Source organism: Triticum aestivum, chromosome 5A (genome assembly GCF_018294505.1).
Source record: "Triticum aestivum cultivar Chinese Spring chromosome 5A, IWGSC CS RefSeq v2.1, whole genome shotgun sequence".
NCBI classification, from domain to species: domain Eukaryota; kingdom Viridiplantae; phylum Streptophyta; class Magnoliopsida; order Poales; family Poaceae; genus Triticum; species Triticum aestivum.
The window spans coordinates 635,102,904-635,174,992 of record NC_057806.1 but is presented as its reverse complement, the minus strand read 5'-3'; positions in this window follow the sequence as shown (position 1 = coordinate 635,174,992).

Sequence of the window (72,089 nt, the reverse complement as noted above, 5' to 3'; positions counted from 1 at the left end):
AGAAACTTGTATTTCCAAAGAAGTGAGTGGGAGCACTATAGAATTTCTGATGAGTATATGTTCTTGACATATTGTTGATCAGAAATGATGTAGAATTTCTAGAAAGCATATAGGGTTATTTGAAAGGTGTTTTCAATAGAAAACCTGGATCAAGCTACTTGAACATTGAGCATCAAGATCTATAAGATAGATCAAAATGCTTAATAATACTTTTAAATGAGCACGTACCTTGACATAATCTTGAAGGTGTTCAAGATGGATCAGTCAAAGAAGGAGTTCTTGCCTGAGTTGTAAGGTATGAAGTTAAGACTTAAAGCTCGACCACGGCAGAAGAAAGAGGAAGGACGAAGGTCGTCCCCTATGCTTTTATCATAGGCTCTCTACAGTATGCTATGCTGTGTACCGCACCTGAAGTGTGCCTTGCCATGAGTCAGTCAAGGGGTACAAGAGTGATCCAAGAATGGATCACAGGACAGCGGTCAAAGTTATCCTTAGTAACTAGTGGACTAAGGAATTTTCTCGATTATGGAGGTGGTAAAAGAGTTCGTCGTAAAGGGTTACGTCGATGCAAGCTTAACACCTATCCGGATAGCTCTGAGTAGAGATACCGGATACGTATGATGGAGCAACAATTTAGAATAGCTCCAAGTGGAACAGTTATTTGGAATAGCTCCAAATAGAGCGTGGTAGCTGCATCTAGGAGATGACATAGAGATTTGTAAAGCACACACGGATCTAAAAGGTTCAGACCCGTTGACTATAACCTCTCTCACAAGCATAACATGATCAAACCCAGAACTCATCGAGTGTTAATCACATGGTAAATGTGAACTAGATTATTGACTCTAGTAAACTCTTTGGGTGTTAGTCACATGGGGATGTGACCTTGAGTGTTAATCACATATCGATGTGAGCTAGATTATTGACTCTAGTGCAAGTGGGAGACTGTTGGAAATATGCCCTAGAGGCAATAATAAATTAGTTATTATTATATTTCCTTGTTCATGATAATTGTCTTTTATTCATGCTATAACTGTATTATCCGGAAATCGTAATACACGTGTGAATACATAGACCACAATATGTCCCTAGTGAGCCTCTAGTTGACTAGCTCGTTGTGATCAACAGATAGTCATGGTTTCCTGGCTATGGACATTGGATGTCGTTGATAACGGGATCACATCATTAGGAGAATGATGTGATGGACAAGACCCAATCCTAAGACTAGCACAAAGATCGTGTAGTTCATTTGCTAGAGCTTTGCCAATGTCAAGTATCTCTTCCTTCGACCATGAGAGCGTGTAACTCCTGGATACCGTAGGAGTGCTTTGGGTGTATCAAACGTCACAACGTAACTGGGTGACTATAAAGGTGCACTACAGGTATCTCCGAAAGTATCTATTGTTTTATGCGGATCGAGACTGGGATTTGTCACTCCGTGTAAACGGAGAGGTATCTCTGGGCCCACTCGGTAGGACATCATCATATGCGCAATGTGACCAAGGAGTTGATCACGGGATGATGTGTTACGGAACGAGTAAAGTGACTTGCCGGTAACGAGATTGAACAAGGTATAGGATACCGACGATCGAATCTCGGGCAAGTAACATACCGCTAGACAAAGGGAATTGAATACGGGATTGATTAAGTCCTTGACATCGTGGTTCATCCGATGAGATCATCGTGGAACATGTGGGAGCCATCATGGGTATCCAGATCCCGCTGTTGGTTATTGACCGGAGAACGTCTCGGTCATGTCTACATGTCTCCCGAACCCGTAGGGTCTACACACTTAAGGTTCGATGACGCTAGGGTTATAAAGGAAGTTTGTATGTGGTTACCGAATGTTGTTCGGAGTCCCGGATGAGATCCCGGACGTCACGAGGAGTTCCGGAATGGTCCGGAGGTAAAGATTTATATATGGGAAGTCCTATTTTGGCCACCGGAAAATGTTCGGGATTTTTCGGTATTGTACCGGGAAGGTTCTAGAAGGTTCCGGAGTGGGGCCCACCTGCATGGGGGGACCCACATGAACGTGGGTAGTGGGGGAAAGGCCCCACACCCCTGGTCAAGGCGCACCAAGATCCCCCCTTAGAAGGAATAAGATCATATCCCGAAGGGATAAGATCAAGATCCCTAAAAAGGGGGGATAACAATCGGTGGGGAAGGAAATAATGGGATTTCTTTCCTCCCACCTTGGCCAACGCCCCAATGGACTTGGAGGGCAAGAAACCAGCCCCTCCACCCCTATATATAGTGGGGAGGCGCATGGGAGCTATACACGAAGTTCTGGCACAGCCCTACCTCTCTTCCTACTCCTCCTCTCCCATGGTGCTTGGCGAAGCCCTGCTGGATTGCCACGCTCCTCCACCACCACCACGCCGTTGTGCTGCTGTTGGATGGAGTCTTCCTCAACCTCTCCCTCTCTCCTTGCTGGATCAAGGTGTGGGAGACGTCACCGGGCTGTACGTGTGTTGAACGCGGAGGTGCCGTCCGTTCGGCACTAGGATCATCGGTGATTTGAATCACGACGAGTACGACTCCATCAACCCCGTTCACTTGAACGCTTCCGCTTAGCGATCTACAAGGGTATGTAGATGCACTCTCCTTCTACTCGTTGCTGGTCTCTCCATAGATAGATCTTGGTGACACGTAGGAAAATTTTGAATTTCTGCTACGTTCCCCAACAGTGGCATCATGAGCTAGGTCTATTGCGTAGATTCTTTGCACGAGTAGAACACAAAGTAGTTGTGGGCGTTGATGTTGTTCAATATGCTTACCGTTACTAGTCCAATCTTGTTTCGACGGTATTGTGGGATGAAGCGGCCCGGACCGACCTTACACGTACTCTTACGTGAGACAGGTTCCACCGATTGACATGCACTTGGTGCATAAGGTGGCTAGCGGGTGCCAGTCTCTCCCACTTTAGTCGGAACGGATTCGATGAAAAGGGTCCTTATGAAGGGTAAATAGCAATTGGCATATCACGTTGTGGTTTTGCGTAGGTAAGAAACGTTCTTGCTAGAAACCCATAGCAGCCACGTAAAACATGCAACAACAATTAGAGGACGTCTAACTTGTTTTTGCAGGGTATGCTATGTGATGTGATATGGCCAACAAGAATGTGATGAATGATATGTGATGTACGAGATTGATCATGTTCTTGTAATAGGATTCACGACTTGCATGTCGATGAGTATGACAACCGGCAGGAGCCTTAGGAGTTGTCTTTATTTATTGTATGACCTGCGTGTCATTGAACAACGCCATGTAATTACTTTACTTTATTGCTAACCGGTAGCCATAGTAGTAGAAGTAATAAGTTGGCGAGACGACTTCATGGAGACACGATGATGGAGATCATGGTGTCATGCCGGTAACGATGATGATCATGGAGCCCCGAAGATGGAGATCAATGGAGCTATATGATATTGGCCATATCATGTCACTACTATATAATTGCATGTGATGTTTATTATGTTTATGCATCTTGTTTACTTAGGACGACGGTAGTAAATAAGATGATCCCTTACACAAATTTCAAGAAGTGTTCTCCCCTAACTGTGCACCGTTGCTACAGTTCGTCGCTTCTAAGCACCACGTGATGATCGGGTGTGATGGATTCTTACGTTCACATACAACGGGTGTAAGACAGATTTACACACGCGAAAACACTTAGGGTTAACTTGACGAGCCTAGCATGTACAGACATGGCCTCGGAACACGGAGACCGAAAGGTCGAGCATGAGTCGTATAGTAGATACGATCAACATGAAGATGTTCACCGATGATGACTAGTCCGTCTCACGTGATGATCGGACACGGCCTAGTTGACTCGGATCATGTGATCACTTAGATGACCAGAGGGATGTCTATCTAAGTGGGAGTTCATAAGATGAACTTAATTATCCTGAACATAGTCAAAAGACCTTTTGCAAATTATGTCGTAAGCTCGCGCTTTAGTTCCACTGTTTAGATATGTTCCTAGAGAAAATATAGTTGAAAGTTGATAGTAGCGATTATGCGATCAGTAGAAAGCTTATGTCCTTAATGCACCGCTCAGTGTGCTGAACCCCAACGTCGTTTGTGGATGTTGCGAACATCGGACATACACGTTTTGATAACTACGTGATAGTTCAGTTAAATGGTTTAAGTAGAGGCACCAAAGACGTTTTCGAAACGTCGCGGAACATATGAGATGTTTCGAGGGCTGAAATTGGGATTTCAGGCTCGTGCCCACGTCAAGAGGTATAAGACCTCCGACGATTTTCTTAGCCTGCAAACTAAGGGAGAAAAGCTCAATCGTTGAGCTTGTGCTCAGATTGTCTGAGTACAACAATCACTTGAATCGAGTGGGAGTTGATCTTCCAGATGAGATAGTGATGTTTCCCCAAAGTCATTGCCACCAAGCTGCTAGAGCTTCGTGATGAACTATAACATATCAGGGATAGATATGATGATCCTTGAGATATTCATGATGTTTGACACCGCGAAAGTAGAAATCAAGAAGGAGCATCAATTGTTGATGGTTGGTGAAACCACTAGTTTCAAGAAGGGCAAGGGAACAAAGGGATACTTCATGAAACGTCAATTCAGCTGCTGCTCTAGTGAAGAAACCCAAGGTAAAACCCAAACCCGAGACTAAGTGCTTCTGAAATAAGGGGAACAACCACTGGAGCAAAATTACCCTAGATACTTGGTAGATGAGAAGGCTGGCAAGGTCGATAGAAGTATATTGGATATACATTATGTTAATGTGTACTTTACTAGTACTCCTAGTAGCACCAGGGTATTAAGATACCGGTTCGGTTGCTAAGTGTTAGTAACTCGAAATAAAAGGCTACGGAATAAACGGAGACTAGCTAAAGGTGAGCTGACGATATATGTTGGAAGTGTTTCCAAGTTTGATGTGATCAAACATCGCACGCTCCCTCTACCATCAAGATTAGTATTGAACCTGAATGGTTTATTGAATCTCGATCGTAGTGATACACATTTTCATTCCAAAAGATATAAGATAGTAATGATAGTACCACTTACTTGTGGCACTGCCATGTAAGTCATATTGGTGTAAAACGCATGAAGAAGCTCCATGTTGATGGATCTTTGGACTCACACGTTTTTGAAAAGTTTGAGACATGCGAACCATGTCTATTGGTGTATATGCATGAAGAAACTCCATGCGAATGGACCGTTTGAACTCACTTGATCTTGAATCACTTGAGACATGCAAATCATACCACATGGGCAAGATGACTGAAATCCTCGATTTCAGTAAAATGGAACTAGAAAGCAACTTGTGGGAAGAAATACATTTTGATGTATGCAATCCAATAAGTGCTGAGGCATGTAGTGGATATCGTTATGTTCTTACTTCACAGATGATTCGAGTAGTTGTTGAGAATATTTACTTGATGAAACACAAGTCTGAATTATTGAATGGTTCAAGTAATTTCAGAGTGAAGTAGAAGATCATTGTGACAGGAGGATAAAATGTCTATGATATGATCATAGAGATGAATATCTGAGTTACGAGTTTTGGCACACAATTAAGACATTGTGGAAATTGTTTCGCAATAAATACCGCCTGGAACACCATAGTGTGATGGTGTGTCCGAACATCATAGTTGCACCCTATTGGATATGGTGGGTACCATGATGTCTCTTATCGAATTACCACTGTCATTCATGGGTTAGGCATTAGAGACAACCACATTCACTTTAAATAGGGCACCACGTAATTCCGTTGAGATGACACCGTATGAACTATGGTTTAGAGAAACCTAAGTTGTCGTTTCTTAAAGGTTTGGGGCTGCGATGCTTATGTGAAAAAGTTTCAGGATTGATAAGCTCGAACCCAAAGCGGATAAAATGCATCTTCATAGGACACCCAAAACAGTTGGGTATACCTCCTAATTCAGATCCGAAAGCAATATGGATTGTTTCTTGAATCGGGTCCTTTCTCGAGGAAAGATTTCTCTCGAAAGAGTTGAGTGGGAGGATGGTGGAGACTTGATGAGGTTATTGAACCATCACTTCAACAAGTGTGTAGCAGGGCACAGGAAGTTGTTCCTGTGGCACCTACACCAATTGAAGTAGAAGCTTATGATAGTGATCATGAAGTTTCGGATCAAGTCACTACCGTACCTTGTAGGGTGACATGGATACGTACTACTTCAGAGTGGTACAGTAATCCTGTCTTGAAGGTCATGTTGCTAGACAACAATGAACCTACGAGCTATGGAGAAGCGATGGTGGGCCCAAATTCCGACAAATGGTTAGAAGCCATAAAGTCCGAGATAGGATCCATGTATCAGAACAAAGCATGGACTTTGGTGGACTTGCCCGATGATCGGCAAGCCATTGAGATAAATGGATCTTTAAGAAGAAGACGGACGTGGACGGTAATGTCACCGTCCATGAAGCTCGACTTGTGGCGAAGAATTTTTCACAAGTTCAAGGAGTTGACTACGATGAGATTTTCTCATCCGTAGCGATGCTTAAAGTCCGTCGGAATCATGTTAGCATTGGCTGCATTTATGAAATCTGGCAGATGGATGTCAAGACAAGTTTCCTTACCAGTTTTTGTAAGGAAAGGTTGTATGTGATACAATCAGAAAAGTTTTGTCAATCCTAAGGATGCTAAAAGGTATGCTAGCTCCAGCGATCCTTCTAAGGACTGGAGTAAGCATCTCGGAGTTGGAATGTACACTTTGATGAGATGATCAAAGATTTTGGGTTTGTACAAAGTTTATGAGAAACTTGTATTTCCAAAGAAGTGAGTGGGAGCACTATAGAATTTCTGATGAGTATATGTTCTTGACATATTGTTGATCAGAAATGATGTAGAATTTCTAGAAAGCATATAGGGTTATTTGAAAGGTGTTTTCAATAGAAAACCTGGATCAAGCTACTTGAACATTGAGCATCAAGATCTATAAGATAGATCAAAATGCTTAATAATACTTTTAAATGAGCACGTACCTTGACATAATCTTGAAGGTGTTCAAGATGGATCAGTCAAAGAAGGAGTTCTTGCCTGAGTTGTAAGGTATGAAGTTAAGACTTAAAGCTCGACCACGGCAGAAGAAAGAGGAAGGACGAAGGTCGTCCCCTATGCTTTTATCATAGGCTCTCTACAGTATGCTATGCTGTGTACCGCACCTGAAGTGTGCCTTCCATGAGTCAGTCAAGGGGTACAAGAGTGATCCAAGAATGGATCACAGGACAGCGGTCAAAGTTATCCTTAGTAACTAGTGGACTAAGGAATTTTCTCGATTATGGAGGTGGTAATAGAGTTCGTCGTAAAGGGTTACGTCGATGCAAGCTTAACACCTATCCGGATAGCTCTGAGTAGAGATACCGGATACGTATGATGGAGCAACAATTTAGAATAGCTCCAAGTGGAACAGTTATTTGGAATAGCTCCAAATAGAGCGTGGTAGCTGCATCTAGGAGATGACATAGAGATTTGTAAAGCACACACGGATCTAAAAGGTTCAGACCCGTTGACTATAACCTCTCTCACAAGCATAACATGATCAAACCCAGAACTCATCGAGTGTTAATCACATGGTAAATGTGAACTAGATTATTGACTCTAGTAAACTCTTTGGGTGTTAGTCACATGGGGATGTGACCTTGAGTGTTAATCACATATCGATGTGAGCTAGATTATTGACTCTAGTGCAAGTGGGAGACTGTTAGAAATATGCCCTAGAGGCAATAATAAATTAGTTATTATTATATTTCCTTGTTCATGATAATTGTCTTTTATTCATGCTATAACTGTATTATCCGGAAATCGTAATACACGTGTGAATACATAGACCACAATATGTCCCTAGTGAGCCTCTAGTTGACTAGCTCGTTGTGATCAACAGATAGTCATGGTTTCCTGGCTATGGACATTGGATGTCGTTGATAACGGGATCACATCATTAGGAGAATGATGTGATGGACAAGACCCAATCCTAAGACTAGCACAAAAGATCGTGTAGTTCATTTGCTAGAGCTTTGCCAATGTCAAGTATCTCTTCCTTCGACCATGAGAGCGTGTAACTCCTGGATACCGTAGGAGTGCTTTGGGTGTATCAAACGTCACAACGTAACTGGGTGACTATAAAGGTGCACTACAGGTATCTCCGAAAGTATCTATTGTTTTATGCGGATCGAGACTGGGATTTGTCACTCCGTGTAAACGGAGAGGTATCTCTGGGCCCACTCGGTAGGACATCATCATATGCGCAATGTGACCAAGGAGTTGATCACGGGATGATGTGTTACGGAACGAGTAAAGAGACTTGCCGGTAACGAGATTGAACAAGGTATAAGGATACCGACGATCGAATCTCGGGCAAGTACAATACCGCTAGACAAAGGGAATTGTATACGGGATTGATTAAGTCCTTGACATCGTGGTTCATCCGATGAGATCATCGTGGAACATGTGGGAGCCATCATGGGTATCCAGATCCCGCTGTTGGTTATTGACCGGAGAACGTCTCGGTCATGTCTACATGTCTCCCGAACCCGTAGGGTCTACACACTTAAGGTTCGATGACGCTAGGGTTATAAAGGAAGTTTGTATGTGGTTACCGAATGTTGTTCGGAGTCCCGGATGAGATCCCGGACGTCACGAGGAGTTCCGGAATGGTCCGGAGGTAAAGATTTATATATGGGAAGTCCTATTTTGGCCACCGGAAAATGTTCGGGATTTTTCGGTATTGTACCGGGAAGGTTCTAGAAGGTTCCGGAGTGGGGCCCACCTGCATGGGGGGACCCACATGAACGTGGGTAGTGGGGGAAAGGCCCCACACCCCTGGTCAAGGCGCACCAAGATCCCCCCTTAGAAGGAATAAGATCATATCCCGAAGGGATAAGATCAAGATCCCTAAAAAGGGGGGATAACAATCGGTGGGGAAGGAAATAATGAGATTTCTTTCCTCCCACCTTGGCCAACGCCCCAATGGACTTGGAGGGCAAGAAACCAGCCCCTCCACCCCTATATATAGTGGGGAGGCGCATGGGAGCTATACACGAAGTTCTGGCACAGCCCTACCTCTCTTCCTACTCCTCCTCTCCCATGGTGCTTGGCGAAGCCCTGCTGGATTGCCACGCTCCTCCACCACCACCACGCCGTTGTGCTGCTGTTGGATGGAGTCTTCCTCAACCTCTCCCTCTCTCCTTGCTGGATCAAGGCGTGGGAGACGTCACCGGGCTGTACGTGTGTTGAACGCGGAGGTGCCGTCCGTTCGGCACTAGGATCATCGGTGATTTGAATCACGACGAGTACGACTCCATCAACCCCGTTCACTTGAACGCTTCCGCTTAGCGATCTACAAGGGTATGTAGATGCACTCTCCTTCCCTCGTTGCTAGTCTCTCCATAGATAGATCTTGGTGACACGTAGGAAAATTTTGAATTTCTGCTACGTTCCCCAACAGTGGCATCATGAGCTAGGTCTATTGCGTAGATTCTTTGCACGAGTAGAACACAAAGTAGTTGTGGGTGTTGATGTTGTTCAATATGCTTACCGTTACTAGTCTAATCTTGTTTCGACGGTATTGTGGGATGAAGCGGCCCGGACCGACCTTACACGTACTCTTACGTGAGACAGGTTCCACCGATTGACATGCACTTGGTGCATAAGGTGGCTAGCGGGTGCCAGTCTCTCCCACTTTAGTCGGAACGGATTCGATGAAAAGGGTCCTTATGAAGGGTAAATAGCAATTGGCATATCACGTTGTGGTTTTGCGTAGGTAAGAAACGTTCTTGCTAGAAACCCATAGCAGCCACGTAAAACACGCAAACAACAATTAGAGGACGTCTAACTTGTTTTTGCAGGGTATGCTATGTGATGTGATATGGCCAACAAGAATGTGATGAATGATATGTGATGTACGAGATTGATCATGTTCTTGTAATAGGATTCACGACTTGCATGTCGATGAGTATGACAACCGGCAGGAGCCTTAGGAGTTGTCTTTGTTTATTGTATGACCTGCGTGTCATTGAACAACGCCATGTAATTACTTTACTTTATTGCTAACCGGTAGCCATAGTAGTAGAATTAATAAGTTGGCGAGACGACTTCATGGAGACACGATGATGGAGATCATGGTGTCATGCCGGTAACGATGATGATCATGGAGCCCCGAGGATGGAGATCAATGGAGCTATATGATATTGGCCATATCATGTCACTACTATATAATTGCATGTGATGTTTATTATGTTTATGCATCTTGTTTACTTAGGACGACGGTAGTAAATAAGATGATCCCTTACACAAATTTCAAGAAGTGTTCTCCCCTAACTGTGCACCGTTGCTACAGTTCGTCGCTTCTAAGCACCACGTGATGATCGGGTGTGATGGATTCTTACGTTCACATACAACGGGTGTAAGACAGATTTACACACGCGAAAACACTTAGGGTTAACTTGACGAGCCTAGCATGTACAGACATGGCCTCGGAACACGGAGACCGAAAGGTCGAGCATGAGTCGTATAGTAGATACGATCAACATGAAGATGTTCACCGATGATGACTAGTCCGTCTCACGTGATGATCGGACACGGCCTAGTTGACTCGGATCATGTGATCACTTAGATGACTCGAATCACGACAAGTACGACTCCATCAACCCCGTTCACTTGAACGCTTCCGCTTAGCGATCTACAAGGGTATGTAGATGCACTCTCCTTCCCCTCGTTGCTAGTCTCTCCATAGATAGATCTTGGTGACACGTAGGAAAATTTTGAATTTCTGCTACGTTCCCCAACAGTACTTACAAGAACAATGCAGAGCTAAAAAAACATTGGCATTGGATATATTCTACACTAATGTAACCATTCATAAAGATCAGATAATTTGGAGCGAACAATTGATAAGCAAGCTATCATGCATACTGCTGTCACATAATGAACCAGGTATGTATGCAAGTACAGTGATATAGGACAACATGTAATAACAAGAGCAAAGCAGCGGGCAGCATATTTGCGATATCCTGTCGTTCTTGTCAAACCGGAATTCTTCTTCGAGTAGATTTCCTGCAAAAAAGATCCGTAAGGCACATGCGGAAAAGTAGAAGTTCAAATTGTCATGTGATTTCATAGACAGTACCTCATCCTGGGAACGAGACCAGTGCATAACAAGGTTTTTCCATTCAATGTCTTCTAAATTTAGCACAGGAGACTTCACCGGAAATTCGTTTATAGACTTGCCATCAAAGTGTGATTTCCTCAGGTAACACCGATACTGCTGGAATGCTTCCTTGAAAAGCACAAGCAAGCTTTGCTCGTCATGACTGTCCAGATTGACCCTCGCCTAGGTACAACAATGTAATATAAATCATTGATGTGTTCAATCAGCAGAAAACAGGAAAATAATAGCCATGAATAATAGCACTTACACGTAAGTTGGACAGGAAGATGTGAAAATGGTATTTGTCTTCACAATAATCTTCCCATGATGGGAATATATGCACGTAGTCCCTAACAACATTGAAAGCATTGTCTTTTAAACTAGGAATAAATGGAATGGGGTTCCAATCTGCAGGAATTGGTCGTATCTGCAGTTGGGATAGGTCTTCGGCCGATGGACTTGTTGTACTTTTTGTTGGAGTGGGATTTTTCTGTGGTACAGCTGGTGCTATGGCAAATGAAATCGGTATACCTTTTGCTGGAGTGCAGGTCCTGTGTGGTGGGGCTAGTGGTGTGGCCAGTGAAGTATGGGTACAGTCTGCTGGAGTCGGTCCTACGTTTTGTGTCACTGGTTGTACAACCAATATAAGTGGGGTGTTGTCTGATTTCTCCGGCACCACCATGTTTTTCAAGGACTTTGCTGGTTCTCCTTCAGGTTCGGCAATCACCCTCTTCCTTTTTTATGTCTGATGCACAAGAACATCATTTGAGTGGAAACCATGGTATGATGACAGATGGAATATGTATTGATAATGGATGGGCATGGCATCTCGACATATATGATGAGTAAACTAAGAAGATGGCGGTGCAACAAAGTAGAAGAAATGCAAGACAACATATGCAAGATACCCGCAATCAATAAAACATTGCCAAATTAGAACAGGCACCTTGATGGGTGAACAGGACAGGCCATCTGCCTTTGACTCCTCGAGGTTAGAATAGTCATTAGGATCATATTCTGAACAAGAATCAACAGGTGGGGGGCGTATGAGTTTCATTGCATCCAGAATGGCACTCAATGCCTTGGTGCCAATTTTGTAAGTCATTGCAGTGTTTAGCTTCAAGAGTGGACTGCTGCTAGTGCGACACAAAGCAGCTACACAGATTATAGTGTAGATATAACGGGAAAACCTTAAGCATCAGAGTAAAATCAGCAAAGTGGAACTTGTTGGAATATATGTGCTAGGATTGCCGGTACGGCTAGAAAGGCTTCGGATACCAACTCTCTTCAAGTGAAGGTGCGGTACTGTTAATATCAATGTAACTCTCAAAGGCGACATAGCTCCCCGCTTTTCCTTGCTATTCTTATAGGATTCGAGTGGGCAGGCCACTACAAATCCTATTCCTATGTTTACAAGATCCTATGAATCAAAGAGGCTCAAAGTGTCCATCACAACCGACCGTATAGACCTCTACACTGCAAATGTCCCTGCTCATCTTCAGTACAAGGAACATACTATACTACTATCATACTCCCTCCGTTCCAAAATATAAGTCTTGGTACAGATTTCCACTATGTATCACATACAGATGTATCCAGGTACATTTTAGAGTGTAGATTCACTCATTTTGCTCCATATGTAGTCCATGGTGGAATCTATACAGAGACTTGTATTTAGGAACGGAGAGAGTACATATTAAATAAGAACGGAAGAGGAACATGGTAAAGAAGAGCAAGTAGATTTTGGATAATAAAATGTTGGTTGCGCAGTGCCCACACATGATGAACCAGAGCGCATTAAGAATGCAACTCCTAGCTCTCTCTCGACCATTTCAGGCGGTTGGATGAAGATCCTACGTCTCATAACCCTTCTTCTTCCTCGTCTCTGATTCTTCCCATACATAACACCGCACGGGCCGCCGGCCGGACCACCGGCCCCCATCACATGTGTTCCTCCGCCACCCCCACCCCCAACCCCCACCTGCGTCGAGTTTTCTTCGTTCGGCGAGGCCCCACAACCACCCGAGTCCCTTCGATCGCACCGGCGAACTCCGGTGAGCTCTGAAAAATTGACTGACCCAATTTTGAAATTTAGTCTACTGTGATTTAACTAGTGTGGAATATAAAAGGGGAAAACCAGAAGCATTGCGAGTATGGTGTTGAGCATGCCATGAAGGATCTGAAGGTGCAAACCGGACAAAGGCAACTTCGCAACCAAGACAAGAAATCAGAGTAAAGCAGTGGCGATCTATTTTCTTGCTGCGATAAATAAGTTGAGCAGATACAAAAGAGTACCGCCTCTGGTGCGGAGCCGTGTACGCATCTACAGAGAATTTGACGGTGCTGCGGTAGCGATGGCTGTCGGCGGCGTGGAAGCAGATCTAGGAGGGTAGACGGTGGCGGCGGGGCGCGGTGGACGAGACGGTCGTAGGAGCGGCACCGACAAGGTGGACGACGGCAGGGATGAAGCGAGAGGACGGGATGCAAGGATCCCGGTCCGAAGCCGTGGATGAGAGAGGTCGATCTCTTGTAATGGACGGCGGCGTCGGGGTATCAGCTCCGGCATGGTGGAGGAGGACGGCGGTGGATGGGGTGGCGGACGGCGGCGGACGGAGGAGGGTGGGGTGGAGAGGGTGATTTGGCGCCCACGGAGTACGAATGGGGAAAAGGGATGTAGAGAGGAAGGGGGAACCATGTATTCAGGGCGCACTTGTCTCAAATGCGAGGACATTACAAACTTAGCCCCCGTTTCAAATTTCTACTACATCACAGCAACACTAGTCAGTTGGGGATAGGACGGTAATCTCGCATACACCGAATATTTGCCGACGAGAGTTTGTTTTTGGTGCCCACCGTGTATGAATATTAATCGGGGAGGGAGTCGATTTCGGCCAAGGACACACTGTGTTTTGGCGCCCACCGTGTATGAATCCGGGTGAGAGGCGATTACGTCACGTTTGGGTGAAATTACAAACCTACCCCTATCGAAACCTATAGAAATCTAGCATACAGGCTTTGCGTGGCAGGGATAGGCAGTAGTGATTTCCATCTCACAGATTTTGGTTTCGGGCGGTTACTGTGACTTTCCCCGCTTCGTTCAAATTTTGCAGAGTGCACGTTTACCGTGCCAACTCAATTCAAATCCCGTTTGTATTCTATTTTTTTCGGGCGGTATCCATTTTCAATCGGAATTACATTCTATATACATCATTTTTTATATATATATACTTTCAAAAGCACAACAAAGAATTCTGCTCCTTTATATGTACAATATGATTTACAAATACAACGATCTCGAAATCTTAAGGTTGAATTCGAAAAAATTTAACCAAATTATGTTCTACTAAAATGTATGGATCAGTAATATCTACATATTAAATAACATTGATGTGCGTGAATTCATATGAGTATGCATGTTTGATAGATCAATTTTGGTTCAAGTATGGATTACATGTATCATCATCTCAAATTCAAATATTTGAATCCCTTTTTTGTTCACTCCTTTCACGCCCATATCTCTCGCATGCATGCTCCTTCAGGTAGCTATCACTCTCTTTTCTCCAGCTCACCCGCACGCTCACTTCATGTTGCTCCTATCCTCGCAAACATGGTCTCTCGACGTTTCCCTTGAGAAGTGTCACACTCTCCCTATCATTATAAATTACATAGTTTTCGTTATCTCTCACGTCTCTACTGTTCTCTGGTATCACTCGGTACCTAAGCTTTATTTTTCACCGCCAAACACACAGTCTCCACTCGTCTTTCACTTTGTCTTTCTCTCTATGGGATTCTCTCACACACCCTATATGTCTCTACATATGACTCATACCACTAAAATTACTCTCTCTATCTCTCCTGTAGACACAACATTTGTTGTCGTCTCCTTTTCGTCTCCATCCCAGACTGACATTATTCATTTGTTTACCGATCAGACAACCCCGACTACTGTCTCCTATCTCTCTCACACAGACACACACGCACAACTCCTACCACTAAAATGTAAGTGGAAAACGAGATTTTGTTATACCTAAACAAAAAAGGACTGGAGGGAGTGATTGCTCTGACACGGACGCGACCTCGCATAGCGCAGGCATTGAACCGGCGCGCCGGCCAAGAGGGCTGCACTCACTGCAGGCCCGGCTGAGCACGCCTCCTCGCCGCGTGCAACCAGCTTAAGACTGCCCCGCCCGCCTTCATTGAATCCGCGCGTGTGCCGGCAACACGTCCTTCCCCGAGCCGGCAGGCATTTTAGAACACAAAAATGACTAAAATATAATTAATTTATGCATGGTCTTGACTTGTTGTGCTCGCACTGGTAGCAGGAACTAGTAGAGGATTTTCTTTATTTATAACTCTCCTCACATTTTTTTTGGCTTTGAAGTGAATCATGGTTGTGGACATTATGTATGAATGTGCAGATATCTGTGAACATGAGTGTGATGTGGAAGTTGAATTTGGAATGTCGGGCTTGCACGTGAACTATACCATGTCCAATGCTTCGCCTGTTATTGTTTGGAAAGTAATTGCTGTTATTACATGACCTAAAAAAACATTTTGTGCCACATTAGTAGATGCACGGACATCACAACAGACATGCTGACTGGATAAACATTTGAACCTAGCTATTATGAAGGAAATTTTGTATTGACAACAGTTTTAGATAGCAGGAGACGCCTAGCCTGCTCTGCCTCTGCTAGCTTATTTCTGGCTTCTTCCATCTCTTCTTTGGCTTGGGTGAAGAGAGCATATGATTGCTCTTTTCGCTTCTTCAGGAACTCAGCTACATTCTCAAGGGCTGTTGCACGCTTTCTTTCAGCCTTTACTAATGCCACGAGGACACGAACAGCTGACGACTCCACCTGGCTTGTGTGTAATCCAGCATCATCTGGGAATTTGCACCTTGTGTCTAATCCAGCATCATTAGGGAACTAGCACCTTGTGTGTAATCCAGCCTCATTTTGGAAACATGATCTTGAGGTTGACCATACTTCCCTCCTCGCAGGAACTGCATCCTGACATGAAGTTACTTCTTTTTTAGATCAATACTTAGAGCAACCTAGATCCATTTAGTAGAAGCCAGATAAACAGAACTTGGAGAAGTGAATTCAAAAGGAAAAAATAAATAAAAATAGACTACAAGGTGAGAACACCCACTTCCTACATCAAGCTAAAAATGAAAGCATTAGGACGATTAAGACTCTTCTTATTACACATCAAAGAACACCACGCTTAAGAGAAACAGAAACTACAACATATACACATCGAAGAACACGAGGCTACACGAAAGTAATTGAAAGGGTGTTACTTACCAAAGCTCGTTTTACAGGTTCGGTGTAGCTCCTCTTTAACTTGCCATGCTCCTTGAAGATGTCCCGAATATCCCGTGTTTGATCTTCATTGCTCCTCTGCATGTTCGCACTCGTGGTTTTAAAATCTCAATATGGCAAGAAAAATATACTACTAGTAATACTCGCGCATCTTGTGGGCAACATTAAAGCACTTGTCTGCCATGTTAGAGCATCTCCAACAAGATAAACTACTCATACAAATGCAACTTGATGCGTGCAACGCATGGGCATTTTGCTAGTTCTAAAAACCTTTCCATCATTTGCCACACTACTAGTTGCAGATGAAAAACCTACCCAAGCACAGCGCGATACAGGAGCGATGCACAATTACAAGCTGATATTCTGTTGGACAATGGAGGCTATAACCAATTACTTTTATGGGAACAATAGCACCCAGGAAATTTGAAGGGTAGGTATGAACAAAATTGGAACTGCACATGTACTTCTAAGTGATTCAACACACATTACCAATCGAGGAGGAGAACGATGGTCGCGGCGGCCTCTGTGAGTCATGGTCGGCAACGGGTGTCAGTTCATTGTCCACGACGGTGGTACTTCTGCGCTTGGCATCGGTTTCCGGGAAGCAGATACGAGACCGTGGAAGACGATGCCGGGGAAGAGGCTCCGTGTACGACGACGACGGTGGACCGGCTCCAGTGCAGCGTACGAGGTTGTCGATGAGGCAGCTGCGCTGCGGTGGACGAGTGTGCTGATGTAAAGGGGAGGAGCGTGAAGTCTGCGGTGCCATGGAGAAGTCTATTTTGCGGTGGGGATAGAAATTGGGGAGTATTCAGGTGTACTACTCTGGGTGCCGGGGTGGGGTTGGCTGGGTAGGGTGAACCTGAAGTTACGAAAACAGCCCCCTACCAAGCATCATCCATAGGCCTGTTCTGAAGGCTATGATGGTAACTTCCCACTGCTCGAATCAGGGTCGCGGGAGATTTTCCCGCCGACCTCAAAACTTTGTGACACTGGACTCCCCATGTGGCGTGTTGAGTGATTCGGCTAAGCAACTAGTGAGTAGTAGTAGTAAACTCTGCATATTAGGTTTGACCGAAGTTAAACTTCCTAAAGTTTGACCAAGTTTATAGAAAAATATAAACATTTACCATACCAAATATGTATGATGTGAAAGTACATTCAATAATGAATCTAATGGTATTTATTTGTTATTGTATATGTTAATATTTTTTGTTATAAGCTTTCTGAAAGTTTACAAAACTTGACTTTGACCAATGCTAATACGTGGACTTAAATAAAAACGGAGGGAGTACGTATTTGTTTTCTTAGTTTGTAGTGAACTAATCATTTGTTGAAATTGTGAAATAAATATATTAGGCTATTGACTTCGAATGTAATGGTCTATACAATTCAATAGTTACAATCATTGTTGAATCCCAAGATGTATACAAGGTCTATAGTACTTCACAACATGCTCAAACTCACATAATCCCAGTCAAATGAGAATCTAAATGCATTTCAAAGTTATGACTTTATAGGATTCAACAAGAAAAACCATAACTCTACATCAGCCATTATAGAAGCAACATTTTGACATATCCCAATGTGTGAATGAAACGTGCAGAGGGAGCTTTTCAAGATGGAGCATATAGGGCGGGAAAGATTGTATGTACGTGGACGAGAGAGTAGGAGACAAACCTAACGAGACAGAGAGAGAGAGATAGAGAGAGAAAGAGAGAGGAAGAAGTTAGGTCTGTGAGAAAGATGCATACATGTAATATACATGAGATGTGTGTGCATCTAGATTCTGTATACGTGGAAGGAGAAGAGACAACATGTTTGATGAGAGAGCAGGAAAAACATGGACGAGAGGGGAAGGATCTCGTGGGTTGAGGAATTGACAATTTTGTGTGGGGGAGAGAGGGATTGGTAATTTTGTGCAAGAGAGAGAGAGAGAGAGGGTGGGGGGAGGAGTCAGTCAGCCGTCGTCACATCACCCTGCTTCCAAATGACCCCGCATTCTCTAGCGCGGTGTGGTCGCCGTCTTCGATCTGCTCATTGCCCTCTTTGAAGATTGAGGTGTTGTGCATGTTGGGGTGCAAAGAAGCACAAGCGAGAGTGGTCGTCGTATAACCTTGGATGGGGATGAATTGTGTCCTCGGGGGAGTGTGTGTGTTGTGCTGTGTGTGTGTCTCTCTGTGTGTGTGTGTCAGATATTGAGAGAAAACAAACCTAAGGAGAGAAATGGGTATTCACGAAGAGATTGTGCAGGCCTTGAGGTGGGCAGGGGCCGGGTAAGGGTGTCAAAATGTGCGTGTTGATGCATGTGTTGCATGCGACTGTGCGAGGGACGGACGAATCGAGAGAGATGGTTGTTGTGTTACGGATGCTCCTCTCTCTGGCTCTCTCTCTCTCCCTCTCTCTCTCACACACACACACAGACACACACACATACAAGTAAACTAGAAGACCGTTCTCTCATGTATACACAACGTATCGGCATCTGTCTCTGTATCACTTATGCACGATCATTTGCACATTCACACCTCTCTATGTCTGTATCACACGCACACCGTCTCCACATTGCCCTTCCGCCACAACACACATATGGACACATACACATGTTCTCTCTCAGTCACGCACACAAAATCATTATTAAAAAAAACTAGGGCGCACCTAAAACGTCCAAATCCAAATAAACACGAACTGGAGCTAAATTCAAATATATGGAAATATTGCAGCGTCAAGAACTTTCACAGGAAAAAAAAGTTGAGTAACATTCGAGGATTGTTTTCACACACACAAAAAGGTTTGGTGGATGTCCTTCGAGCGCGACACGGTGACGCACTGTTCGATCGACCGCGCGGCCGCGGTTCACGCGCTTGCATAGGATTCCGTATCGTGGCCGTGGTACTAAGGCTGGTAACAATGGGCAAGAACATAAGCTAGTAACTAATAAAAGCGCTGCCTAAGTCTAATGTTTACGTGTACTAGTACGGTTTTCTTTTAAGTTTGACCAACCTTATATATAAAACTAAAGTAAGCTCCCACATGCGCACTCATCAATATGCCGCCGCCGCCGTTGCGCATGCCGGCGCCCGCCTGCTCCGGCCAACAATTTCTCGCCCATCACTGCCGTGTCGCCGCCATCCCTGTGCCATGAAGCCGAAGGCTCGCCCGCTCACGTCGTCTGCAGTGCCTCCTCGCAATGCCGCCGCGCTGCCAAGCACGCGAGCAGCTGGTGGAGCCGCGTCTATGCACGCAGCATACGAAGAGGAGGACGAGCGCATGCTCCAGCACGCCGGCGAGGAGGAACTAGCGTGTCATTGTCGTCTCCGCCCGCGCGGAGGAGGCGCGCATGGTGGCTATCGCAGCGAAAGCTGGTCGCGCGCGCGTCGAGCCTGCAAACCAGGTGCGGACACAGAATCTACCTTCGAGACCTTGAATGCCACGTGGATCCTGCAATCTGAAGGAGCAATTTGGGTCAGTCGAATCATGTGAGCCGTTTGATGCAACATGGATGGCTAGAAGGGCTTCTTCCACCTCTTCTGCCGTCTTCTTCCTTCACTCCGTCGAACTTCTTTCACAAATCGACTGACCCAAATTATACTACTAGTACGAACGTATTAGGTACAGTAGGAACACGAAGATACGAGCAGTAGTACCAACTGCAAGAAGAACAGTAGTAAGACATAGTACTAGTACTACTGTACGTACTAAAGAGTTCAAATAACGAGAAAGAACATAAACGTAGTTCTGCTGGGGCCTCAGCACAACACACCCTTGAAAATAAACTAATAAGCAACTAGTCCGCTTGACACTACAGTAGAACCAGCATGAGCGACGACACTGCCACCTACTTGGAGTCTAAGTCCACGTCCTTGACTTCGTCCTCGTCCCTCTTCCTCTTCCTCTTCGTTGATGCTTCTTTGCTTGAATCGGACACTGGGCTCTGCTTCTTCATCCAACCCTTGTAGATATTTAAACAAAGGTATGCATCCATTGCTGCGTACATGATGTGATCTTCATCTAATGTCTTCGACTCCCATGCATGATGAAACTCGTGATGAGGTTTCTTCAGCTTAGCATACGAAGGATCAATCATGGCTGCTGCCAGGGTCAGCATTGAAGGTTGAGAGGAGGAAACCAGGCTTGCCTTCTGGAGATCGAAGGGCTGGCCTACAACGAGACCTATCCGACGCAGGACGTCACTGTCGTTCTTAAAGCCTACAGTAACGAATTTCACTCTTTTGTCCTTGAGGAAGTTCTTAAAATCCTGGCAGTCAACATCGGCATGGCATATGTGGTAGACCAAGCAAACTTTATGTATGCAAACCTGGATCACGGCGGGATTCTTCCTCTCTTCGTCCTTTAGATCCTTCTCTCGTCCTAGGACTGTGGTGTACTCAACATCTAGCCCAGCGACCCACTCATTCGTTAAACTATTGAACATGCGCAGGAAGCGAGCAAGCCATGATTTCACCGTCTCGGATCCACGTGTGTAGATGACGATGAACTGATCTCCGGTGATGGCTCTAACCTGGTACTCAGCGGCGACCATGGAGATTTGGGAGGCCATGAAATTTGGAGGAGGGTTAGGAGAAGTTGAACTGTTGTACGCCGCAAAAAAACTAGGAGCGAACTAATGTGAAAGGACGGGACGACTGGGAGCGAACTGTTGTAAGGTAGAAGTCGGGGACGAGTAGGGCGTGCGAACGGTGTGGGGTTGCTGGCTTGCCGGTGGATAAACGGCTGCAAGCCCCCAAAGAGTTCTCGAGAACTATGCGGGACCCACTAGATGTCATGTCTACTAGACCCATATCGTAGGCCTGACGGTATAGCTTCTGCCTGTTCGCAGCCATGCCGGCGCGTGGATGTAACTTCACTTAATTCTGTCAAACGTCGCGCCTCCCACGACCTTCGCCTCCCTCGCGCGGTCGCGCCCTTTGAGACTTCGACCGGCTATAAATGAGCAATTTTTTTGCATTTTTTAGACAAGCTATTTTTTTTGCCTACTCCACATGCATGATACTCCCTGTGATCCTTTTTACCCCCGTCAACCGTTTGCAAAGTGTTTGACCAAATTTATACTTTTTTTGAACACCACCTTATATTAATTAACCAGCCACACCAGTATAAAAACGCATTAGGTCCTATATAGATGGAAGGAGGGAGTATAAGAACTACGTTTTATAATGAGTGTAAAAATATTGATTTGACATTGTGAATGATGACACATTGTGGAATAGGTTTTGAAGTCTGCAAAAGTACTCAACTAGTGCTGTCGTTCTCCACAAAAAAATGTGTTTACCAATGCATGCATGAACTCTAGTTACTCTAACCCCCCTCTCTTCTTTAATTCTTTGCCACATCAGCATGTTTGCTATTCCCATGTGCATGATACCAGCTAAGATACCACCATTATGGCCAGCCTTAATCATCACATGCAATAATTTAGTGCACCTTGAAATATGAACATGTCTGGGGCATGTTTGTTTTTAATGACTTGAGACTATACCTAGCCCGGCATGAAAGATGACTTATTATGCACCGTTCCCCATACCTGCAGGAAGCCCATTCGTCTCCAATTTTTTTCCTCTCCATGTGTGGAAACAATATGCCTGCCAAACTCTCCTTCTCCCTCCGGCGGTCCCACCACTCCACCCCGTGTGAAAAAATCTGCATGCATGACTCTCCTCCCCCCACGCTCGTCCAATCCGTTGTGACCAGCAATATTTCCACCCCTTCGCTCCCCCGTAATTTACTCCAACAAATATGCCCACGTAGTTGTTACTTAACTGCAGGTGCATTCGGTCACTGACATATGGGCCCAACAGGGGTCTGGTCCACATGTCAATGACGCAACTGGACCGGCAGTTAAGTCAGTGCAGCTCAGTCCATATCTTACGTAGGTGTGCCATTGCTCGCTATAAATACTGTGCCTCCCACGACATTGCTATCTCCTCCCCCTCACGTTCACGTTCATCGCTATCTCCTCCCCCTCCCTCTCACGTCGACCACCATGGCATCGCCCCTCCCAAGCCCTAGGAGCCCCTCGCTGCACCACGCGGACGGTCACGCGTCGCTGTTCCGTTCCTCGCCGCCACTAGTCGAGGAGGACGCGTCGGTGTTCCGCTCCTCGCCGCTACGCGACGCGTCGCCGTTCCATTCCTTGCCGCCACTAGTCGAGGAGGACGCGTCGGTGTTCCTCTCCTCGCCGCGACGCATCGACGTGGACGCATCGGCATTCCCAATCTCGCCAGCACACGCTCCGGAGGACGCGTCAGCTCCCCACTACGAGGAGAACGTCGCGCCGCCCGCCGAGCCCCCCAGCCGTGAGGAGCTTTGGAAAGAATTGGATGTCGCCTTGTGGGAGGCTTTGCCTCCAGCAGAGCGCGCCAAAATAGAGGCGGAGAAGAAGGCCGAGGAAGAGAAGCGCACCACGAAACAAGCTGCCTGGGAGGCCTATGTCGCGTCCGAGAGAGTCAGGCAATTGGCTATTTGGCAGAAGGCTCGTGCGAGGGCCGTGAGGGTGGCGGAGGACGCCCATGCCGACGCCCTGAGTGCAGTCGGGCCCAAGCGCCTCATCTACGCTTGGCGGTACGTGGACCGGGTGCACGCTTCCAGCGAGGAGTACCTGTTGGCGCCAGATCACCACACCGGTGAGATTGCGCTCGCTCGCTGGCAAGCCGCCAATCAGCACGTCGCAAGTTGCGAGGCTGAGGAAGAGGTGTTGTGTCGGCGCGCTGGGAAACGACCGCGCACCAGGGCACTCATGGCGCGCCGCAAGCGCTCCTCCGAGCGCCTTGGCTTTTAGGAGGAGTATAATTTTTGTTTCATAAGGCGATCTCATTAGTTTTGGGATGCAAATGATAAATCTCGAATGTTCTGGAATTTTTAGCGTCCTTAATTAAGTATGTAAAAGGGAAAGTTTGGAAACCTTGTGTATTCGTACGCATTTTGCAAGTACGTGCATATGGCACAAACTTTACTACACGTCTCTCTCGATATATGCTTGCAGACTGTGCTACTCCCTCCGTCCAGGTCAATAAGTCATCTTCGGTTGTGCGTCGTGACCAAGAAGGAGGGGAGACTTATACACCTAGACGGAGGGAGTACTACTATTACTTGTGTACGTGCAAATGCACGTTTTAACATTACTATGCGGTTTTTGTAAAAGTAGAAAAACAGCACTAGTCAAGCTTGTGAAACGATTCAATGCAAAACAAATGCAAAAATGCTCGTTTGATTGTTTACTTTTAGTCCTTCTCTGTGGTTATTTCTCTGTCGTACTTTGTACGGAGTATCTCACTGGTTGGAAAGGCATGCAAATTCCCAAACCGCTTCCTACACCCTGTATCTCACTGGTTGTCGGCATTGACGTTGTCGCCCATGTCGTCGAGGATGAGGTTGCCGAGGTCGGGGAAGAAGTCGTCGTTCGCAACTAATCATGTGGACTAGCATAGTAGTAGGATACAGAGTAGAAACATGAATTTTACCACGATTTCGAACAGGAAGGACAGAAACACATACGGTGCAACGGGAGCAGCACCGTTGGCGTTGAGGTTGTCGCCCATGTCCAAACACCACGTAGACACGGTCTTTGAGCATGGTTCGTAGTTGTTCCACGCTCTGGCATTGAAGTTTGTAACAATTTTAGATTAGAATATACTACTCCTCCGGTGCTAGTAGTGGAGCAGAGTCCTACTCTACTACTCTACTCAAGCAAGTTAGGGCATAGCATTGTAGGGAGTACCAGTACTGTGATCACTCAAGCAAGTTGTCTGGCATCGAGATGACCCTACGCTGCTGGTATGTGTCTCGTAAGTCAAGTGGCATGCTGTAGTCATCATCACCTGTCCACTTCCCGCAGCACATATTCGCTTCTCCATCTTTGTCCGCACATAATCTCGTCCAATCTTCCATCCCCGCTAAGGCGCCTCCCCCCTCGTCCGAAACCCAAGCACTAACAATGGCAGAACCGAGCAGCATTCGCCGAAAGAGTGGCTGGAATTCGCTCCCCACAGAGGTAATCAAGCTCATTGTTTCGCGTGTGGACAATCTCAGTACCATGCCGCTCGCCGCGTGCTCGTCGGGGCTGTACCGTTTACTCAAAGCCCTCAGGCCGGAGCTTTTTAAGCCAGCTCCTTGCTTGCTGATGCCGCCTGATCTTCAGAAACGGCATGTCACGCAGCATAACGATCGTAGGATGGCGAGCATCAACCCCCTTGACTGCAATCCGATCCTCGTCAGCCTCAACTACATTAACGGTATGTACTGGGCCGGCATGAACACGTCTTGGATGGTGCTCGTCGACGGTCGCGGCAGCTGGATGCTCGTGGAGGTCTACACCCGGCGATTGATCCCCCTTCCTTCGATTAACACTGCACTACTTTGGCACCACGACCCAGAATACTCGGAATCTTACAGTAGCCAACATGATACCAAGTTTGATTTGCTCAAGGTTGTAATCTGCCAAGTGCCCACAAGATCTGCGAATTATAAAGACTTCAGGCTAATTGCATTCTTCAATCGCGGTCTTGCCTATCTAATAGGTCACTGCGGTAAGTAGATAAATCTGCACATCCATCGTAGGATCATACATCCTCCATGGTTCTCTAATGCCATTGAACACAAGGGCTTCATTTACGCTGTCGACTCCTTCTATGGCTGGACGTATTGCTGGCCTACTCCAGTCATCGCTACAAACGGCTGTTACAGCAGTATGTTACTTTCCTATGATATCATGATGGCTTGCTTATATTACTGTCAACATTTGCTGAAAAAATATTCATGCTCATAACATGCTATTCTTAAGATTGACTAAACCAAGAGCCCTTTTTTATTTGACTCCAACTTGATATGATGTTGTAGGCCGCCCGGTGTCCTTACCCTCCCTAATCCCAGAACCTTTCAAAGAAAAGCGACATGGCAGTTGCAGGTGGTTCCTGGCTCGATCAGACGACATCGAAAGATTGATGATCATTCGCACGTACTGGATGTGTTGTTTCACGGAATACAATCACAGTCACTGCAAGGTCTTTAAGCAGGATCCCAGCTTCTCTGGGCCTTCAGGAATTTTTGACTGGAGGCTGGTAAGTAGCCTTGGTACACGCTCTCTATTTGTCGGACTGAATTATCCGATTAACCAGGAGATAACCGACGGCAAGGATCATGATGGCAGCGCGGTTTCATTCATCAGGAAAAACTATGTGTACACAGCGTACCATGCGTCTCTGCATGCACCATACCCTGATGTGTGCCGCCACGCTCTACAGCCCAAAGTAGGAGAGAGGGTCGAAAGTATCAGACTTTGACCTGCTGGCTGGAGTTTCCCGCATCAGGCACCCATCTGGTTCCAGCCGTTAGCCAATCTCCACAGCTTAATAAATAGCAACGTCTAACTGAGCCAGTTAGTTAGATGCGTACACTTGGTGTAGTAGGATCTTTATTTAGTTTGATGCATACACTTGTTCTTGTTTGGTAGCCCTTTTGTAATGATGGCTGATGTTTGGTTTGGAAGAGAGAGCTGCGTCTTCACTCTTCTGGCCTACTTACTACTTCTGTTGCACCCCCAGCCCTGGTTGCTGCTGCTGCTGTTTTCAATGTACAATCAGTAGTATATTTCGTCTGTTGGTTGAATAAATGTGTTGTTAGAACGACAAACACAATGTTTTGTAAGTCGTTGCACGGTTCGATCCTTTAGTGCCCTGTACCGTACGTAGCACATACTATTTATTGTACATAACACATTTTTTTTGGAACTCGGAACACATTTTCCACTTGTTGATAACATGCAGCCCACTGATGAAGGCCCAATAGAGAAGCCCATAATTAACTGGAAGGGGGGCTCTCACATGAATCCGGCCCAGGTACATGCTCTTGGTCCCCTAAACATAAATAAATAAATAAATAAAGCTAAATGCTCATGCACCAGTTCTTTGGGAAAATAGGTAGCACAGTATTTCTTTTTGAAGAATACCCAAGCTAGGCCTATTTGTTTTCTCCGAATTACTGGGCTGCAAATCTTTCAAGACGAGGAGGGATGCATTCCGGCCTGGCTTAAGAGTATGGTCAGTGTCTGTTAAAAGTAATATCAAAAGGGGTTGAAAATCATATTTAAAAAAAGGGGTTGAAAATTCCAAAAAATTTATAGCAAATGGGATATAAGTTTTGTTTTTGTTTTTCTTCTTCACTGATATCTTATACATATTTCATTGGATTTAACATGACATAGTACTAATTTATTTTTAAATTTGTTTTAGTATGGCTATTAATTTTTGGATTAAGAATATTTCATTCCCCAGCAAAAATTTGCGAATTTTCAAAATTTCCCACATATTTAGTTTTTTTTACCCTGGTACTGACCAGAAAATGGCCAACAATTCTAAAAATGGAAAACGGGCTGCAATAAATTCCATATGAATTAGAAAATGAGTAAAAATTATAAAAATAATAGCAAATGGGTTGTACATGCCACAGATTTCGAGGCTGGCTTGTTTACGCAAGGCTTTGTCAGTGAACACATGATTCTAGCAGCAGTTAGTGTTGGATGTCCATACAACGGCCGACGTGCTTCTTCAATCTCTGATCTTCCTGCTCCAGCCGCCTAAACTAGCGCCGTCGGGACTGCCTGCTCCCTCCTCTTGTGGCCCGCTGTGATGCCGCGGAGGCTTCCCCAGCCCACCCTACTCCCTCCGCTGGCCTGGCCGCACGCAATCAACTGCCTCCTTATTACGTGAAAAAAATGATTCCTCCCACTGACATCTGGGGCGCACCGGTTGGGAGGCTGACCTGTGGGCCTACTAAGTTGACGCGTATGCAGGGCTTGTTAACTTAGTCAACAAACGATTCTAGCAGCACTAACCGTTGGATTTGAATCGAACGGTCCTGCTGCTTCTTCAATTGCTGCTCTTCTTGCATCAGCCGCCCAAACCAGCACCGGGGAGACCGCCTACTCCTGCCTCCAGTGGCCGGCTGTGCTGCCGATGAGGCCTCATCGCCCCCTACTACTCCCACCGCTAGCCAGGCCCTGCGGTGACGGCAGCCGAACTAGTGAACCCTCGTACTCCTCTCCGCGTGGGCATCCACCTACCGCGTCTTCCCCGGCTCTATGTGGTCCCCTTCCTAGGCCTCGCCATCGTCCACCACCTTGGTCCTCTCGGCGCGGCGTGGTCAATGTGGTCAACGACATTCCATCGGAAGAGTATTGTATGTGGAGAGGCTGATAGCTGGGTCCACGGCCACAACCCAGTTTTTTTGTGATTTGCCAAGTAGGTCGCTTTCTCAGGCTTGTTGTGCTGCAAATCTTTCAAGACCAGGAGAGCTTTCATTCGGCTGGCCGAGAAAATGGCCCATGAGTAATGCTAACAAAAAGAATATGGGCTCCAAAAAAACCTTAATAATTAGCAAATGGGCTGTAAATTATTAGAAATAATGGCAGATGTGTTGTATGCTGTTTTCCATAGATTTGAGGCTTTCCTAAAAAAAGGTTGATGCACAAGCAGTGACTGTTGGATGGCCATCCAACGGCCGTCGTGCTTCTTCAATCTCTACTCTTCCTGCTCCAGCCGCTCAAACAGGCGCCGGCGGTGTTGGAAATATGCCCTAGAGGCAATAATAAAAAGGATTGTTATTATATTTCCTTGTTCATGATAATTGTCTTTTATTCATGCTATAATTGTGTTATCCGGAAATCGTAATACACATGTGAATACATAGACACCAACATGTCCCTAGTAAGCCTCTAGTTGACTAGCTCGTTGATCAACAGATAGTCATGGTTTCCTGACTATGGACATTGGATGTCATTGATAACGAGATCACATCATTAGGAGAATGATGTGATGGACAAGACCCAATCCTAAACATAGCACAAGATCGCATAGTTCGTTTGCTAGATTTTTTCCAATGTCAAGTATCTTTTCCTTAGACCATGAGATCGTGTAACTCCCGGATACCGTAGGAGTGCTTTGGGTGTACCAAACGTCACAACGTAACTAGGTGACTATAAAGGTATACTACGGGTATCTCCGAAAGTATATGTTGGGTTGACACGGATCAAGACTGGGATTTGTCACTCCATATGACGGAGAGGTATCTCTGGGCCCACTCGGTAATGCATCATCATAATGAGCTCAAAGTGACCAAGTGTCTGGTCACGGGATCATGCATTACGGTACGAGTAAAGTGACTTGCCGGTAACGAGATTGAACGAGGTATTGGGATACCGACGATCGAATCTCGGGCAAGTAACGTATCGATTGACAAAGGGAATTGTATACAGGGTTGCTTGAATCCTCGACATCGTGGTTCATCTGATGAGATCATCGAGGAGCATGTGGGAGCCAACATGGGTATCCAAATCCCGCTGTTGGTTATTGACCGGAGAGTCGTCTCGGTCATGTCTACATGTCTCCCGAACCCGTAGGGTCTACACACTTAAGGTTCGGTGACGCTAGGGTTGTAGAGATATGAGTATGCAGTAACCCGAAAATTGTTCGGAGTCCCGGATGAGATCTCAGACGTCACGAGGAGTTCCAGAATGGTCTGGAGGTGAAGAATTATATATAGGAAGTACAGTTTCGGCCATCGGGAGAGTTTCGGGGGTCAGCGGTATTGTACCGGGACCACCGGAAGGGTCCCGGGGGTCCACCGGGTGGGGCCACCCATTCCGGAGGGCCTCATGGGATGAAGTGGGGAGGGAACCAGCCCATAGTGGGCTGGTGCGCCCCCCCCCCTTGGGCTCCCCATGTGCCTAGGGTTGGGAAAACTAGGGGAGGGGGCGCCTCCACTTGCCTTGGGAGGCACTCCACCCCCTTGGCCGCCACCCCCCTAGGAGATCCCATCTCCTAGGGCTGGTGCAACCCCTAGGGGGCCTATATAAAGACGGGGGGAGGGAGGGCAGCCGCACCTGAAGCCTTGGCGCCTCCCTCTCCCCTGTTACACCTCTCCCTCTCGTAGAAGCTCGGCGAAGCCCTGCTGCGATCACTGCTGCATCCACCACCATGCCGTCGTGCTACTGGATCTCCGTCAACCTCTCCTTCCCCTTGATGGATCAAGAAGGAGGAAACATCATCCGCTCTGTACGTGTGTTGAACGCGGAGGTGTCATCCGTTCGGCACTTGGTCATCGGTGATTTGGATCACGGCGAGTACGACTCCATCATCCCCATTCTCTTGAACGCTTCCGCTCGCGATCTACAAAGGTATGTAGATGCACTCCCTTCTCGTTGCTAGATGACTCCATAGATAGATCTTGGTGAAACGTAGAGATTTTTTTTCTGCAACGTTCCCCAACAGTGGCATCATGAGCTAGGTCTATGCATAGTTACTATGCACGAGTAGAACACAAAGTAGTTGTGGGTGTCGATATTGCCAATTTGCTTGCCATTACTAGTCTTATCTGGATTCGGCGGCATCGTGGGATGAAGCGGCCCGGACCAACCTTACATGTACGCTTACGTGAGACCAGTTCCACCGACTGACATGCACTAGTTGCATAAGGTGGCTGGCGGGTGTCTGTCTCTCCCACTTTAGTCGGATCGGATTCGATGAACAGGGTCCTTATGAAGGGTAAATATAAATTGGCAATTCACGTTGTGGTTTTGGCATAGGTAAGAAAACGTTCTTGCTAGAACCCTATTGCAGCCACGTAAAGACTTGCAACAACAATTAGAGGACGTCTAACTTGTTTTTGCAGCAAGTGTTTCGTGATGTGATATGGCCAAAGTTGTGATGAATGATATATATGTGATGTATAAGATCATGTTCTTGTAATAGGAATCACGACTTGCATGTCGATGAGTATGACAACCGGCAGGAGCCATAGGAGTTGTCTTTATTTTTTGTATGACCTGCGTGTCATTGAGAGACGCCATGTAAATTACTTTACTTTATGGCTAAATGTGTTAGCCATAGTAGTAGAAGTAATAGTTGGCGAGAAACTTCATGGAGACACGATGATGGAGATCATGATGATGGAGATCATGGTGTCATGCCGGTGACAAGATGATCATGGAGCCCCAAGATGGAGATCAAAGGAAGCTATATGATACTGGCCATATCATGTCACTATTATTTGATTGCATGTGATGTTTATCATGTTTTTGCATCTTGTTTACTTAGAACGACGGTAGTAAATAAGATGATCCCTCATAATAATTTCAAGAAAGTGTTTCCCCTAACTGTGCACCGTTGCGACAGTTCGTTGTTTCGAAGCACCACGTGATGATCAGGTGTGATAGATTCCAACATTCACATACAACGGGTGTAAGACAGATTTACACATGCAAACACTTAGGTTGACTTGATGAGCCTAGCATGTACAGACATGGCCTCGGAACACAGAAGACCGAAAGGTCGAGCATGAGTCGTATAGAAGATACGATCAACATGAAGATGTTCACCAATGTTGACTAGTCCGTCTCATGTGATGACGGACACGGCCTAGTTAACTCGGATCATGTTATACTTAGATGACTGGAGGGATATCTATCTGAGTGGGAGTTCATTGAATAATTTGATTAGATGAACTTAATTATCATGAACTTAGTCTAAAATCTTTACAACATGTATTGTAGATCAAATGGCCAACGTTGTCCTCAACTTCAACGCGTTCCTAGAGAAAACCAAGCTGAAAGACGATGGCAGCAACTATACGGACTGGGTCCCGAACCTAAGGATCATCCACATAGCTGCCAAGAAAGATTATGTCCTACAAGCACCGCTAGGTGAAGCACCTGCTCTCCCTGTAGAACAAGACGTTATGAACGCTTGGCAGACACGTGCTGATGATTACTCCCTCGTTCAGTGCGGCATGCTTTACAGCTTAGAGCAGGGGCTCCAAAAGCATTTTGAGAGACACGGAGCATATGAGATGTTCGAAGAGCTGAAAATGGTTTTTCAAGCTCATGCCCGGGTCGAGAGATATGAAGTCTCCGACAAGTTCTTCAGCTGTAAGATGGAGGAAAACAGTTCTGTCAGTGAGAACATACTCACTATGTCTGGGTTACATAACCGCTTGACTCAGCTGGGAGTTAATCTCCCGGATGACGCGGTCATTGACAGAATCCTTCAATCGCTTCCACCAAGCTACAAGAGCTTTGTGATGAACTTCAATATGCAGGGGATGGAAAAGACCATTCCTGAAGTATTTGCAATGCTAAAATCAGCAGAGGTAGAAGTCAAAAAGGAACATCAAATGTTGATGGTGAATAAAACCACTAAGTTCAAGAAAGGCAAGGGTAAGAAGAACTTCAAGAAGGACGGCAAGGGAGTTGCCGCGCCCGGTAAGCAAGCTGCCGGGAAGAAGCCAAAGAATGGACCCAAGCCCGAGACTGAGTGCTTTTATTGCAAGGGAAGTGGTCACTGGAAGCGGAACTGCCCCAAATACTTAGCGGACAAGAAGGTCGGCATCACGAAAGGTATATGTGATATACATGTAATTAATGTGTACCTTACCAGTACTCGTAGTAGCTCCTGGGTATTTGATACCGGTGCAGTTGCTCACATTTGTAACTCAAAGCAGGAGCTACGGAATAAGCGGAGACTGGCAAAGGATGAGGTGACGATGCATGTCGGGAATGGTTCCAAGGTCGATGTGATCGCCGTCGGCACGCTACCTCTACATTTACCTACGAGATTAGTTTTAAACCTCAATAATTGTTATTTAGTGCCAGCTTTGAGCATGAACATTGTATCAGGATCTCGTTTAATTCGAGATGGCTACTCATTTAAATCCAAGAATAATGGTTGTTCTATTTATATGAGAGATATGTTTTATGGTCATGCTCCGATGGTGAATGGTTTATTCTTAATGAATCTCGAGCGTAATGCTACACATATTCATAGTGTGAATACCAAAAGATGTAAGGTTGATAATGATAGTCCCACATACTTGTGGCACTGCCGCCTTGGTCACATAGGTGTCAAACGCATGAAGAAGCTCCATGTAGATGGACTTTTAGAGTCTCTTGATTACGAATCATTTGACACGTGCGAACCATGCCTCATGGGTAAAATGACCAAGACTCCGTTCTCAGGAACAATGGAGCGAGCAACCAACTTATTGGAAATCATACATACTGATGTGTGCGGTCCAATGAGTGTTGAGGCTCGCGGTGGCTATCGTTATGTTCTCACCCTCACTGATGACTTGAGTAGATATGGGTATGTCTATTTAATGAAACACAAGTCTGAGACCTTTGAAAAGTTCAAGGAATTTCAGAGTGAGGTTGAGAATCAATGTGACAGGAAAATCAAGTTCTTGCGATCAGATCGTGGGGGAGAATACTTGAGTCACGAATTTGGCACACACTTAAGAAAATGTGGAATAGTTTCACAACTCACGCTGCCTGGAACACCTCAGCGTAATGGTGTGTCCGAACGTCGTAATCGCACTCTATTAGATATGGTGCGATCTATGATGTCTCTTACCGATTTACCGCTATCATTTTGGGGCTATGCTTTAGAGACTGTCGCATTCACTTTAAATAGGGCTCCGTCGAAATCCGTTGAGACGACACCGTATGTATTATGGTTTGGGAAAAAAACCTAAGCTATCGTTTCTAAAAGTTTGGGGATGCGATGCTTATGTCAAGAAACTTCAACCTGAAAAGCTCGAACCCAAGTCGGAAAAATGCGTCTTCATAGGATACCCTAAAGAAACTATTGGGTATACCTTCTACCTCAGATCTGAAGGCAAGATCTTTGTTGCCAAGAATGGATCCTTTCTAGAGAAAGAGTTTCTCTCGAAAGAAGTAAGTGGGAGGAAAGTAGAACTTGATGAAGTATTACCTCTTGAACCGGAAAGTGGCGCAACTCAAGAAAATGTTCCTGAGGTGCCTGCACCGACTAGAGAGGAAGTTAATGATGATGATCATGAAACTTTAGATCAAGTTGCTACTGAACTTCATAGGTCCACAAGGACACGTTCCACACCAGAGTGGTACGGCAACCCTGTCTTGGAAATCATGTTGTCAGACAACGGTGAACCTTCGAACTATGAAAAAGCGATGGCGGGCCCGGATTCTGACAAATGGCTCGAAGCCATGAAATCCGAGATAGGATCCATGTATGAAAATGAAGTATGGACTTTGACTGACTTGCCCATTGAGCGGCGAGCCATAGAAAATAAATGGATCTTTAAGAAGAAGACAGACGCGGATGGTAATGTGACCATCTATAAAGCTCGTCTTGTCGCTAAGGGTTATCGACAAGTTCAAGGGGTTGACTACGATGAGACTTTCTCACCCGTAGCAAAGCTGAAGTCCGTCCGAATCATGTTAGCAATTGCCGCATTCTATGATTATGAGATATGGCAAATGGACGTCAAAACGGCATTCCTTAATGGTTTCCTTAAGGAAGAATTGTATATGATGCAGCCGGAAGGTTTTGTCGATCCTAAGAATGCTGACAAGGTGTGCAAGCTCCAACGCTCGATTTATGGGCTAGTGCAAGCATCTCGGAGTTGGAACATTCGCTTTGATGAGATGATCAAAGCGTTTGGGTTTATGCAGACTTATGGAGAAGCCTGCATTTACAAGAAAGTGAGTGGGAGTTCTGTAGCATTTCTCATATTATATGTAGATGACATACTTTTGATGGGAAATGATATAGAACTTTTGGACAGCATTAAGGCCTACTTGAATAAGAGTTTTTCAATGAAGGGCCTTGGAGAAGCTGCTTATATATTAGGCATCAAGATCTATAGAGATAGATCAAGACACCTCATAGGTCTTTCATAAAGCACATACCTTGATAAGATATTGAAGAAGTTCAATATGGATCAGTCTAAGAAGGGGTTCTTGCCTGTGTTGTAAGGTGTGAAATTGAGCTCAGCTCAATGTCCGACCACGGTAGAAGATATAGAAGAGATGAGTGTCATCCCCTATGCCTCAGCCATAGGGTCTATTATGTATGCCATGCTGTGTACCAGACCTGATGTAAACCTTGCCGTAAGTTTGGTAGGTAGGTACCAAAGTAATCCCGGCAAGGAACACTGGACAGCGGTCAAGAATATCCTGAAGTACCTGAAAATGACTAAGGACATGTTTCTTGTTTATGGAGGTGACGAAGAGCTCGTCATAAAGGGTTACGTCGACGCTAGCTTCGACACAGATCTGGATGACTCTAAGTCACAAACCGGATACGTGTATATGTTGAATGGTGGAGCAGTAAGCTGGTGCAGCTGCAAGCAGAGCGTCATGGCGGGATCTACATGTGAAGCGGAGTACATGGCAGCTTCGGAGGCAGCGCATGAAGCAATTTGGGTGAAGGAGTTCATCACCGACCTAGGAGTCATACCCAATGCGTCGGGGCCGATCAAACTCTTCTGTGACAACACTGGAGCTATTGCACTTGCCAAGGAGCCCAGGTTTCACAAGAAGACCAGGCACATCAAGCGTCGCTTCAACTCCATTCGTGAAAATGTTCAAGATGGAGACATAGATATTTGTAAAGTACATACGGATCTGAATGTTGCAGATCCGTTGACTAAACCTCTCCCTAGGGCAAAACATGATCAATACTAGAACTCTATGGGTGTTCGATTCATCACAATGTAACTAGATTATTGACTCTAGTGCAAGTGGGAGACTGTTGGAAATATGCCCTAGAGGCAATAATAAAAGGATTACTATTATATTTCCTTGTTCATGATAATTGTCTTTTATTCATGCTATAATTGTGTTATCCGAAAATCGTAATACATGTGTGAATACATAGACACCAACATGTCCCTAGTAAGCCTCTAGTTGACTAGCTCGTTGATCAACAGATAGTCATGGTTTCCTGACTATGGACATTGGATGTCATTGATAACGAGATCACATCATTAGGAGAATGATGTGATGGACAAGACCCAATCCTAAACATAGCACAAGATCGTATAGTTCGTTTGCTAGAGTTTTTCCAATGTCAAGTATCTTTTCCTTAGACCATGAGATCATGTAACTCCCGGATATCGTAGGAGTGCTTTGGGTGTACCAAACATCACAACGTAACTGGGTGACTATAAAGGTATACTATGGGTATCTCCGAAAGTATCTGTTGGGTTGACACGGATCAAGACTGGGATTTGTCACTCCATATGACGGAGAGGTATCTCTGGGCCCACTCGGTAATGCATCATCATAATGAGCTCAAAGTGACCAAGTGTCGGGTCACGGAATCATGCATTACGGTACGAGTAAAGTGACTTGCCGGTAACGAGATTGAATGAGGTATTGGGATACCGATGATCGAATCTCGGGCAAGTAACGTACCGATTGACAAAGGGAATTGTATACGGGGTTGCTTGAATCCTCGACATCGTGGTTCATCCGATGAGATCATCGAGGAGCATGTGGGAGCCAACATGGGTATCCAGATCCCGCTGTTGGTTATTGACCGGAGAGTCGTCTCGGTCATGTCTACATGTCTCCCAAACCCGTAGGGTCTACACACTTAAGGTTCGGTGACGCTAGGGTTGTAGAGATATGAGAATGTAGTAACCCGAAAGTTGTTCGGAGTCCCGGATGAGATCCCGGACGTCACGAGGAGTTCCGGAATGGTCCGGAGGTGAAGAATTATTTATAGGAAGTACAGTTTCGGCCATCGGGAGAGTTTCGGGGGTCAGCTGTATTGTACCGGGACCAACGGAAGGGTCCCGAGGGTCCACTGGGTGGGGCCACCCATTCCAGAGGGCCTCATGGGCTGAAGTGGGGAGGGAACCAGCCCATAGTGGGCTGGTGCGCCCCCCCCCTTGGGCCCCCCATGCGCCTAGGGCTGGGAACCTAGGGGAGGGGGCGCCTCCACTTGCCTTGGGGGGCACTCCACCCCCTTGGCCGCCACCCCCCTAGGAGATCCCATCTCCTAGGGCTGGCGCACCCCCTAGGGGGCCTATATAAATACGGGGGGGAGGGAGGGCAGCCGCACCTGAAGCCTTGGCGCCTCCCTCTCCCCTGTTACACCTCTCCCTCTCGCAGAAGCTCAGCGAAGCCCTGCTGCGATCACTGCTGCATCCACCACCACGCCATCGTGCTGCTGGATCTCCGTCAACCTCTCCTTCCCCCTTGCTGGATCAAGAAGTAGGAGACGTCATCCGCTCAGTACGTGTGTTGAACACGGAGGTGCCGTCCGTTCGGCACTTGGTCATCGGTGATTTGGATCACGGCGAGCACGACTCCATCATCCCCGTTCTCTTGAACGCTTCCGCTCGCGATCTACAAGGGTATGTAGATGCACTCCCTTCTCGTTGCTAGATGACTCCATAGATAGATCTTGCTGAAACATAGAGAAATCTTTTTGTTTTCTGCAAAGTTCCCCAACAGTGGCACCATGAGCTAGGTCTATGCGTAGTTACTATGCACGAGTAGAACACAAAGTAGTTGTGGGCGTCGGTATTGCCAATTTGCTTGCCATTACTAGTCTTATCTTGATTCGGCGGCATCGTGGGATGAAGAGGCCCGGACCAACCTTACACGTACGCTTACGTGAGACCGGTTCCACCGACTGACATGCACTAGTTGCATAAGGTTGTTGGCGGGTGTCTGTCTCTCCCACTTTAGTCGGATCGGATTCGATGAACAGGGTCCTTATGAAGGGTAAATATAAATTGGCAATTCACATTGTGGTTTTGGCGTAGGTAAGAAAACGTTCTTGCTAGAACCCTATTGCAGCCACGTAAAAACTTGCAACAACAATTAGAGGACGTCTAACTTGTTTTTGCAGCAAGTGTTTTGTGATGTGATATGGCCAAAGTTGTGATGAATGATGAATGATATATATGTGATGTATGAGATCATGTTCTTCTAATAGGAATCACGACTTGCATGTCGATGAGTATGACAACCGGCAGGAGCCATAGGAGTTGTCTTTATTTTTTGTATGACCTGCGTGTCATTGAGAAACGCCATGTAAATTACTTTACTTTATTGCTAAACGTGTTAGACATAGTAGTAGAAGTAATAGTTGGCGAGAAACTTCATGGATACATGATGATTGAGATCATGATGATGGAGATCATGGTGTCATGCCGGTGACAAGATGATCATGGAGCCCCAAGATGGAGATCAAAGGAAGCTATATGATACTGGCCATATCATGTCACTATTATTTGATTGCATGTGATGTTTATCATGTTTTTGCATCTTGTTTACTTAGAACGATGGTAGTAAATAAGATGATCCCTCATAATAATTTCAAGAAAGTGTTTCCCCTAACTATGCACCGTTGCGACAGTTCGTTGTTTCGAAGCACCATGTGATGATCGGGTGTGATAGATTCCAACGTTCACATACAACGGGTGTAAGACAGATTTACACATGCAAACACTTAGGTTGACTTGACGAGCCTAGCATGTACAGACATGGCCTCGGAACACAGAAGACCGAAAGGTCGAGCATGAGTCGTATAGAAGATACGATCAACATGAAGATGTTCACCGATGTTGACTAGTCAGTCTCACGTGATGATCGGACACGGCCTAGTTAACTCGGATCATGTTATACTTAGATGACTGGAGGGATGTCTATCTGAGTGGGAGTTCATTGAATAATTTGATTAGATGAACTTAATTATCATGAACTTAGTCTAAAATCTTTACAATATGTATTGTAGATCAAATGGCCAACATTGTTCTCAACTTCAATGCGTTCCTAGAGAAAACCAAGCTGAAAGACGATGGCAGCAACTATACGGACTGGGTCCGGAACCTGAGGATCATCTTCATAGCTGCCAAGAAAGATTATGTCCTACAAGCACCGCTAGGTGAAGCACCTGCTCTCCCTGCAGAACAAGACGTTATGAATGCTTGGCAGACACGTGCTGATGATTACTCCCTCGTTCAGTGCGGCATGCTTTACAGCTTAGAGCCAGGGCTCTAAAAGCGTTTTGAGAGACACGGAGCATATGAGATGTTCGAACAGCTGAAAATGGTTTTTCAAGCTCATGCCCGGGTCGAGAGATATGAAGTCTCCGACAAGTTCTTCAGCTGTAAGATGGAGGAAAGCAGTTCTGTCAGTGAGCACATACTCACTATGTCTGGGTTACATAACTGCTTGACTCAGCTGGGAGTTAATCTCCGAGATGACGCGGTCATTGACAGAATCCTTCATTCGCTTCCACCAAGCTACAAGAGCTTTGTGATGAACTTCAATATGCAGGGGATGGAAAAGACCATTCCTGAAGTATTTGCAATGCTGAAATCAGCAGAGGTAGAAGTCAAAAAGGAACATCAAGTGTTGATGGTGAATAAAACCACTAAGTTTAAGAAAGGCAAGGGTAAGAAGAACTTCAAGAAGGACGGCAAGGGAGTTGCCGCGCCCGGTAAGCAAGCTGCCGAGAAGAAGCCAAAGAATGGACCCAAGCCCGAGACTGAGTGCTTTTATTACAAGGGAAGTGGTCACTGGAAGCGGAACTGCCCCAAATACTTAGTGGACAAGAAGGCCGGCATCACGAAAGGTATATGTGATATACATGTAATTGATGTGTACCTTACTAGTACTCGTAGTAGCTCCTGGGTATTTGATACCGGTGCAGTTGCTCACATTTGTAACTCAAAGCAGGAGCTGCGGAATAAGCGGAGACTGGCGAAGGACGAGGTGACGATGCGCGTCGGGAATGGTTCCAAGGTCGATGTGATCGCCGTCGGCACGCTACCTCTACAATTACCTACGGGATTAGTTTTAAACCTCAATAATTGTTATTTAGTGCCGGCTTTGAGCATGAACATTGTATCAGGATCTCGTTTAATTCGAGATGGCTACTCATTTAAATCCGAGAATAATGGTTGTTTTATTTATATGAGAGATATGTTTTATGGTCATGCTCCGATGGTGAATGGTTTATTCTTAATGAATCTCGAGCGTAATGCTACACATATTCATAGTGTGAATACCAAAAGATGTAAGGTTGATAATGATAGTCCCACATACTTGTGGCACTGCCGCCTTGGTCACATAGGTGTCAAATGCATGAAGAAGCTCCATGCAGATGGACTTTTAGAGTCTCTTGATTACAAATCATTTGACACATGCGAACCATGCCTCATGGGTAAAATGACCAAGACTCCGTTCTCAGGAACAATGGAGCGAGCAACCAACTTATTGGAAATCATACATACTGATGTGTGCGGTCCAATGAGTGTTGAGGCTCACGGTGGCTATCGTTATGTTCTCACCCCCACTGATGACTTGAGTAGATATGGGTATGTCTATTTAATGAAACACAAGTCCGAGACCTTTGAAAAGTTCAAGGAATTTCAGAGTGAGGTTGAGAATCAACGTGACAGGAAAATCAAGTTCTTGCGATCAGATCGTGGGGGAGAATACTTGAGTCACGAATTTGGCACACACTTAAGAAAATGTGGAATAGTTTCACAACTCACGCTGCCTGGAACACGTGTATCCGAACATCGTAATCGCACTCTATTAGATATGGTGCGATCTATGATGTCTCTTACCGATTTACCGCTATCATTTTGGGGCTATGCTTTAGAGACTGCCACATTCACTTTAAATAGGGCTCCATCATAATCCGTTGAGACGACACCGTATGAATTATGGTTTGGGAAAAAACCTAAGCTGTCGTTTCTAAAAGTTTGGGGATGCGATTCTTATGTCAAGAAACTTCAACCTGAAAAGCTCGAACCCAAGTCGGAAAAATGCGTCTTCATAGCATACCCTAAAGAAACTATTGGGTATACCTTTTACCTCAGATCCGAAGGCAAGATCTTTGTTGCCAAGAATGTATCCTTTCTAGAGAAAGAGTTTCTCTCGAAAGAAGTAAGTGGGAGGAAAGTAGAACTTGATGAAGTATTACCTCTTGAACCGGAAAGTGGCGCAACTCAAGAAAATGTTCCTGAGGTACCTACACCGACTAGAGAGGAAGTTAATGATGATGATCATGAGACTTCAGATCAAGTTGCTACTAAACTTCGTAGGTCCACAAGGACACGTTCCGCACCAGAGTGGTATGGCAACCCTGTCTTGGAAATCATGTTGTTAGACAACGGTGAATCTTTGAACTATGAAGAAGCGATGGCGGGCCCGGATTCTGACAAATGGCTGGAAGCCATGAAATCCGAGATAGGATCCATGTATGAAAAGAAGTATGGACTTTGACTGACTTGCCCGTTGAGCGGCGAGCCATAGAAAATAAATGGATCTTTAAGAAGAAGACAGACGTGGATGGTAATGTGACCATCTATAAAGCTCGGCTTGTCGCTAAGGGTTATCGACAAGTTCAAGGGGTTGACTACGATGAGACTTTCTCACCCGTAGCAAAGCTGAACTCCGTCCGAATCATGTTAGCAATTTCCTCATTCTATGATTATGAGATATGGCAAATGGACGTCAAAATGAAATTCCTTAATGGTTTCCTTAAGGAAGAATTGTATATGATGCAGCCGGAAGGTTTTGTCGATCCTAAGAATGCTGACAAGGTGTGCAAGCGCCAACGCTTGATTTATGGGCTGGTGCAAGAATCTCGGAGTTGGAACATTCGCTTTGATGAGATGATCAAAGCGTTTGGGTTTATGCAGACTTATGGAGAAGTCTGCGTTTACAAGAAAGTGAGTGGGAGTTCTGTAGCATTTATCATATTATATGTAGATGACATACTTTTGATGGGAAATGATATAGAACTTTTGGATAGCATTAAGGCCTACTTGAATAAGAGTTTTTCAATGAAGGACCTTGGAGAAGCTGCTTATATATTAGGCATCAAGATCTATAGAGATAGATCAACACGCCTCATAGGTCTTTCACAAAGCACATACCTTGATAAGATATTGAAGAAGTTCAATATGGATCAGTCTAAGAAGGGGTTCTTGCCTGTGTTGCAAGGTGTGAAATTGAGCTCAGCTCAATGTCCGACCACGGTAGAAGATATAGAAGAGATGAGTGTCATCCCCTATGCCTCAGCCATAGGGTCTATTATGTATGCCATGCTGTGTACCAGACCTGATGTAAACCTTGCTGTAAGTTTGGTAGGTAGGTACCAAAGTAATCCCAGCAAGGAACACTGGACAGCGGTCAAGAATATCCTGAAGTACCTGAAAAGGACTAAGGACATGTTTCTCGTTTATGGAGGTGACAAAGAGCTCGTCGTAAAGGGTTACGTCGACGCTAGCTTCGACACAGATCTGGATGACTCTAAGTCACAAACCGGATACGTGTATATGTTGAATGGTGGAGCAGTAAGCTGGTGCAGCTGCAAGCAGAGCATCGTGGCGGGATCTACATGTGAAGCGGAGTACATGGAAGCCTCGGAGGCAGCGCATGAAGCAATTTGGGTGAAGGAGTTCATCACCGACCTAGGAGTCATACCCAATGCGTCGGGGCCGATCAAACTCTTCTGTGACAACACTGCAGCTATTGCACTTGCCAAGGAGCCCAGGTTTCACAAGAAGACCAGGCACATCAAGCGTCGCTTCAACTCCATTCGTGAAAATGTTCAAGATGGAGACATAGATATTTGTAAAGTACATACGGATCTTAATGTCGCAGATCTGTTGACTAAACCTCTCCCTAGGGCAAAACATGATCAACACCAGAACTCTATGGGTGTTCGATTCATCACAATGTAACTAGATTATTGACTCTAGTGCAAGTGGGAGACTGTTGGAAATATGCCCTAGAGGCAATAATAAAAGGATTATTATTATATCTCCTTGTTCATGATAATTGTCTTTTATTCATGCTATAATTGTGTTATCCGGAAATCGTAATACATGTGTGAATACATAGACACCAACATGTCCCTAGTAAGCCTCTAGGTGACTAGTTCATTGATCAACAGATAGTCATGGTTTCCTGACTATGGACATTGGATGTCATTGATAACGAGATCACATCATTAGGAGAATGATGTGATGGACAAGACCCAATCCTAAACATAGCACAAGATCGTATAGTTCGTTTGCTAGAGTTTTTCCAATGTCAAGTATCTTTTCCTTAGACGATGAGATCGTGTAACTCCCGGATACCGTAGGAGTGCTTTGGGTGTACCAAACAACACAACGTAACTGGGTGACTATAAAGGTATACTACGGGTATCTCCGAAAGTATCTGTTGGGTTGACACGGATTAAGACTAGGATTTGTCACTCCATATGACGGACAGGTATCTCTGGGCCCACTCGGTAATGCATCATCATAATGAGCTCAAAGTGACCAAGTGTCTGGTCACGGGATCATGCATTACGGTACGAGTAAAGTGACTTGCCGGTAACGAGATTGAACGAGGTATTGGGATACCGACGATCGAATCTCGGGCAAGTAACGTACCGATTGACAAAGGGAATTGTATACGGGGTTGCTTGAATCCTCGACATCGTGGTTCATCCGATGGGATCATCGAGGAGCATGTGGGAGACAACATGGGTATCCAGATCTCGCTGTTGGTTATTGACCGGAGAGTCGTCTCAGTCATGTCTACATGTCTCCCGAACCCGTAGGGTCTACACACTTAAGGTTCGGTGACGCTAGGGTTTTAGAGATATTAGTATGCAGTAACCCGAAAGTTGTTCGGAGTCCCGGATGAGATCCCGGACGTCATGAGGAGTTCCAGAATGGTCCGAAGGTGAAGAATTATATATAGGAAGTACAGTTTCGGCCATCAGGAGAGTTTCGGGGGTCAGCGGTATTGTACCGGGACCACCGGAAGAGTCCCGGGGGTCCACCGGGTGGGGCCACCCATTCCGGAGGGCCTCATGGGCTGAAGTGGGGAGGGAACCAGCCCATAGTGGTCTGGTGTGCCCCCCCCCCTTGGGCCCCCCATGCGCCTAGGGTTGGGAACCCTAGGGGAGGGGGCGCCTCCACTTGCCTTGGGGGGCACTCCACCCCCTTGGCCGCCGCCCCCCCTAGGAGATCCCATCTCCTAGGGCCGGCGCACCCTTTAGGGGGCCTATATAAAGACGGGGGGAGGGAGGGCAGCCGCACCTGAAGCCTTGGCGCCTCCCTCTCCCCTGTTACACCTCTCCCTCTCGCAGAAGCTCGGCGAAGCCCTGCTGCGATCACTGCTGCATCCACCACCACACCGTCGTGCTGCTGGATCTCCGTCAACCTCTCCTTCCCCCTTGCTGGATCAAGAAGGAGGAGATGTCATCCGCTCCGTACGTGTGTTGAACGCGGAGGTGCCGTCCGTTCGGCACTTGGTCATCGGTGATTTGGATCACGGCGAGTACGACTCCATCATCCCCGTTCTCTTGAACGCTTCCGCTCGCGATCTACATGGGTATGTAGATGCACTCCCTTCTCGTTTCTAGATGACTCCATAGATAGATCTTGGTGAAACATAGAGAAATTTTTTTGTTTTTTGCAACGTTCCCCAAGAGGCGGGACTGCCTGCTCCCTCCTCCCCGCGGCCGGCTCTGCTGCCGCGCAGGCCTCACCGCCCCACCGTACTCCCATCGCTGCCTAGCCATCCCTCTACTCACCCACACCTGCTGTTATTCTCTGGGGACGGCAGACGAACCAGTAAACCCTCGTACAGTCGTACTCCCCTCCGCGTGGGAAATAACTGTTGAGTCTTCCCTGCCTCCGTGTCGTTCCCTTCCTAGGCCTCGCCGTCGTCTACCGCCATGGTGCTCTCAGCGCGGCCTGGTCAACGTGGTCAATGACTGACATGCATATGAAGTGGACTTTACATGGAGTGGCCGACAGCTAGGTCCACGGCCGCACGCAAGGAAATGCCTCCTTATTACATGCAAAATAATGATTCCTCCACCTGACATCAGGGACCCACCGAAAGGCCCTCTGTATTTCGCGAGAAAAACGTTACCGCCACTGACAAGGAAGTGCCTCCTTATTACGCACAAAAAAAACACTCCCCCTGTTAGCTGGGACCCAGTATAGTGGCAGGCTGACTTGTGGGCCTACTAAGTTGACGGGGACGGAGGGCTTTGTCAACTTAGTCAATATGCACGATTCTAGCTCCAGTGACCGTACGATGTCCATCCAACGGCCGTAGTGCTTCTTCAACCTCTGGTCTTCTTGCTCCAGCCGCCCAAACCAGCACCGGTTGTGCCTCGTGCTCCTGCCTCCCGTGGCCGGCTGCGATGCGGCGGAGGCCTCACCACCCCCTACTACACCCACCGCTGGCCACGCCGTCCCTCTACTCACCCACACCCCCTGTTATTCTGCGGTGACGGCAGCCTCACACCGTAGCGAACCAGTGAACCCTCGTACTCCTCTACGCGTGGGCATCCACTGTCGCATCTTCCCCGGCTCCGCATTGTCCCCTTCCCAGGCCTCGCCATCGTCCACCGCCCTGGTGCTCTCGGCGCGGCGTGGTCAACGTGGTCAAGGAACGGCTTCCATCGGATGTGGACTGTACGTGGAGAGGCTGACAGCTGGGTCCACGGCCGTAGCAAGGAAGTGCCTCCTTATTACGTGCAAAATAATTATTCCTCCACCTGACAGCGGGACCCATCGGACGGGCCATCGTATTTCGCAAAAAAAACGTTTCCCCCTAACTGCTGGGACCCACCAGCTACATCTTCACATGCAAGGAAGTGCGTCCGGGCAAAAAAACGATTCGCCCCCTGACTGCTAGGACCCACTAGCTACATCTTCGCAGGCAAGGAAGTGCCTGACAGTCGGGACCCACCTGGTCAAAGCGTACGTAGCGTTGTCATTCTGGTCGCGAACGTGTACGTACATACTGGTCGATGTAGAGGGGCGCACGTGTCGTAGTAGAGGCGTGCACGTGTCGTAGTAGAGGCGCGCACGTAGCATTTACATGTATGTACAGCGGCCAGGGTGCAAGAAAGAAAATACAGCCACGTATGTGTACATATGGGCGGGGTCTCGAACGCCTACTCACGCATACGTACGGCCAGGGCTCGTGTACATGGCTGGGTCGGAACGGAGAAACAGCGTCGTCTTCGTGTTCATGGGGAGGCAACGGAATGCATCGTGTTCATGGGGAGGCAACGAAATGCGTCGTGTTCATCGGGAGGGCTTGGACGGAACATGCGATGGAAACGAGGCCTGGCGTACCACAGAACGGAGGAAACGGCCTTGTGTTCGTCCGGCCACGTTCGAAAGGGGATCCTGTTCATCGGGAGGGGTCTGGCGTACCGCAAAACGGAGGAAACGGACCTCCTACGGTCAAAATGGGGTCATGTTGATCGGGAGGGGTGTGGTGTACCGCAAAACGGAGGAAATGGACTTGTGTTGGAGCGCTACTGTCGAAACGGGGGTCCTGTTCATCAGGAGGGGTGTGGCGTACTGCAAAATGGTACTCCACGGGCCACTGTTCATCTCCACCGTCGGCCCCCTCCAGCCTCCACGAGCTATTGTTCATCCAACGTCGACCTCCTCCAGCCTCCACCTGCGATTGTTCATCCACGGGCTCCTGTTCATCCAGCCTCCACCGTGCGCTACTCCACCGGCTACTGTTCAACCAGCCCTCTCCACGGGCTCCTGTTCATCCTGCCCTCCACCGTCTACTGTCATCCTGCCCTCCACGGGGTGGTCTTGTTCATCCAGCCCTCCACGGGGTCCTGTTCATCCAGCCCCAACCGGCTCGATCGATCGGGGTCCTATTCATCCAGAGGCAACACCACGAGGTCATGTTCATCCACCCCCACCGGGAACTGTTCATCCAACCCACCCACCCCCCCCCCCCGCAACACTCACTATTCATCTAGAGGCAGCATTGATCGGCTTCAGTTAGCGGCAGTAGCGAAGGAATCGCTCGATCGGGTTCAGTTAACAGCCATCGATCGATCGCTCGGGTTCAGTAATGCGTAGCCAGCAGTGCAATCGCTCAGGTTCAGTTAGAGCCCAATGCCTCGCTCGGGTTCAGTTAGATCCAACGCCTCACACACGCGCGCCTACGTGTACAAGAGAAACGCGCATCGCTCAGCCCCCGACCTCCCACCGTAACCGGGATCTTCCCGAAATTTTCCTCGCCCTTGCTTCTACCACGGTTTTTTCCGTCATGGACGGCCCAAAGAATGTCATGCAGCTGCGTCTCTGGCCCGCCCAGGACGAAAAGCACATTTTCTGTCATGATTTTTGTCATAGAAGTAGGAGCCCACCACATCTATGATGATACCGGGGTTTGTCACAATTATCATCATAGAAGTGTCATATGTATGACAGAAAAAAAATTCATTCGGCCCAAAATGTCACGGATGTGTCTTTTTTTTGTAGTGAATAATGATCTGATTGAAATTTTAAGAAGTGTGCAAGCTATGGTTGGGCAGAATGGAAATCAAAACAGTCATCACTCCAAGCTGTGAGATTTTCAAAGGACCAGCCTCCCAGATTCAGTCAGGTTATTGACCCCTTGGATGCAAACGATTGGATGCGAGCCATTAAGAGGAAACTTGAGATTGCTCGTACTGAAGAAGGTAATAAAGTTCCATTTGCAACTCATTATCTTGAAGGCGCTGCTTCCATATGGTGGGAAAATATAAAAGCCATGTGGCCTACTAATGAAGAAATCACCTGGTCAAAATTCAAGGATCAGTTCCGGAAATATCATATCCCTACTGGAATTATGAAGACTAAGCAGCGTGAATTTCTCGCGCTCCTCCAAGGAAATCAGTCTGTGGGGGAGTATTTGCAAAAATTCAATCATCTGTCACGTTACTCCCTTCATGATGTGGCCACTGAAGAAAGAAAGATTTGACAGATTTCTTGGTGGATTAAACCCGCAACTCCGGTGTACTCTCAGTATGTTTGATTTCCCAGATTTCCAAACTCTGGTAAACAAGGCTTTCATTGCTGAAAGGGAGCACAGGCTTGTATCAGATAATAGGCCTGCTAGCAACGACCACAAGCGCAAGTTTGAGGCAAAGAAGGATGGGCAACCCATGCAAAAGGCTCGTACCTGGTAGCAGACTCAGGTGGAATACAAGCCCAATTGGCAACAGAATGTTAACAAGACCACCACTTAAGTCAAGAATGTCGTGACCAACCCAGTGCACGAGGAGCGCCAACGCAACAATTCTTGCTTCAGTTGTGGGCAAACCGGACATTATGCCAGACAGTGTCCTAAGAATAGCAAGGCGAATGCTCTATTCAGGCCACAAGTCAACTTTATGGAATCATGCCCAAACCAGCAAAACATCACTGGGCACGTTCATCACCTCTCCGCAGATGAAGCCCAAGAAAACCCCGAAGTCCTCATTGGTATGTTTTCTGTTAATAACATACCTGCAGTAATTTTATTTGACTCTGGGGCTTCCCACTCTTTTATCTCTTGGAGTTCTGTTGCCCAAAACAAATTTCCTTGTTTGCTTTTGGGCAAGAATATGCTGGTACAAACCCCGAGATCCTTAATCAAGAGCAATCTAGTCTGTTGTAATCTGGAAATCAATATCAATGGAGTCTGCTTTTCAACTTCTTTGATAATTATTGAGTCTACTAAGCTAGATGTTATCTTGGGTATGAATTGGCTGACTCAATATCAAGTATGCATAAATTGCGCGACCCGAGAAGTCACTTTGACCAGTCAGAAGGGGCAGACTACCAAATTCTATGCTCGCAGAAGCATACCCAAGAAAGAAATGGTCTTCACCGTTGTGGCTGAATTGGAATTAATTCCTGTGGTCAGTGAATTTCCTGATGTATTTCCAAAAGAGCTACCAGGCATGCCACCAGATCGAGAGCTTGAGTTCGCAATAGATCTTGTGCCCGGAACCGCACCGTTATACAAGAAGTATTACCGGATGCCCTCATCAGAATTAGTGGAGCTAAAGAAATAGTTTGATGAAATGCTCCAAAAAGGATATATCCGTCCCAGCTCTTCACCATGGGGATCACATGCTATCTTCGTGGACAAAAAGGATGGCAGCCTCCGCATGTGTGTGGATTACCGTCAGCTGAATGATGTCACCATCAAAAACAAATATCCGCTGCCAAGGATTGATGACTTGTTTGATCAGCTTAGTGGGGCCAAGGTATTCTCCAAGATTGATTTACGGACATGATATCATCAGCTCAAGATTAAAAAGGAAGATATTCCTAAGACCGCATTTACCACTCGATACGGTCTTTATGAATATACAGTTATGTCCTTTGGTCTCACCAACGCCCCCGCCTTCTTCATGCATATGATGAACAAAGTATTCATGGACTTCCTCGATAAGTTCGTGGTAGTCTTCATCGATGACATACTTATTTACTCAAGAAGTGAAGAATATCGCAAAGAACACCTCCGAGCAGTGTTACAATGACTCCGCGACCACCAGCTATACGCCAAATTCAGTAAATGCGAATTTTGGCTCAAGCAAGTCGGATTTCTTGGACATGTGCTATTCGTCGAAGGTATAGCCGTAGACCCGAGAAAAGTAAAGGATGTGCTCGATTGGTTGCCACCCACAACCGTATCACAGATCCAGAGTTTTCTTGGATTAGCCGGTTACTACCGTCGTTTTATTCAAGGGTTTTCCAAGATTGCTAAACCCATGACGGAGCTTCTCAAAAAGGATAAGAAGTTTGAATGGACTGAGGACTGTGAGAAAAGTTTCAATAAGCTAAAGATATGGCTGACGACTGCACCTGTGTTGACTCTTCCTAATATCTACCGCAGTTTTGATGTGTACTGTGACGCCTCCAAACAAGGACTTGAATGTGTACTTATGCAAGACAGCAAGGTAGTAGCCTATGCATCATGACAGCTATGACCCCACGAGGGAAATTATCCTACTCATGATCTAGAATTGGCCGCGGTGGTTCATGCTCTAAAAATTTGGAGGCACTATCTCATCGGGAAGAGGTGCCAATTTTTTATCGATCACAAAAGTCTCATGTATATATTTACTCGGCCAGATTTAAATCTCCGTCAACGGAGATGGCTTGAGTTAGTCAAGGATTATGACCTTGGAATAAATTACCACCCAGGTAAGGCCAACGTGGTTGCCGATGCACTCAGTCGAAAACCTGTCAGCCTAAATATCATATTGAAATCCTTGCCTCCTGAACTTCAAGAGGAGATTGCTCAGCTCAACCTGGTCATAGTTGTTGCTGGCCTTGCTAATATTTTGGAAGTTGCCCCCACACTTGAGGAAGAAATCTGCAAGGCCCAGCCAGCTGACACCATCCTGCAGAAACATGCCAAGAATATGGTAGCAGGACAGACTTCAGATTTCTCGAAGGATCAATTTGGTACCCTCCGTTTCCGTGGAAGGATTTGTGTACCCAATCAAACGGTGTTAAAGCAGAAAATCATGTCAGAAGCACACGAATCTTCGTATTCCATTCACCCTGGAGGTACGAAAATGTATGAAGACCTTCGACAAATATTTTGGTGGGATGGAATGAAGAAAGACATTGCCTATTTTGTAGCCTGTTGCGACATATGCAACAAGGTGAAGGCGGAGCATCAGAAGCCGGCCGGACTTCTCCAACCGTTGCCAGTTTCACAATGGAAATAGGATGATGTCTACATGGATTTCATCACAGGACTACCCAAGACTCAGCGAGGCAATGATGCAATCTAGGTCATAGTGGACACCTTAACCAAGGTTGCTCACTTTATCCCGATCAGAACCACATATCGAGCAGATCAACTTGCTCAGCTGTATGTATCCAGAATAGTCAGTCTGCATGGAGTACCTTGAACTATCACTTCTGACCGAGGTTCACTTTTTACCTCCGCTTTTTGGTCACGTCTCCATCAAGCCTTGGGGACAACACTGAAATACAGTACCGCTTATCATCCTCAGACTGATGGACAGACAAAGCGGGTAAATCAAATACTTGAAGATATGCTGCGAGCCTGCGCTTTGGCCCAAGGACCTAAATGGGAAGACTGCATGCCGTATGCCGAGTTCTCTTACAACAATAGCTTCCAGACCTGTCTAAAAATGTCACCATATGAGGCTTTGTATGGCCATAAGTGTCGCACCCCATTAAATTGGTCTCAAACTGGAGATAGCCGTATATTTGGAACAGATCTCATGATGGAAGCTGAGAAACAAGTTAAGGAAATCAGAGACAAATTGCAATTGGCCAAATCCCGACAGAAGAGTTATTATGATGCAAAGCACCGCCAGATCAGTTTTGAACCCCGAGAACACGTATACCTCCGAGTCACTCCTATGAAAGGAATCAAGAGATTTCAAACTCGTGGAAAGTTGCCACCTAGATTTATTGGTCCATTTCCACTTATGTCATGAGTGGGTGCTATTGCATATAAGTTGGAACTACCCCCTGAACTGTTAGACGTGCACAACGTGTTTCATGTTTCACAGTTGAGGCGATGCATATCGCCGCCTGACAAAAAGACTGCTATGGCTGAAATAGAGTTGGCAAAGGACTTAACATATGAAGAGATACCGGTTAAAATTTTGGATCAGATGGAAAGGGTCACTCGTAGCAAAGTAAGGAAATTCTACAAGGTTCAGTGGGAGCATCACACAGAGTCAGAATCAACGTGGGAACGAGAAGAATTTCTAAAGGCACATTATCTAGAATGGTTTTCCCAAGCAACCGAATCTCGAGGACGAGATTCATTCTAAGTGGGGAAGGTTTGTGACAGCCTGGTTTTTGCCCTCTTTTCTTTGCCTGATTTTTAGTTGGTTTGAATTTGAAATTTGGAGTTTTGAATATTTTCATATGGACTTAAACACTTGGGTACCCCTTGGATTTCACCCAAGTGTCCCACTTCCCTCTCTAACCATCATTCCCACTCTGGTTCACCTCAAAATAATAATTGGAATATATTTCTTAAATGAAAAATATTCATTTCCCTCTCTTAAACCCTAGTCAGCTCAATGTGCTCCAAAGCAACCCCAATTTTTCTTGCCCGCAAAAATCTGAGAAAATTCACAAATATTCTTTGAACCATAGGGCACCTTCCTGAGCAAAAACATTGCATAACTTTTTGGAATATTGTTGCTACAGAAAATATTTTTTGTTCTGGACAGAAATGGTGGTTTCTACAGCAACTACCATTTTACTTGCTCTATTGTGGTTGATTTTTCTTGTGCATCATCACCTTAGTAGATGATTGCTAACCTCCAAAGCCCAGCCCTCAACTCCCAGCCGTTTGACCACAGTAAGCTCTCAAAGTTACTGATCAGAAATTTACTAGGCGGTTGAAATCTATCCTACCGCATCTGGGTCCAAACCAAAGCGTGGTAATCTTCAAAATTACCACGAACAACAAGCCAGACATGAAATTTGGACTTAGGTCGGCCTGAGGCCAGAGTTCACGCGGTGACCACGCATGTACATGATGTCAACCTGCATGCTGACGCGCTCTGGGTTGCGCCTGAGCCTCTGTTGCTCGCGTGCTCGCTTCATCGACTGCCTAGCCTTGCCAAACCTCACCACAATCTTCGTCCAAGCTCTCTTAACTCCCTCCTGGCGCTCGCTAATGCCGGAGCTCGCCGTAGCAAGCACGGGCATGGTCCGGCCAACATAACAGTGCGGTGCGCACTGTGCTCGTTGTCACCCCAGTGGCCCCGTCCTCGTCCCCGTTCGCCCATAGTCCCCGCATGAGCTGCGTCGCCTTCTCCCCCTCTCACTGACGCCGTTCGTCGCCGGGCGTCGTGTCTAGCTATCCACCGGCGGAGCCCGAACCCCCCTCGATGCTCGGCTATAAATGGAGCCCTCCCCAGCCTCCTCGAGCACCATCCACGACTCCCACACACTCCACAACCTCATAGATAGCCGTAGCCTGGCCGGGCAGGCCGCGGGCCGCCGTCCCCGAGCTCGAGGTCCCCAGCGATCCCCTCGGGTAGTCTCCGTAGCTCCGGCCCCTCCCAGGCCTGGGCAACCCTTCCAGGGCCTCCACCGCTCTCCGGTGGTGTTGTTCCGCCTGGTTGGAGCCCCTGGAGTCGCCTCTGTTCGTCGTCGTCTTCGTCTCCGGCGACCTCCGCTCTCTACCTCCGCTAGAGAGCGTGATTCCGACACCGTTCGACCACCCCTAGCTACTCTACGGATACGGGCAAGTGCGCCTCCGTCTCCTCTCTCGATCCCTCCGTCTCGTTTTAGCCAAGAAGCCCTTGTCGCCGGCGTGTGTTTCGGCGAAGCCACGCTGTCCTCTGTTTCTTTCCCCCTCTCCCCGTCACCTGACTAGCGGGGCCCGCTAGTCAGCCACTCAGTATGCGCGTGAAGCGGTACGAGTGGTGGCGCCCCGAGGCTTTACGCCTTCGACGTCACCCCCAGCCTGTTTTTAATTAAATTCAAATTTCATATTTTCCAAAGAGCTTAAAATAGCCAAAACTCTTTAACCATAAGTCCAAATGAATTGATTCTTTTTGCATTGTGTTCTTTGTAAAGAAATCTAGCAGGTCACCAAAAATGGGATTTTTCTCTGCTGTCTAGATTTTCTGGTGAATTTCAGAAGGGTTCTTGATGTGTTCTTTTATGTTTATAATTATTTTCAGAGGGTGAGGCTTGTCTTGAGGATCACCAGGAGGCTTGTGAACCTCATCTACACTAAGGCAAGCCACAACAACATTTTGATGGTGCCATTACAATATTTGTTATTTTCCAACTTGAATGAATGATTTAATCCATGCATTTAGATCACTATTATGTTATTTATATTCTGTCAGTTGCTTGTTTAAGTTTATATGCTTAATTTACAGAAAGTCTAAAGCTAACTAAGTTGGTAGAGAAACTATAATTAAATTTTGTTATGAAAGAGTAATATAGTTATGGATATAAGTAATTATATGGAGTTATTTTCTTGCATGAGAAAAATGATAAATTTGCTAGAAAAGATTTTGTTTAAATTAAAGTAAGGTTTAATCCTAACCAGAGAAGTGTCGTGATTTTTTGATGTTTATGCTTGGTGTGGAGATAGTTGACTCAGTCATTTCCGTTGATATGTGACGCATATGTTAGTGTTGCATTTCATGGCATATTATGACACCGGTTATTTTCACTTTAACTTGAACCTGATAATAACTCAACTTGAATATATCGTTGACCGGGTCATGGTGCCATTGAATCGAGTTTTTCCCAGTGCAACCACATTTGCCTTTATGGGAAGGCCTTTATTCGGTCCTTTGTCATGCCTCTGGCCGGTGCCTCCAACGAGGGAAGGTTATGGGCGTGCGGTACCCTGGCCCGGTAAGCAGACATAACCTTGTGTGTCCATTGTTGAGATTTTTGGTACCGTGTCCCCGTGTGGGATAGTTTATGTTTTGGCCACGACGGTGGTCGTTGTGTCTTCGGTAGACACGGGGCCACCTAGGACTAGCCCAGTGGGGAGTGAGTCGGAGTGGCCGGGAGAGTGTCATGGCAATGGAAGGGTTTCGTCGGAATGCAGTTGGTTCACCCGAATGGGAGTGCGAGGCCATGGGTTCCGTGGTGTGGGTACAGTGCGCTACCTCTGCAGAGTGTACTAGCACAAATACCCGTGCGTTGCAACGGGAGAAAAACTTAACGTGATCCCGGTGAACTACCCTTTATATTGGACATGCATTCCGACCTGCTAATTGCGCTCATGAAATTTGGGAAGTGCATAAAAAGCAAAACAAATATTACTAACTTTATAAAATCTAGCTTGCATATTCTGTCCAATATGTGTGTGATTTCTTGATCTTTTGCTTTGTTAATCACACTGACTTTATAAATAATTAGTTAAGGTTTGAGAAGAACTTTCTATATTAGTCATATCAAATACTCGTCATAGTAGAAATAATCTAAGCATTATGAATTATGAATAAGCACATATATAATTCAAAGAATATGGGAGATATCATGCACAAAGCAAAATTAATGAGTAGAGGAAGCACCGAGACGGAGCTAAACGTGGCTACCATGTTTGTGCTGCTGGAACACACCACATGTAGTACTCCAACATCATCTGTTCACCGCCCCTACATAGTTTTGTCCCTTTAGGAAGCCGGTGCTCTTGGTAGAAAGAAGAAGTCTCGTGAAGACAGTCACCATGTGGCTGCTCATATGATAGGCCAACACATCTCCACATCACCATTGAATCGGGACATGCATGTCCTCCTGCTTCAGGAAGAATGCCTGCCATGGCCCGGAGGCAACCATCATGTTGTCTTCAACGTTGTACAAACAGATAGAGTCCGAGGACCAGAGCATGTTGGAACAGTGCTGAAGGCTGTGTCGTGGAAGTCCACGGGTCCACACCACACCCTGTCGGTAGCAATTTGTGTTTGACAAAGAACACAATATAGCGCAAAAGCTAACAAAACAAGAGACAACTTGACATTCTATCAAGAGAACCTCGTTATCATTAACAGGATCAGAAGGAAGATTCAAACATCAATGTCACATCTTTACGAAAAAGAGCTCGTCGTGCCTGAACTTGTACCTCCACTTGCCGAAGCTGATGACCCAGAGCCCTTGTCGCCGAGCTAGTTGTAATTATTTTCTAAAATACATCAGAGAACCTGTCAACTACATCAGAGAACCTGGTAATTATTCTCTAAAATACGATAACTGTATCGAAACAATCTCTTAGGCGGTAGTTACATCAGAGAGCCAGTTTTTTCATGTTTTGTCAGGGCATGCTAGCATCAGCTCATGCACTTCCTACCCGTAGGTCAAAAATTGGTCATGTTGCAATATTGATATTTCATTCATCTATAAGTGAAATAAGCTTTCTCTGAATCAACATAATGGAACTCGGTTCAAACAGTCAGTCATAGTTAGGATTGATATACGCAACACAAAACACATGTGAGACGTACAACATTAAAATGGTGTAACAGTTCTCTACCGCAATGCACATCTGAAAAGATTGGCACATTGAAAAACCTCATTGCCTCCCTAGGATGGTAATAGCACGAACCTCGACACGTCTGTCGCATATCGCTTTCAAGATCAGTAAGCGAGTCGATGGTTCAAGCTCCTTGTACATTTCAATTTCATCTCTGCACAAGATCGAAAAATTAGAAAAACTATGAAGATGAGACTGAGTCAGAATATCTGATCAAGCAATTCTTATGTACAGGACTAACCCATGTGATGCAACTATTGGTACATCACCTTCTGCAACCTGTAGTTTGCATCTCTGTTAGTTTATCAATTGAATGGAATATCAGTACTGGCATTAAATTGTTTGCAACATGGGGTATCAGTCATATATATATAATATATACCCAATGTCACCAATCCCTTAGTTTTCTACATAGGACGGTTACCCAGGTTCCGTGCCCCATCGCCATGCGGGTTATTGGGGGAATTTACTACACATGTGATTAACAATCATGAGAATCCAAGGAAGATGTCTGCATCGTTTGTGTGACTGCTTAGCATAAAAGATAAATGAAAGGCAGAAGAGCATAACCGGCACTCAATATGCTAACCAATCCTAGAGATGTTGGTTGAACAACACGTATTGCCTAAACAGAGTATGTGATCAAATACATATATACTCTAGTAAATCAATGGATGAAGTACGTTCAAGCGATAAAATAGCAGGCATCAGCCATGCTTCTACTGTACCATTTGCTCAAATAGTTAATGCAAGAAAACTAAAGATTAGCAGTAAATTCCTAGAAGCCTAAGCGAAGAAGAAAACCCAGTACGCAGATCTGCCAGCCGCTGGGGGTATGATGGTAGAAAGGGACACGCACGTGGAGGAAGTTGAGGACGGAACTGAGCTCCCACATACAGCGGAACCACCATCGTGCTAGCTCCGCGGGCGCTTCGGGCCCCGACACAAGCAGTGTCACCACGCGACATTGCGGCGTCTCGTCCGCGGTGGCACCCGCTACAGCTCGGCGACGTGGCCGTTCTACCGGCCAGCACAGAAAACAATTTTGCTCTCAAATTTCATCAAACACTTTACACGCCTTGAAATAGAAATATATTATGGTCGGGGGAGTGGGATCCAGGGGAACGGCGGGCACAGGGACATACCGTGCGGCAAGTAGGAGTCGCGCACTGTCGAGGAGGCTGGGCACCGTCTTCGCTGCAGTCAAGGATGTTTGGTGTTCCTCCGCCTCCATGGGATCTTCCCTTCCCCTCCTCTCTCCCGAGCCAATTTACGGGAGGAGTTAGATAGGCGGCGGTGCGCGGCGATGGGGGCCAGGGGCCGGCGGCGCGCGGCGATGTGGGGCAGCAGGAGGTGGTGGCGCGATGGAGGCAGAGATGGGATTTGAAGGCAGAGTCGTGGCTGGATTTTCTTTTCTCTCCTCTATACCGGTTCGGTTAACTTTCGTGAGGACTACGAGTTCCATTGTCTAAAATATAGGGGCTTATCTATAAAAACACCGCGACGGTGAACCCGGAGACTCAATCCATGCTTTATTATTAGGGAGAGATTAATCTGTCGATAGCCGAGTCCACGGTTACGGACACGCTCGAAAGTAGGTCACACCATGGATCAACATTTAATAAATCTTGCACACTAAGTTATGAACTCTGCACTGTTGATGATGGCGGGAAGGCCATCGGGTTGGTTAAGACCAAGTGTTGGTCGTGGTTGTGATCACCGGAAAGATCATTGTTTTAGACCAAATATGGGTCGTGGTTGTGATCGCCGGAAAGATCACGAGATATTCATAGTTAATATTGTGAGGTTGGCACGTTTGAGATCCAAGAGTGATCACCGTTGGTAAGTCAGTCCAAGGGATTTTTCTCACAAGAGCATGAACATAGCTTGTTGGTTATATTATTGCATTATTAATAATTGGTTAATTATCATGATATTGTTTGTCATTATGTTTATGTCTGTTGTGAGCTTGCAAGTACATACAATGTACTGGCCTGGCGTGTCATGCCATATTTCAGGAAAGCCTTGTTGGAAAGGAGTGCTGTCCGAGTCTAGATCGTGTCCACATCGGTGTCCCTGTGCTATGGAGTTCCTCTACGACGTTGTTCCGCTGTCGCGTAGTTGTTATGTTCGAGGCCCTTATGTTCACTAAATAATGTACATATTGTTCAGCCACAGCGTGTGAGCCGCTTGGCCTCGCTACATGTTGTAATATAAACTTTGATCCACTAGCATCAATAAAGCGGTTGTTTTCTGTACTAAGATGTTTTTGTGTTGCCAGAAGACATGGTCTCTAGGCTGGCAATGCATGGTAAACCGGTTCCTCTGAGCCGGGGTGCCACACATTGAGACCCTGCTCCACCATCCCCTTGCACCGGAAGACATCTTTCTCCATAGCTTCAAGCCTAGCCTCCATGGTTCCCGTCCCCTTGGGACATGGCACATCGCGAAGGTGAAGCACTCCCTCATGCATCTAGATGGTCTGAGGGTGCTGCACCACCTCCTGTAGATATGGGTTGATGACATTCTTGAAGAACTTGTCCTTGGAGGAGCCTGAGGTGGCCATGGTAGATGTGATATGGCAGAAAAATATCAAGAAAATAGAACAGAGGATTTCTCCGCGATACGGTGATCAACAGGTTCGGGAAGTATATATAGATTTTTTTTATCTTGGGGGACAAGCAAACAGAAGAAAAACAGAGTCCGGAAGGTGTCCCAGGTGGGCACAACCCACCACTCCCTAGTGTCTTGTGCCCACTAGGGGACGCTTCCTCGAAGTTTCTTTATTTCTAAATTTTCTAAATATTCCAAAACTGGTAAAAATATTTTTGCAGTTTTTTCGGAGTCCGTTTACTTACCGTATCACGTACCTCCTTATTTTCACGATTCTTGGGTGATCTGGAAGGACTCTTTTATGTGTTCTTCCGGTATCAAAGTTTCAATAATATTACTTTCAACATTAATGGGCGTACCTGATATATAATGCTTTATTCATTGTCCATTGACAACCTTCGGGTTAGTACCTTCGGAATTATTTATTTTGATGGCTCCAGACCGATAAACCTCCTCGATGACATAGGGGCCTTCCCATTTTGAGAGGAGTTTTCCTGCAAAGAATCTGAAACGAGAGTTGTACAAAAGAACATATTCTCCGACTTTAAACTCACACTTTTGGATTCTTTTGTCATGCCATTTTTTAACTTTTTATTTGAATAATTTTGCATTTTCATAAGTTTGGCTTCTCCATTCATCTAATGAGCTAATATCAAATAACCTCTTTTCACCAGCAAGTTTGAAATCATAACTGAGCTCTTTGATGGCCCAATATGCTTTATGTTCTAACTCAAGAGGCAAATGACAAGCTTTTCCATAAACCATTTTATAAGGAGACATACCCATAGGATTTTTATATGTTGTTCTATAAGCCCAAAGTGCATCATCTGATTTCCTAGACCAATTCTTCCTAGACCTATTAACAGTCTTTTTCAAAATTAATTTTATTTCTCTATTGCTAAGTTAAACTTGACCACTAGACTGAGGATGATAAGGTGATGCAATTCTATGGTTAACATCTTACTTGGCAAGCATTTTACGGAAAGCACCATGAATAAAGTGTGAACCACCATCAGTCATTAAATATCTAGGGACTCCAAACCTTGGGAAAATAACTTCCTTAAGCATTTTAATAGAGGTGTTGTGATCAACACTACTGGTTGGAATAGCTTCTACCCATTTAGTAACATAATCAACAGCAACCAAAATATGTGTATACCCATTAGAGGAAGGAAAAGGTCCCATGTAGTCAAATCCCCAAACATCAAATGGCTCAACAGAAAGTGAATAATTCATAGGCATTTCTAGACACTTACCGATATTACCTATTCTTTGACATTCATCACAAGATAAGACGAACTTACCGGCATCCTCGAAGAGAGTAGGCCAATAAAATCCAGATTGCAATACCTTGTGAGCAGTTCTATCTCTAGCATGATGCCCTCCATAAGCTTCAGAGTGACATTTACGTAAGATTTGTCCCTGTTCATGCTCGGATACATAATGTCTAATAATACCATCTACTCCTGTTTTATAAAGATGTGGGTCATCTCAAAAGTAATATCTTAAATCATAGAAGAATGTTTTTCTTTTGTTGGTAAGTAAAGCTAGGTGGTAAATATTTAGCAACAATGTAATTAGCCTAATCAGCATACCAAGGAGTACTGTGAGCAACATTTATTGCAACTAACTACTCATCAGGAAAACTATCACCAATAGGTAGTGGGTCATCAAGCACATTTTCAAGCCTAGACAAATTATCAGCTACGGGGTTCTCAGCTCCTTTTCTATCAATGCTATGCAAATCAAATTCTTGTAACAAGAGAACCCATCGAATAAGTCTAGGTTTAGCATCTTTCTTTTCCATAAGATATTTAATAGAAGCATGGTCTGTGTGAACAGTTACTTTGGAATCAACAATATAAGGTCTAAATTTATCACAAGCAAACACCACTGCTAAGAATTCTTTTTCAGTAGTAGCATAATTTCTTTGAGCACTATCTAGAGTTTTACTAGAATAATGAATTGCATTCAGTTTCTTATCAACTCTTTGTCCTAGAACAGCACCAATAGCATAATCACTAGCATCACACATAATTTCAAAAGACAAGTTCGAATCATGTGGTTGAACAATAGGTGCAGAAATTAAGGCTTTCTTGAGTGTTTCAAAGGCTTCTAAACAATCATCATGAAAAACAAAAGGAATAACCTTTTGGAAAAGATTCGTAAGAGGCCTAGAAATTTTAGAAAAGTCTTTGATAAATCTCCTATAGAAACCAGCATGGCCTATGAAACTACGAATACCTTTTATATCTTTAGGACATGTCATTTTCTCAAGTGCATCAACCTTTGCTTTGTCCACTTCAATACCTCTTTCAGAAATTTTATGACCCAAGACAATGCCTTCATTAACCATAAAGTGGCACTTCTCCCAATTCAAGACAAGATTTGTTTGTTCATATCTCTAAAAAACTCGATCAAGATTGCTTAAACAATCATCAAAAGACTTCCCATAAATAGAGAATTCATCCATGAAAACCTCAACAATCTTTTCACAAAAGTTAGAGAATATAGCAGTCATACATCTTTAAAAGGTAGCAGGTGCATTGCATAAACCGAGAGGCATACGTCTATAAGCATAGGTTCCAAAGGGACAAATAAAACTGGTCTTTTCTTGATCAGGTTGAGTAACAGGTATTTGTGGAAAACCAAAATATCCATCAAGGAAGCAAAAGTGTGTGTGTGTGTGCTTAGATAATCTTTCAAGCATTTGATCAATAAAAGGCAGAGGGTAATGATCTTTTCTAGTTGCTTTGTTTAACTTTCTAAAATCAATTACCATTCCATAGCCTATAACAATTCTTTGTGGAATAAGTTCATTCTTATCATTAGGAACAACAGTTATACCTCCTTTATTAGGGACACAATGAACAAGACTTACCCATCTACTATCAGCTATGGGATAGATTATACCTGCTTCCAGAAGTTTTAATATTTCCATTCTTACCACTTCTTTCATCTTCGGGTTTAACCGATGTTGGTGATCAACAACGGGTTTAGCATCAGGTTCCATATTAATTTTCTGCTGACATAGAGTGGGACTAATGCCCTTTAAATCATCAAGAGTATATCCAATAGCAGCTCGGTGCTTCCTTAGAACTTTCAATAATCTTTCTTCTTCATGTTCTAAAAGGTTAGCACTAATAATAACAGGATATATCTTCTTTTCATCAAGATAAGCATATTTCAAAGTGTCTGGCAATTGTTTTAATTCAAACACAGGATCACCTTTAGGTGGAGGAGGACCTCCTAGAATTTCAATATGAAAATTGTGTTTAAGTAGAGGACGTTGTTCAATGAAAATCTTATCTATTTCATTTCTTTCATGCATATGAGAATCATTTTCATGGTCTAGGAAATATTATTCTAAAGGATCAGTAGGTGGTACAACAATAGAAGCAAGACCAATTAATTCATCCTTACTAGGCAATTATTTTTCATGAAGGTTTCTACTAAACTTGGAAAAATTAAACTCATGAGCCTCATCACGAAAGCTAACACCAACAGTTTGTTTCTCACAATCTATCTTAGCATTAACGGTGTTCAAGAAAGGTGTGCCAAAGATAATGGGACAAAACTCATCTTGTGGGGAACCAAGAACAAGAAAATCAGTAGGGTATTTTATTTTCCCACACAAAACTTCAACATCTCTAACAATCCCAATTGGTGAAATAGTGTCTCTATTAGCAAGTTTAATAGTAACATTTATGTCTTCTATCTCTGCGGGGGCTATGTCATTCATAATTTCTTGATATAATGTGTAAGGAATATCACTCACACTAGCACGTATGTCACATAAACCATGATAGAAGTGATCTCCTATTTTAACTGAGATGACAGGCATGCCAACAACATGTCTATGTTTATCCTTTTTATCAGGTTTGGCAATTCTATCAGCTTCTTCACAAAAGTAAATAACATGCCCATCCATATCTTCTTCTAGGAGATCTTTAACCATAGCAATACTAGGTTCTACTTTAATTTGTTCATCAGTTTTAGGGTTCTAATATAGCTTTTGTTAACCACAGATGAAACTTTAGCATGTTCCTTTATCCTAACAGGGAAAGGTGGTTTCTCAATATAAGTAGAAGGAACAACTGGATCAACATTATAAAGTATAGTTTCTTCTTTAACTGGTACCGGTTCTTTGATTTATTCTTTAATAGGTGGGTGATATTTAAACCACTTCTCTTTAGGGAGATCAACATGAGTAGAAAATGTTTGACAAAAGGAGGCTACTATTTCTGAGTCAAGTCCATATTTAGTGCTAAACTTTTGAAAACCATCGGTATCCATAAACGATTTAACACAATCATACTTAAGTTTAATACATGACTCCTTATCTTTGTCGAGTTCCCCATCTTCAGAGTTGCGTTTAATTCTTTCCAAAAGATCCCACCAGAATTCAATAGTCTTCTTCATAAAAGAACCAGTACAAGAAGTATCAACCATGGTTTGATCGTTATGAGAAAGCCAAGCATAAAAGTTCTAGATAATAATTTCTCTTGAGAGCTCATGATTGGGGCATGAACATAACATTGACTTAAGCTTCCCCCAAGCTAGAGCGATACTTTATCCTTCACGAGGACAAAAATTATATATATAATTCCGATCACGATGAACTAGATGCATAGGATAATTTTTTTGGTGGAACTCCAATTTCACACGATTCCAATTCGAAGATCCAATATCATTGCATAGCCTATACCATGCCAATGCTTTCCCCTTCAAAGATAAAGGGAAAACCTTCTTCATAACTTCATCTAGGTAAACCTGCAAGCTTGAACAATCCACAAATTTGTTCTACATATATCAAGTGCATATCAGGATGTTCGGTTCCATCTCCTGCATAAGGATTAGCTAGCAGTTGTTCTATCGTACCCGAAGGAATTTCATATTCAATATTTTCAATAGGTGCAGTAGGTTGAGGGGTAGCTAATTGTGGTTCCGGTTGAGGTGAAGATACCCCAAACAAACCCCTCAAAGGATTGTTTTCCATAGTAACAAGTGACAATAAATTTCAGCACACTATATAAATGTTTCCTTAACAAATTCCACTTACCAAAGGTGCTTCACTCCCTGGCAACGGCACCAGAAAATAGCCTTGATGACCCACAAGTATAGGGGATCAATTGTAGCTCTTTTCGATAAGTAAGAGTGTCGAACCCAATGAGGAGCACAAGGAAATGACAAGTGGTTTCCAGTAAGGTAATGTCTGCAAGTGCTGAAATTGTAAGTAGCAGAGTAGTTTGATAGCAAGGTAATTTGTAACGAGCAAGTAACGATAGTAGTAACAAAAGTGAAGCAAGGTATGCCAATCCTTTTGAGGCAAAGGACATGCCAAAACGGTCTCTTATGATAAGCAGAGAGTTCTTGAGGGTACACGGGAATTTCATATAGTCACTTTCATCATGTTGGCTTAATTTGTGTTCGGTACTTTGATAATTTGATATGTGGGTGGACCGGTGCTTAGATGTTGTTCTTACTTGAACAAACCTCCTACTTATGACTAACCCCCCTACAAGCATCCGCAACTATGAGAAAAGTATTAAGAATAAATTCTAACCATAGCATTAAACTTTTGGATCCAATCGGTCCCTTACGGAATAGCGCATAAACTAGGGTTTAAGCTTATATCACTCTCGCAACCCACCATCTAATTGCTACTCCACAATGCATTCCCTTAGGCCCAAATATGGTTAGTGTCATGTAGTCGACGTTCACATGACACCACTAAGGGAATCACAACATACATACTATCAAAATATCGAACACATATCAAGTTCACATGATTAATTGCAACATGATTTCTCCCATGACCTCAAGATCAAAAGTAACTACTCACAAACGATAATCATGCTCAAGATCGAAGGGGTATTAGATAGCATATTGGATCTCAACATATAATGTTCCACCAAATAAACCATATAGTAATCAACTACAAGATGTAATCAACACTACTAGTCACCCACAAGCACCAATCTATAGTTCCGGTAACAAGATTGAACACAAGAGATGAACTAGGGTTTGAGAGGAGATGGTGTTTTTGAAGATGTTGATGGAGATTGCCCTCCCCAAGATGGGAGAGTTGTTGGTGATGATGATGACGATGATTTTCCCCTCTGGGAGGGAAGTTCCCCCGGCGGAATTGCTCTGCCGAAGGGCAAAAGTGCTCCTGCCCAAGTTCCGCCTTGAGGTGGCGGCGCTCCGTCCCGAAAGTCCTCTCCTTATTTTTTCTAGGTCAAAATGACTTATATACCAGAAGATGGGCACCGAAGGTGGGCCTGGGTGAGCACACCCACCAGGGTACGCCTGGGCTCTCTAGCGTGCCCAGGTGGGTTATGCCCACCTGGTGGGGCCCCTCTGGTAGTTATTTGCTCCAATATTCCTCAAATGTTCCATAAAAATTCCCGTGAAGTTTCAGCTCATTCGGAGTTGTGCAGAATAGGTGGCCTGACGTAGCTTTTCCAGGTCCAGATTTCCAGCTGCCGGAATTCTCCCTCTTTGTGTATACCTTGCATATTATGAGAGAAAGGGCATTAGAATTACTCCAAAAAGTATTATTATGGATGAAAACATCTTAAATAATAGTAAGAAAATATGATGCAAAATGGACGTATCACTTACAACTCAAGAATTACAACTCAATACTTAGAACAAAATGTGACTCTATATGAATGCCTCCGGCGGTGTATCGAGATGTGCAATGAATCAAGAGTGAAATGTATGAAAGAATTATGAACGGTGGCTTTGCCACAAATACGATGCCAACTACATGATCATGCAAAGCAATATGACAATAATGGAGCGTGTCATATAAACGGAACGGTGGAAAGTTGCATGGCAATATATCTTGGAATGGCTATGGGAACTCATTGTTGGAACGGTGGCTGTTTTGAGGAACGTATATGGTGGATTAATGGTACCGGCGAAAGTTGCGCGGTACAAGAGAGGCTAGCAATGGCGGAAAGGTGAGAGTGCGTATAATCGATGGACTCAATATTAGTCATAAAGAACTCACATACTTATTGCAAAAATCTATTAGTCATCGAAACAAAGTACTACGCGCATGCTCCTAGGGGGTTGATTGGCAGGAAAAGACCATTGCTCGTCCCCGACCGCCACTCATAAGGAAGACAATCAATAAATAAATCATGCTCTGACTTCATCACATAACGGTTCACCATACGTGCATTCTACGGGACTCACAAACTTTAACACAAGTATTTCTCAAATTCACAATTACTCACTAGCATAATTCTAATATCACCATCTTTATATCTCAAAACAATCATAAGGAATCAAACTTCTCATACTATTCAATGCACTTTATATATATGAAAGTTTTTATTATATTCATCTTGAATGCCTATCATATTAGGACTAATTTTATAACCAAAGCAAATTACCATGCCGTTTTTAAATACTCTCGAAATAATATAAGTGAAGTGCGAGAGTTCATCAATTTCTATAAAATAAAACCATCGCCGTGCTCTAAAAAGATATAAGTGAAGCACTATAGCAAAATGCCTTGCTTAAAAGATATAAGTGAAACACATAGAGTATTCTAATAAATCGCGATTCATGCGTGTCTCTCTCAAAAGGTGTGTACAGCAAGGATGATTGTGTCAAACTAAAAAAAGACTCAAATCGTACAAGACGCTCCAAGCAAAACACATATCATGTGGTGAATAAAAATATAGCCTCAAGTAAAGTTACCGATAGACGAAGACGAAAGAGGGGATGCCTTCTGGGGCTTCCCCAAGCTTAGGCTCTTGGTTTTCCTTGAATATTACCTTGGGGTGCCTTGGGCATCCCCAATATTAGGCTCTTGCCACTCCTTATTCCATTGTCCATCAAATCCTTACCCAAAACGTGAAAACTTCACAACACAAAACTCAACAGAGAATCTCATAAGCTCCATTAGCATAAGAAAATAAATCATCATGTTTGGTATTGTTGTGAACTCATTCTTTATTAATATTGGTGTAATATCTACTGTATTCCAACTTTTCCATGGTTCATACCCCTCGATACTTGCCATAGATGGATCAAAATAAGCACACAACACGCGAAAAACAGAATCTGTCAAAAACAGAATAGCCTGTAGGAATCTGGAGATTTCGAGTACTTATGTAACTCCAAAAATCCTGAAAAAATAGGAAGGCCTAAGGAATTTGTTTATTAATCTTCTTCAAAAAGAATCAGTATTTTATCGTGCTTCTGCTAAAAATGAAAACTAATCTTCTGAAGACAAAAGTTTCTGTTTTTCAACAAGATCAAATCAACAATCACCGTAAGCTATCCCAAAGGTCTTACTTGGCACAAACACTAATTAAAACATACAAGCCACCTCTAACCAGAGGCTAGATAAATTATTTAATCTAAAACAGGACCTAAAAGCAAGAACAAAAATAAAATTTGGTTGCCTCCCAACAAGCGCTATTGTTTAACGCCCTTAGCTAGACACAAAACACAGATAGATCTAAGTATTATCATCTTTGGCATGCAATTCTTCAATACCACACCTATAACCCTTAGGAGGTTCTTTAATTTTGTTAATGATCAAACTCCTAGGCAAGAAATCAAGAAATTCACTTGTAGCAATTGGTTCCTTAATAATATCGAAAAATTGGGATGAACACTTATTGTTTTGAGATCTTCATTTTCCCTACTAGAAGATTCAACCTTATTCTTAGGAACATAAGTAAAATTTACAATTTTAGTAGGAGGAAGATTTGGAGTAGTTTTAATGGAGGAAAAGGTGGAACCCAAGTTGGTAATAATATCTTCTAGTTTGCCAATTCTAGTAGAATCTTGATCTATCTTTTCATTAACTATGAGTTCCTTTTCCCTAAGATTCTTTAAAGTAACTCCTACTTTAGATCCATATTGAGTAATCTGATTATGAATCTTTTTATCCAAATTTTCAATCAACTCTACAGTAGCAATTTTATTCTCAATAATATCAAGTCTTTGAAGGAAATATGCCCTAGAGGCAATAATAAAGTTATTATTTATTTCCTTATATCATGATAAATGTTTATTATTCATGCTAGAATTGTATTAACCGGAAACATAATACATGTGTGAATACATAGACAAACAGAGTGTCACTAGTATGCCTCTACTTGACTAGCTCGTTAATCAAAGATGGTTATGTTTCCTAACCATGAACAAAGAGTTGTTATTTGATTAACAAGGTCACATCATTAGTTGAATGATCTGATTGACATGACCCATTCCATTAGCTTAGCACCCGATCGTTTAGTATGTTGCTATTGCTTTTCTTCATGACTTATACATGTTCCTATGACTATGAGAATATGCAACTCCCGTTTACCGGAGGAACACTTTGGGTGCTACCAAACGTCACAACGTAACTGGGTGATTATAAAGGAGCATTACAGGTGTCTCCAAAGGTAGATGTTGGGTTGGCGTATTTCAAGATTAGGATTTGTCACTCCGATTGTCGGAGAGGTATCTCTGGGCCCTCTCGGTATTACACATCACTTAAGCCTTGCAAGCATTGCAACTAAATGAGTTAGTTGTGGGATGATGTATTATAGAAAGAGTAAAGAGACTTGCCGGTAACGAGATTGAACTAGGTATTGGAATACCGACGATCGAATCTCGGGCAAGTTACATACCGATGACAAAGGGAACAACGTATGTTGTTATGCGGTCTGACCGATAAAGATCTTCGTAGAATATGTAGGAGCCAATATGGGCATCCAGGTCCCGCTATTGGTTATTGACCGGAGACATGTCTCGATCATGTCTACATTATTCTCGAACCCGTAGGGTCCGCACGCTTAAGGTTACGATGACGGTTATATTATGAGTTTATGCATTTTGATGTACCGAAGGTTGTTCGGAGTCCCGGATGTGATCACGGACATGACGAAGAGTCTCGAAATGGTCGAGACGTAAAGATTGATATATTGGAAGCCTATGTTTGGATATCGGAAGTGTTCCGGGTGAAATCGGGATTTTACCGGAGTACCGGGAGGTTACCGGAACCCCCCGGGAGCTATATGGGCCTTAGTGGGCTTTAGTGGAAAGGAGAAAGGGGCAGCCCAAGGTGGCTATGCGCCTCCCCCTTCCCCTAGTCCTATTAGGACTAGGAGAGGTGGCCGGCCCCCTCTCTCTCTTTCCCCCCTCCGCGAATCCTATTCCAACTAGGATTGGGGGGAATCCTACTCCTAGAGGGAGTAGGACTCTCCTGGCGCGCTACACCTTGGCCGGCCAGCCTCCCCCCTCTAGTCCTTTATATACTGAGGTAGAGGCACCCTAGAACACACAAGTTGATCCACGTGATCTATTCCTTAGCCGTGTGCGGTGCCCCCAGCCACCATATTCCTCGATAATACTGTAGCGGAGTTTAGGCGAAGCCCTGCTGCTGTAGTGCATCAAGATCGTCACCACGCCGTCGTGCTGACAGAACTCTTCCCCGACACTTTGCTGGATCGGAGTTCGGGGATCGTCATCGAGCTGAACGTGTGCTCGAACTCGGAGGTGCCGTAGTTTCGGTACTTGATCGGTTGGATCGTGAAGACGTACGACTACTTCCTCTATGTTGCGTCAACGCTTCCAAAGTCGGTCTGCGTGGGTACGTAGACAACACTCTCCCCTCTCGTTGCTATACATCACATGATCTTGCGTGAGCGTAGGAATTTTTTTGAAATTACTACGAAACCCAACAGTCTTTGCATCACATGATCCAAGGTTAAAACTGTTCCATTAATCAAAAGAGGAGGGGGGCTAGCAAATCTATCATGGCATTATAAGAATCAAAAGTATGGCTCCCCAAGAAATTTCCTCCGGTGATGGTATCTAGAACATATCTATTCCAAGGAGTAACGCCCACATAAAAACTGCGAAGAAGAATGGCAGTAGATTGCTTTCGAGTAGATCTATTTTGAGCATTGCAAATTCCATACCAAGCATCTTTGAAATTTTCTCCTTCCCTTTGTTTGAAGTTGAGGACCTCATTATCGGGAGAGCTAACAAGGATGGGAGGACTAGGCACGACGGCAGGATAAAAGATCTAACGTACAAGCGAACAAAGAGAAAATGAAGAAGACGATCGGAAGAGGGGCGAAGAAAAGGCAAATCTTTTCAAAAATCCTTTTAGAAGTGGGGGAGAGGAAAACGATAGGTGAATGGAAAGTAATGTAATGCGAGGGTTGAGAGTTTATGATGGGTACTTGGTATGTCCTGGCTTGGCGTAGATCTTCCCGGCAACGGCGCTAGAAATTCTTCCTGCTAACTCTTGAGCTTGCATTGGTTTTTCCCTTGAAGAGGAAAGGGTGATGCAGCAAAGTAGAGTAATTATTTCCCTCGGCTTTTGAGAACCAAGGTATCAATCCAGTAGGGGACACCGCACAAGCCACTGAATACCTGCACAAACAAACACCAACTTGCACCCAACGCGACAAAGGGGTTCTCAATCCCTTCACGATCATTTGCAAAGTGAGATATGATATAGATGGATAAACAGTAAATTAATATTTTTGGTTTATAGATCAAAAAGTAAAAGATTGCAAAGGAAGTAAATAGGAAACTAAAATTATAGATCAGAAACTTATATGATGGAAAATAGACCCGGGGCCATAGATTTGACTAGAGGCTTCTCTCGGGATAGAAAATATTACGGTGGGTGAACAAACTACTGCCAAGTAATTGATAGAAAAGCGCAAAGTTATGACGATATCTAAGGCAATGATCATGAATATAGGCATCACGTCCGTATCTACTACTATTACGCCACACATTGGCCGACTCCTTCCTGCATCTAGAGTATTAAGTTCATAAGAACAGAGTAACACATTAAGTATTAAGTTCATAAGAACAGAGTAATGCATTAAGTAAGATGACATGATGTAGCGGGATAAACTCAAGCAATATGATGAAAACCACATCTTGTTATCCTCGATGGCAACAATACAATACATGCCGGTTCCCCTTCTGTCACTAGGATCGAGCACCGCAAGATTGAACCCAAAGCTAAGCACTTCTCCCATTGCAAGAAAAACTAATCTAGTTGGCCAACCAAATTGATAGTTCGAAGAGACTTGCAAAGATATCAAATCATGCATAAAAGAATTCAGAGGAGATTCAAATAATATTCATAGATAAGCTGATCATAAATCCACAATTCATCGGATCTCGGCAAACACACCACAAAAAAGTATTACATCGAATTGATCTCCAAGGACATCGAGGAGAACATGGTATTGAGAATCAAAGAGAGAGAAGAAGCCATCTAGCTACTAGCTATGGACCCGTAGGTCTGTGGTAAACTACTCACGCTTCATCGGAGAGGCAATGGTGTTGATGTAGAAGCCCTCCGTGATCGAACCCCCCTCTGGCAGGACGCCGAAAAAGGCCCCTAGATGGGATCTCATGGGTAGAAGGTTGCGGCGGTGGAAGGTTTTGGGGTATTTGAGAATATGTAGGCGGAAGAAATGGGTCGGTGGAGTCACGAGGGGCCCACAAGGGTGGGGGCGCGCCCTCCGTCCTTGTGGGTGCCTCGTGGCTTCCTTGATGTGTACTCCAAGTCCTCTGGATGTCTTTTGGTCCAAGAAAAATTATCGTGAAAGTTTCATTCCGTTTGGACTCCATTTGGTATTCCTTTTCTGCGAAACTCTAAAACAAGGAAAAAACAGGAACTGGCACTCGGCTCTCGGTTAATAGGTTAGTCCCAATCATATAAAATAGCATATTAATGCATATAAAACATCCAAAATAGATAACATAATAGCATGGAACAATCAAAAATTATAGATACGTTGGAGACGTATCATATATCAACCAGAGGGGGGTGAATGGGAGATTCAAGATTTCTTTTGAAAGTTCTGAACTGATCGCAATCACAGCAACGGAATAAAGAACGGAAGGAAATGAACAGAATCAATCTTCTTTGTCAGAAGCCTATTCTTGATGAATTAAGGAATTATGAGACGAGTATGAGATATTACAGGTTTAACTACGAAGAGAGTTATCCAACATGCAAACAAATGCAGTAGTACTAGACAAAACATGGAGATAATGATGACAGACACACGAAGATAAACTGGTGAACATAATATGAAGTAAATACAACACTGAAAGAGATCGGGTGAATAGTTGGTACAGATCACGAAAAGATTATTGAAGGAAATGTAGTAAAGTAGAATGAACAGTGGTGCTCAAGGGCGACAGAGAGACTTGGTAGACCAGTTCACTCTTCTGCCAAAGGGCTACATCTGGTTGGAGGGGCTGTGAATTAAGATGGAAGATAAACTCTATTGACCCTATTCTCCTTCAACTCAAAGTTGGTCAGACTCCAGTTGATTTCACTCGTGGTATATCCTTGTCGGCGATCTCCAAACCTTCGGTCGACCTTCGCGAACCACAATCACTCTTGGTTGCTGAAGATCTGGCTCGGTGAAGACAACAACTCTTCAACACTCGAAATCGAAACCTATTCGTCTAGAGAGTGCGCAGTGCTCAAGAGTATTAGGTACAAGAACTCGCACTCAGAACTATTGTGATGCTAAACCACTGTCTAAGTTTGGGCTCTTGATTTTTCTCTCGGTGGATCTTAAACTCAAAATCAATCTCAAAATCTTAAGCGAGCAGCCAACAGGGCCGATCCTGAGAATTTAGGGGCCTGGGGCAAAACAATAATACGGGGCCCTTCGGGGCCCTTAGCATAAATGTTTAAGTAGTAATTAACATATGTACATACAAAATTGTATCAAAGAAAAACAGCCAAGTTCATCCAAAATCAATGTGCATATTGAATAAAATAGACATAATACCATCACAATTCCTTTTAACGTTCTGAGATACAAAATCGCTAATGATAGTATCAATATCAATTTCATCAAGCAATTCTTTCTGGATGCTTTCTGCCTAAGTCTGACATGATGTGCTGAAATTGAAAGGAACCATTAGCTTTTAAAATTAGTGCAAAGCTATGTTAGATAGAAGATCGATTACACAAAATCTAGGGCATAGTATAGTGCATTCTCTTTAATTTAGTGTGGCTATAATTGTATTCTTTGCATTGTGCGCAATAATTCGAGGGCGAGCGCCGACAATGCCATTATGCAACAATTCCCTTCCCTGTTCGATCAATCGAGATTCGAGAATTTAGGATTAGAAAACAAATAGGAAGAATAGCAAAATAGTACAAGCGAAGGCATAGGGCATTGGGCGCTACTGCGCAAGGAGACGTGCTCGTACCTGTCGTAGGCGCATAGCGCGGTGTGCCCGCATCACCACCGTTCGGCACGACGAGAAGACCAGGAGAGTGGAACCAGGGGTCGAGCTGTCGAAGACGACGAACACTCGAATAGGTAAACAAAAAGAAGGAAGGGA